Here is a 72,089-nt window from a genome sequence, read left to right as displayed (position 1 = left end):
GCATGGTTGTGCACACCTATGATGCAAACATATTGGAGAGTGGAGGCAGGAAACCATAAGTTTTAAGAGCAGCCACAGCTGCATAGCAAGGCCCTACCTCAAATGAGCAAGCAAGCAGACAATGCCTCTGCTTTTCATTCTTTTGCATATTTCCCATATGCAAGTGGAATTGATAGATGGTACAAAAATTCTTTTGCTAGGATTTTTTTGTTGTTGGTGGTGGTGGTGGTGGTTTTTTTTTTTTTTTTTTTTTTTTTTTTTTTTTTTTTTTTTTTTGAGTGAACAGTTTTTTAACAGGGGCAACAAAATTTTACATTCTAACCAGCATCTCTAATATCTTTAATGTCTAAAAAAATACACGTTAGCTTTTGGGTAAATATTTATTTATGTGCACATAAATGCATAGGGGTCTCTCTCTCTCTCTCTCTCTCTCTCTCTCTCTCTCTCTCTCTCTGTCTCTCTCTCTCTCTCTCTCTGTGTGTGTGTGTGTGTGTGTGTGTGTATAGCTATAAGACAACCTCAGATATTATCGAACTAATTTTGAGATAAGGTTTTTTATCACCCTAAAGTTTACCTTAAAATCTAGGCTACTGGACAATGAGCCATAGCCACCCGAATCCAATTATTTCTGCCTCTTCATCGCTGGGTTTCCAAGCTTGTGCCACCTCAAAACTTTTTATATATGTTCTGTGGATGGAACCTGTGTCTATGTGTTTCCAAAGCATGCACTTTACCATTGCTCTAGCCTGAAACATTTATTGCTCAAGAAAACCTCCCATTTGAAATAAATGCAACATGGTAGAAATAAATTATGACTTTCCACTTTGAAGTTATGGACCCAAAGCAGAGACAGAATCAACCCAGGAAAGTATGAGATTTTTTTAACTCTATAGAAAGTTATTTTCTTAAGTCGTGCAAATTAGGGCTAAGAGATGACAACATTTCCTGGCAGAAAATATAAGAATATGTGTATTTATGTGTGTATCTTTGCTTATAGCATGTGGCATATATTTATGGTTTATGTATATGAGTGTGTGTGTGTGTGTGTGTGTGTGTGTGTATTATGTAATGGTCTAGACTGTTTACTAGCAAGAAGTGGGAATAGACCAACCTGATATATTCAGATGACAACATGGAAACCTCTAGGTTGTCTGAGAGCAGACTAAATCATCAGAAACCTATCAATCCGTCAGTGGCTTTGTACCTCCAAACTCTTTGAAAACATAAAATTTGGTTCATGAACCACCAGTTTGGAAAAAAGTTTCAAATATTGAATGTTTCTGCATTTTTTTTTTTAAATTCTGATTATTTGTCGCAGTACTGACTAGTCAAGAACCATGCCCATTTTCAAGTAACATATGTTTGGCTCATAGAAAATTCTGGAAAGCATTGTACCTGATCTCATTTTCATGTCCATTTGGTCCTGGGCCTTCTGAGCATTTGCTTCATTTTCTCCCTTTGAACATGGGCTTTATTTTCCATTTGATTTCAGGTACAAAGGCCTGGTTTCAAACCTGCTTCCCATTAATTCTTACAATCATAACATTTGAAATAAAATTCCTCGATTAAAAAACTGATATGATACTGACTATTAACAATTGCAGGTAGGGACACCCAGTTTATATGTTCCTCTTAGTTGAGAATGAAGAAAATTTGTTAGTAAGAAAAAAGAAATCTCCAGTGGACAGATTGGTGTGTATACTGGTACTTAATGATAAATTTATTTAAAGTAAGTCGATCCCTTACCCTTGAAAAGAAGAAGGTTGGCAGAGAGGCAAGCACAGACTTCCTTCAAGTGCTGAGTAAAAGTTCACATGTGAGGGGCCTGTGCTTCCTTCCTATGTGAGACCAGCTCTCAAACAAAACAGCCCCAGCCTGAAGTTTCACGGCAGACAATGACTGCCAGTGATTTCCCTGTGACTTCTGTCTTCTTAAATCTAATCCTGTGATACACCTCTTGTTTCCTACACTTTACATGCATCTCCTTTACTGGTCCCAAATCCATCAGGCACATTGTGGTTGGCTCCCTGTAAGCAAACACAACTGACAGTTTCCTTCCTCCAAGTAAACAGTACAGGCACTTAGACACAGTTCAAAGGGTTTATCACCCCAATGTGGCTGTTCTCTTTAGGTGGGTAAATAGGGCCAGCTCTAACTAACTTCTAATTAGACAACTTTATTCTCTGCAGACATTTCTAACTTCTACAAGTAAAATACTGTATAATGACTCAACCAGTGGCCTGCGTTTACAGCACCCATTTTTCCTGTTTCTCTTCCCCCAATCACTGCAATAACCCCTATTCTCATTTAACTTTGTTGCTATTTATGAACAAGCAGCAGTGAACAGTTAAGAGACAGGGTTGCCCCACTGGGGTCCTGTAATGTTGGATTTCTTACTGCTTGCACCCTGGATAAATTGTCCCTAGTCTATCCAACAAGGATTTTCCATCTTACCCTTGGCTAGGGTCCTATTGTCTTTCTGGAGGGAGAATCAGTAAGAGTATCAGCCTCCCCTGGCAGAACAGAGCACCTAAGGCGTGTGGTATTCTGCCAACTGCTGGGACAGACACTATGTGAAAACAATATCCCCCCATCAATAGGTGTCCCTCTGCAGCCAAAATGTGGACAAACTCAAGCTCTCCAAAAGACAAACCATTCATGTTTCCCATTGTTCCCGCAGACACTTGCTTCCCTCTGTTTATTCCAGCTTTAGTAAACCAATGAGTCACGCGGCTTGCTTCTGAGTCCAAGCGATTTCCCACTTCAAGTTTGTTCCAGGACAAGTGGGCTTGGAGATTGGAGCAGAGGGCTGGTGCGGGAACCTTGTTTTGAAGGTTTGTTTGACAGGCTGGCCTTTGCTTTATGATTCCCGGTTGGAAAGCACTGAAGCAATGTCTCCCATGCCCATTTTGCACCCTTGATAGCAAAGGTTTCAGAAGCACCAGACTATATCCCTGTCCCTGGTTCAGGACTCTAAGAACTATGCTTGGGAATTCTAATTAACTTTTAAGTTCACATGACTGGGGGTTTTATCGACACAGTCTTTATTAAGAATGCTCATTTAGCATCTTCTAATTGAGACACTATTAGAACAGCCAGGAAGAGGAGGGTTATTTCTGTGGTGTGTCCCAGTGTCTGATTGTCTCCATACTCTACTAACAGAAGCCAAGGGCTCTGGACTATTTGCACAGCACAGGATCAAGGCACATTCCTGTTGCAGAGGGCTCTGCTGCAATGTGGGGATCTTCTGGCTTCTTGGCTCATGGTAGGAGATTCCTGCACAGAAAGTAACAGGTTTCTGACACCTCGCAAGCTTTGTGGTCTTTAGGAGCTGGAGAAAGACTGTATTTTTGGGAAGGTATAGTGCTTGAGTATCCGCCAAGGAGGCAAATGATTTCTCTGAGCTTATCACAACATAGATAACAATTGTTAAAGACTTTATGTTCTGGTGGTTTGGAGCTTTGGCATAGAGTCCAGGACAGGCAGGAGAGTGCCAAGACTTGGTGGTAGTATCCTCATAACCCCTTACTTTACTTGAGCCCTATCCTATTCTATCTCTGTCACCTGTCATATGCTGAGTGATATGGGAGGTCAACCTATGGGGGAAGCTCAGAGATGACAAATTAGAAGGTGTGATATTTGCAGACGCAGGAGGAAGAGCAAAGCTTAGCCAGAGGAAGGGATTAGATGAAAGGCAGACAGGACTCCAAGACAAAGGTGTGTGGAGTGGGAGAGAAGGTTGTGAACAGGAAGAAGCATGGAGGACAGTAATTAGCTGCTGTGGTACATGTGGAGACATGGGTTACATGGTGCATGTGGGAACCAGGCAGTATTGAAACCCTCACAGGACACAGAAACAGAGTCAGAAGCTGTCTGTAAAGTATTTAGATACTAATCCATAACAATGAAGAGCCCAAGAAGCATTTCCATAGGAGAACATAAAAGCACAGTATTACTCCATCTTCAACTATGACACCAGAAGAGGCTGACCTGGAGAAATGTGGATGTTATGAGTCTAGGACAGTTAGTTTTATTTCAAGAAGGCAATATAGTGCTTTAAAAATGTCAACAAAATATTGTCATCCTTTTATTGAAAATGGGAACACAGTATAGATGATATAAATTTAGTTAACTTAGCTTTATGAATAACCATATTGCTATTGACATTCTTTGTTTTGGACATAAAAATCTTTTGTGTGAAGGTATTTGGGAAGCACTGGATAGGTGATAAGCTTGTTGGATAAAGGAGAAGTATTACTGGACTGGAACATGATTGAGGATGAAGGGAAGGTGTAAATGAAAGTCTCTTAAGAATGCCTACAAAGCAGCAGCCATAGGGCAGCAATGCTTGTTTTCTGAATACTATAGATAGCCAGGCAGAAGAATCACACATTAAGGGGCCAGCCTGAGCTACATAGCATGTTTGGTGTCACTCTGTTCTACAGAAAGAGAGTCTGCCTTTGAAAATAAACAAAATACAACAACAGAATCCAAACAAACAAAAGTCCAAAGACTGAAACAAAACAAAACCCCTCAAAAATCATAAGAGAACAACAGCAAACATACTTTAGAACAATCGGCACCCAACAGCCAGTATCTTTCAGTATCCAATAGTACCTAATAGTCAGTGTCCAACGGTCAGCACTCAACAGTCAGCACCCAACAGTCAGTACCCAGTAGTCAAAACCCATAGTCAGCATCCAGTGGTTGGTATTCATCAATCTGTACCCAACAGTCAGTACCCAGTAGTCAATATCCTATATATACACCAATATGTAGGCTCATCTCAAATTGTGCAATAGTAGAAATAAGTAATCCTTGTAAAATGAACAATTTTGCACCCGTTGTCAAAGTCATTGTCTTTTGAGAGCTAAGCAAGGAAAGTTGGACTCTCCCCAGTTTACAAGTGAGGAAGTGATGAGGGAGGTTGAACGGCATAACCACCGAGTCACCTCTGCAGCCTCATATCCAAGAAATATGCAACATGGATTTATGTAAAAAAAAACATTTCCTTGCATATGCTGGGTTACACTGCTGGCCAGTTTTCTTTTATCATGTAGCTACTGGAAATTTAAAATTACATTTCGGTTCCTCCTGATACATCAGACAACACTATTTTGTATTATATTGGAATTGTTTCTTCCCCAGGATTAGAACTGCCCACATAGAAAAGCCATGTAACCATGACTCACACTCACAGTTGCTTCAGTTGCTTTTGTGCACTGTGAGATGACCGACGTTGACAATGTCTTAATTATGTACAGATATTCTTCCATCAGCAGTTGTTGAAACTATGCAAAAGAAATATATGAAAGAACCAGATCAAAATGTCAAAAAGTGAAATGTGACAATGGAAAGATTATCAGCATTTTCCTGATTACTCTTTCAACTGAGAACATTAAAGAAAGTGATAAATGTGCTGTTTCTTACTGTGGGAGAGTTGTGGATACTCTATTCTAATTAATTCTCTATGTTCAGATACTGGCTAGAAATTAATACATTTCCTTTGTGACCTTTATATTTGATACATAGCAAATTACTTCCTCATCAATTAAAAATATCGACCTATGCATTAGTCTCTATCCCTAATTTATCATGGTGTTGACAATAAGCAATCCATCCAATTAATTATTTTTCATTAAGAATGCTCACAAAGTCTATTTCTATTTACTTGCCATCTATGTTCAGAAATGATATAAAGAAGTCAGCCCACTATAGGTTTGTGAAGTGACTTGGTAGTGCCAAGCCTGACAACCCAAGTTCAATTCCCAGGACTTACGTGACAGAAGGAGAGAAATGACACTGTGAGTTGTCCTTTGTCATGTGCATGCTGTCATACATGCACATACCCAAACATACGCAGATATATACAATAAATAAGTACATGTAAAATGATTAATGAAGACATTTATTATTTGTGTAAGTTTCTACTTTAAGAAGTGAATTTTCTTCCTTTTTAAAAAATATTTTATTGACAATTTCATATATGCTTATACCATATTTTGATAATATTCATACTCATTCCTTTTCTTACGTACTGTTTACTCACTCTGGAACTTTTTTTCCCAGCATGCCCTGCCTCCACTTCTATGTGTGTATGTCTCTGGATGTACTTTCTTGATCTCCTCTCTGGCTCCTCTTCTACCTACATATTGGTATTTCTCATCTTCTGGCCCTGGTTCTCTTTTTCCATTGTCCATGCATACTCATGCACAAAGAGTATATACATTCTCTTTGGATGACTAATTTAAACTCTTCTCTAGTTCCAAGTGGAGAAACAAAGCCACGAAGCCAACCAGAGAGCTTCACTTCATTTACTCTGTGACCACAAATTCTAAAGTCCACCAGGGGAGTAGCTCAGTGTAGACCACGTGGATAGCATTCATGAGGCCTTGGATTCAGTGTCTAGCAATAATAATTTAAAAAAAGGTTATACTGAAGTTATTGACGTTTCCTTCTTTGGCAATTGGCATCATGATTGCACCCCTGCTCCAAAACATGCCCAAGCAGAAGCTGAATGATTAATTTTGACTTCTTTATTATTACCACATGTATTCTGTCACCAAGTCCTTCTACCGCCACCTGAAATGTATCCATCTCAGCATTATATACCTCTTGTGCCTCACTTCAGACCTTTATCCTTTTTAAATTGTTACCAAAAATAATGCTATAGCAGAAACCAAAGTCTTTTTTTAGGAACAGTCCTAATTTTTAAGCAGGTCGTTCATGATTTGGCATGCCCTTGCCTGTATCTCTGGTTTAATATTTGACTCTTGGCTTTTCTTCATGCAGTACTCACCTGTGTTCCAATCTTTGTCTGGTTCCCAATCCTCTTCCTTTCTTCTTTCCTTCCTCCCTTCCTCCCTGCCTGCCTTCATTTACCTCTTCCTCTTCCCTTTCCTTCATCTACTCCTCTTCCTCCTTCCCGTCTCTGTGCTTTTAGAGGGCTCCCATTCCACCATTTAGTTCGAACTCCTGCCACAGCAGGGAGAATTTCCACTTGTTATTTATAATTCCCAAGCATCATCTTTGCTGGGGAGACTTTCTGACCCTCTCATCTTGAGTTCGGTTCCCTGCACCTCTTCTGTGGTCCTATGTACCTCATGCATATCCTTACTAAAGGTTTTACTATGGCCGATCATAGGTACCACTCTCCTCATACTTGAGCTCATTAAGGCCATCTCTGAATCCTCAGCATCCTGAAAGCAGCATAAAATACACACCACATGGTTAATTAATGCCTGTTAAAGGGGTAAATGGTGAGCATCTCATGCAGATTTGTGGTACATGGTTTAGGAAGTGGTACATAGAGGGAAGTGATCAGAGAAAAATTATTAATTAATTAATTAATTTTATTGGATAGTCTCTGTATTTACATTTCAGATGTTGTCCCATCTCTCCTCCCAATTGCCTCCATGAAGGTGCTCCTTATTCCAACCACCCTCTCCCACCTCAGCACCTTGGCATTCCCCTACACTGGGAAAACAAGCCTTCGTTGGACCTAAAGACCTAATCAGAGAAAACTTATTATACTTTTTCTCTTACATTTACTGGGAATTTGGTCAGTGCTTTCTGTTGTATTGTACAACACCCATGAAAAGAATTGTTCTACTCTGATTTCTGTCATGTTTAGAGGACAGTTGACAAGGGTGGCTAGTTCTGTTTGTCATCTTTATCTAGATATAACCTACCTCCTCCTATGATCATCTTAGGACTAGAGTGCAGAACTCTCTTAACCCACTCATAAAGAGGACTTTGTAGGTTCAGGTTTGTGTGAGTGTGTGTGTATGTGTGTGTGTGCCTTGTATAAATGTGTGTAGAAGGAGGCAAGAGAGCTTAAGACCTCCTTTCATGTTCTTTTCTACCTTTACTTTATTTCTCACATGCCAATTACTAATTAAATGTTAAGAAAGCTACTAAGTCCTTTGTATCGACCATTTAACAATGTTAATTTCACTTATTGAGTCTTCACAAAAATTTCAGACTAATGTTTAGGACACAGCAAAGAAGAATTTAGGGGTGGGAGGGCATGGACTAAGCAGGAGGGGTCTCCCCACTGGCCTGAAGGTATGGCACCTTACTGAGCCCCTTTGTAGAGCTGTGGGTAGATAAAGGCAGAGCTGCTGAGCCATCCAGACACTTGGGAGAATGCTTGCCCTTTGCTCTTGTCTTGGGGGTGATGACAAATTCCCCTCTCAGCTCCTCTAGGCCTTTGGTTAGAGGGAAATGGTGTCTTCAATAAAGACTCCCCTGGTGAAAAAATAGGGCTGAAATGAAAGCCATTTGGAATGACTGAGCTGTTTGCTGGAGGTAAGAGAAAGAGGAAATCAAAAGGTTCCCTGATTTCTGCAAACTTGTTTTGGTTTCTCTTGGATGTTGAAAGACTGGAATCTCTTGCTATAAACATATTTTGTTATGTAGATGTATCATCAGCCTTTACCCCTGCCTGCATCTCTTCTAATCAGCCCCCAAGTTAGAAAGAAGGTAAACAGTAGTTAGAAAATGCTTTAGGAGTTAGAAATGTTGTCCCATTCAGAGGACCCACTTACCCCACTTCCAATCATCTTTGAGTAAAAACGAGGCACTTTCTTGCACTAATATTTGTACTAAACACAACAAAGATTTTTCCAGTTGCATATTTGTGTCAATCACTATTAAATGAGCGAGCACTAGGCTATCTGAGTAAGGCTGCCAAGAAAGAGACAAAAGACATCACAAAGACCTTTCCCCTGGAGGACCTTTCCAGACTCAGAGGAGCCATGCAGTCTACCCTAACAGACCTATAACCATTCAAAGGATAGGTCTGTGTTTATGCAAAAGCTTGGTACTCTCAGTACCGACAGGGGCTGGCACCTGAGATGTATTTCATATGTAGTGATTAAGGAGTAAATGGCATCCCCAGTACGAAAGGGAGTCTATGCTGAGTGTCTTTTCCTAGATGGAGGAAAAGGAAGCAGGCTCAGTGGAGTGATTAGAGACCAGTTGAGTTAGTTTTTACACGGCAGATGAAGATTAAAAGGAATAATGAGAACAAATTCCCTGGGGCTGGGAAAAGCTTGATAAATTCATATCTAAGCTTGAAGGAGTTTATGTTGAAGGGAAGGAAGAGAGATAACAAAGCCATAAAACTCCTGGAGAGTAGCTGAGGCTCAGGAGCACTGCTGGAGGTCAAGGCGAGAGTGGAGTCAGCCTCTTAACATGGCTGTTCTGCTGGTTCAGGTCTGATTGATCTCTTTCCAATGGTTGTAAGGTAGAGATGCATGATTTAATGAAGGCCACCATTACTGGGAATAGAAGAGAAAGTTCAGCAGGTATGTCTTTCCCTTAAAGGGGTGTTGTGATAATTTCTTGGTAGTGTTTTGTTAACTATTCAAGCATATTTTGGTTTAATTGAGTCTACTCTTCTCCGTTCTTCTCCTCTGTACCCCTCCCCTCTCCCCTCTCCTTCCTTCTCAAGTAATTAGAGATTTAAAGTATGCACAGTTGGGACAATGAAAAAGCTCAGAAAGTAAAGGCCTCGGCGCCAAGCCTGAAATTATTCTAGGGACCTACGTGGTAGGATGAGAGATTTGATTCCTTCAAGTTGTCCTCTGATCTCCACATGTGTTATGTGGCATGCATATCTACCCATGTGTAGCCCCTCACACATGATTTCACATATATTATATGCACATGCATACAAAACACCCAAACATACTAAAATAAAACAAAAATTTAAAAATATATGGGCAGTCAGACACATATATATATATATATATATATATATATATATATATATATATGTAAATGACAAACCAAATAGTAAATGAAAGTAGATATAAACTAAAAATCTTCACCAAAGGAACACACTGCCTCCAAGGAGCCAGTAATTGGAGATCCAGTACAATTCTGACATGTATACTCTGAGATGAAAAGCATGGACTGCCACACCTTTCATTTTATTTGGGTCCCAGTCTATCAAGCATTAAAGGGCTGGAAGCTGAAGCTTCTTTCAACCAGTTTACTTTAGTTGATTTGAACAAAGAACAATGTTGAGTCCCAGCCAGTTCTTATGACAGCTACAAATTCAGAAGGAACAGGCTGTGCATCTATGAAGCCCCTTCTACTACTGCACCCACAGGCTTGTCCAATCCAGTCCTCCACAAGCCACGACTCACCAGGTATAAAAGGGACAGTCTTTCCCTTGGGACTGTAATTGTGGATTTAGCCTTCTCTGTTTTCTTAACCAATGAACAACACCATCAGTTTTTCTCCTGTTCATTTACTGTCCTGACTCCAGAGGATTGGCAGGAAATAAGTCGTCCTTTTTTTTTTTTTTTTTTTTTTTTTAGCATGAAATCAGTAGGCAGAAACATGCCCCTTTTTGATATGTCTGTTCAAAGCCCAGGTGACCCTTGTCCAGGTCAGAGTTCCAGGAGCCTGGTGATAAGGTGTGCTTGTCAATGCTCCATTAGAGGTGGATGAGCTGCTGCCTCCTGGGGATCTCGAGGGCTAGCCTGAAGTGCTTGCCCCTGTCCTCTGTCTGGCCTGTCCTTTAATGGACATGTTTGCTCAACTGACTTTCCAAGCCAGGGTTTCTAAACTTTTGCTTTGCAGTAGAATTAATTTAACTAGGTATGTGACAGTAAAGGAATAGTCTACAGGGGAACGAGCCATCATCTTTAATTTCGAGATGCTCTGGCATCCTGAAAAAACATATACCTTTGTAGAAACCCCAGCGGCATTAAAAAGAGAAGAATGACTTTATCCATGTCTTTTCTACTGTGCAGGAGAGATTTCCTTCTTCCCACAGTGTGGAAGAGTTGGTTGCTTTCAGCTTGCCCCCCCCCCCCCCCCCCCAGGAAACTCAATTGAATTGTACTAGGCAGTATTCTTTTCTATTCTGAATTTCCATTCTATATTTCATTTTTGAATTTGTAGTTGAGGTGCTGGTCCCACAGGGGCTCTGGGTACTCGTAAAACTTTTATTTAATTTAAAGTTTAAAACTATTTTGATCTCTCTCTCTCTCTCTCTCTCTCTCTCTCTCTCTCTCTCTCTCTCTCTCTCTCACACACACACACACACACACACAATTTGGTGGTATAGCCTTGACTCTTTCTGGTTTATTTTTCGAAACTTTTAGTTTCAGTTTGGAGTCTACCTTTCAAGCCACACTCATTTCCCTGTGGTTCACACTACCTTTGCAGCGGCTGGGATGTTACTCTAGTTGCCTTGGCAATGCGAAATATTTGCAGGAAATAAAACAAACCTCTTAGGTTTTTTCTTCTTCACTTTACAATAACAAAAGTGAATTCAGTACATACCTTTCAGAAGTAGAGATAGATTCTTTTTTTTTTTCATCTGGCCAAACAAGAATAGATAGCCCTATGCTTTCATTTACTTAGTATCAAGAAGGGCTTGTCAAGATGGCTCAGTGGGTAGTGTGCTTTCTTTAAAAGCAGGGTTCCTTTTCTGTCTCCAACACCTACATGACAAATCAAGTCAGTGATGTGTACCTGTTACTCCAGTGCTGGGGAGCAGAGACATGAGGATCCCTGGAGTTTGCTGGCAGCCTAGACAAATAGAGAGTCCCAGGACTCTGTGGGTCTCTGCATCTGTTTCCATCAGAAGAGAACTGGAGGAAGGAATGGAGGGAGGAGCTCTGAGAGGGGCAGACAGGGAAGAGGGGGAGGGCTGATACTGGAATTTAACGTGAATAAATTAATGAATGAGAGAGCCAAGGTAGGGGTTGCTGTGACAAGGGGCCTGCCCTCAAGCCTGAGGAGCTGACTTTTATCCCTAGACGTCCTATGATGGAAGGAGAGAAGTGAGCCCACCAGTTGTCCTCTAACCGCCATGAGTTACGCCCACAGCCACACCCGCCTACACACACCCACATGCAATAACAGTGGTTTACCTCAGCTCCCAGTTTAGCTGAGGAAGGCTTTTTTGCTTTTTTCCCTTCTTCTCTCCATCTCCCTCTGTGCTCCTCTTTATAGTTCAAAGAAGTTGAGGCGTTCCAGTGGAGCAAGAATGGGCAGAAATGAGATCCAGTGTTTCTGACTTAAATCAACAAAGCCAGGCAGACGGATTGGCAGAGTGACCAGCAGTGTGGATGGTTTGAAGCTCTGATCCTAGGATCTGACCCGTCTCTTTGACCTCCTTGAATTTTCTGTCTCCGTATAAAATGCCAATGTAGTCAGATGAGACGTCATTAAATGAGAGTCAGCCTCCCGGGACAGTTATGAGCCCGTATCCCTGTCATCATTTGGGAGACCAAATCAGAAGGATCGCAAGTTCAAAGCTTACCTAGGATAAACAATGAGCTTGGGCAATTTAGTGAGAAACTGTGTCCGACGAGAAAGTAAACAGAGGGCCGTGGAGATTGCTCTGTGGCACGATGTTTGGCCAGTGGGCATGAGGTTCAAGATTCAATCATTTACAGATATCATTTTAAAAACATTAATGGGTTGTAGTCTGCCTGGCACAGAAGCTCTCACAAAGCTGGACAGCATCCTTTGTGTTTGTGCTGACACTAACAACAGCAGCAGCAGCAGCAGCAACAACAGTTATGTAAATGGTTAGGAAGTCCATTCAGTTTCTTTAACCCAATCAGTTAATTACCATTTTTTTTTCACTTGTAGCAAAATTATTGAACTAAGGAGACCCTGTTTTTCTTTGCTGGTTGTGTTCTTTGACACCAACTCAAGGGGATGTTGAATCTTATCTTACTCAACACTCCTCTCCAGTTCTGACAGGAGGCTCTGTCAATCCTTATGGAATTGATTCGATGGGTATGCAAGAGACAAATACTGGAATTTGGAAAACAAAGCCGAACAAAGCCAAAGAGCAGCACACACTGGAGGCCCTGCTTGGCATGGTGATGGGATGCTCTGGACTCTGACTCTTTTCCTTCCGGTAATGGTAAACTGAATATTTCAAGAAAGCTGTGCTCCAAACTCCTATCTGATTATCTCACAATTTCTATGTTCTGATGTGACTCTGAGATCCTCGTTATGGAGGTAATGAATTGTAGGGGCAGCTGAGATGGCTCAGTGGGTAAGAGCACTTACTGGCTGCCCTTTGGGAGACCTGGATTTGATGCCCAGCACCCTCATGGTGACTTACAACTGACTTTAATTTCAGTTTCAGGGTATCCAGTGCCCTCTTCTGGACTTTGTGGCACTAGATGTGCCCACAGTGCATGTATGTACATGCATGCAACATGCATGCAAAACACATATACACATAAAATCTAAATAAGTAAGAAAATAAGAGCTGTAGACAGAAAAGGTAGCCCTCCTTGAGGACATGGGGGTATTTAAGGATGGGAACAAGGCATCTGGAGGTCTGCATCAGATTTGCATAGAACCAAGTGACATGCTGAGTCATGAGGATTATATGGTCCTTCCCTTTGACTCAAGCATTCTTAATGTGACCCATATATGCAGATATAGAAGAACCATGGAGATGGGCAGCTAGTGCTTCCTGATATGTGAGTATTTGCTTCACAAGTCTGATGAGTTTGATCTCAGAATACCATGGGAGAAGGAGAAAATCAGTTTCTGAAAGCTGCTCTCTGACCTCCATAAGTATTACATAGCATGCATATGCCTACATTCATGTATGCACATCATACACACACACACACAATTAAGCAAACATACACAATGAGACCTTCTTGCTGTTTATTAGTTTGAAACAAAAATTCCACTGACTTGGGCCTGCTGGACCCAGGAGTAAGCCAACATCCACAGTACAGTGCTTTGTTCATCTTACATCTAGAAAGGGGGTAAGTTCTGCTGTGAGACAGATCTACAACTAAAGCCAGGAGGTAGAAGCAAGTGGGAGGGCTATCAGATCTGAACCAAGATTCGCTTCTGAAGGGATGTGTATAAGTAGCCAGGATAAAGGCTGAGATGTACTACAAATTGTTTGTGGCGGCCTCTGCCTGTAATCTGGGTAAGGCAAGAAGGTTGTGAGTTTGGAGCCAGTCCCAGCCACCCAGGGAAACTTGTAACCAACATACAGGAAAGCAAATAAATGAATACACAAATAATGTAAGCCCATGCATGGAAAGGTGCTTTTTCTCCAAGTGATTCCTTTCAGGTTAATCTCCCTAGGTCACCGAGACGCAGAGACTATAGCCATTTAACACATGACATCCTGTTATCTCTACACCTTTGACTACATTGCAACCACACTCTCATCATAAGTGAAGACGAGTGGGCAGGACTCTGAAAATTCAGTCCTGTCCCTCGCAGGCTGAGTGGCACCCGCTGATCACTCCTTAGAGCTTTTGTTTGTTTATCTAGAAAATCGGGGCTTTGTCTAGGTCATTTCTATCCTCTCCTATAGAACAAAGATCTACTAGCACCTGGCTCAGCAGATGACCCGGGATCAGATGTCTTTCAAATCCCTCACACAGGCAGGGCAATTGTTATTATTGGTTAACTATTTCCCACATCCTCTAAGGTGTTTTTGTAGGTTCAGAGTGGCATGCATTCATTTCAGGCTTGAAACCCCCATAATACACTTTCAACTAGCATATTGGGTGATTTTAACTTATGCCAAAAGTTGCTGTAGTAAATCCCACCCCCTTGTTTAGTCAACAACAGTGTTTAGTAGTAAAAATATCAAAAATTTAACAACCCACTAGGTCCTTTGTCTACACTACTCCAGAGGCAGTCAGAAGCAACTGCTATCAGTTTAAATTTACTAGCCAAACCCAAGTCCCCTGAGAGCAAAGCCTGGTGTTTGCATTTGACTGTGGGAGACAGGTAGAGGATGCCTTCTTTTGTCAAAGGAGGCAGAGACAATATAGGGGGTGTGCGGCTTGATTCCCTACCTCTTTGTTTTTCCTTGACAAGTTTTGTTTGTCCAGCAGTTCTGCAAACAAGAGGCTCATGTGAATGAAAGCTGTGGATTTCTTCAAGAGAGTTTACAAAAAGAATCCTTAAGAGAGAAACAGGTCTTTGGGGCCATTATGGTGAATGTAAATTTTACTTGAAGAGTACTCTTAGGCTGTTAGAGTTGAACATCTGTAAGGCTTGCCTTCTAAAGCAAGAATGTATTTTGTGGACAAATGGTTAAACTTGAGCCAAACACTGCTCTTTTTGTGGACTAAAATCTAGGCATATCTTGTTATCTTTGAGTCATCGAAAGCAGATAAGACCAGAGCTGAGTGAGAATGAACAGGACAGATGGAGTTGAAGGGTCAAAAGCTAAGTCCAAACCTTCTAAAAATAATCAAGCAAACAACAACAACAGTACTCTTTCCAACATCTTGGAGGTGATTCTCAGGGCCTGTAGGTGTAGCTCAGTCGATAGATTGCCTAGCATTAATAAAACTCCTGGGTTTGATCCCCAACACTGCGCAAAGCTACAAATGGTGGTGCATGTCTGTAGTCCCAGAACTCAGAAGTTAGACATGGAAGGATTAGGAATTCAAGGTCATTCTCAGTTCCACATGTTCTAGACCAGCCTGGTCTTCTTGAGATGCTGCTGCCTTAACATCTCTCCTCTAGAGAGTTACTTCTAGTGAAAATGCCAAGAATATTATTTTCCCATACCACCCCCCCCCAAAAAAAAACCTGAGTGTACTGCAAGTGAATGAACAGTGGGTGTGTGAAGGAATGGGTGGGTGGGGTCCATGGGATGAAGTCAGTCTGGAGAGTGTTGCTTCAGGAACCCCAGTTTTTATGTGCTAAGAGAAACATTTACATTAATTGATTGACTGATTGATTATGTGGTGGAGGCAGAGGACAACCTGCAGGAAATGGTTTTTTCCTTCCATCAAGCAGGTTTCTGGGATTGAATTCAAATCATCATGCTTGGCAACAAGCGCCTTTGCCCACTGAAGTTGAGGGACCCTAAGGCTTTTTACAGTCCCACTCCCTCCTTATTGCTTCCCCTTTCCACTCAGCGTCTTACAGCACCCTTCTCCCATTAAGAACTTTTGCGATCCTGCACCCTCCAAGGAATGATTTTACCTTACGTGGGTAGCCCTGAAATAAAGGAGAAGAGTTATGACCCTGGCACAACAGTTCTCAGGTGGAGCTACCTTATCTGGGTAGCCCTGAAATGAAGAGCATAGGCCTTTAGATGCAACCCACATTGGCAGCAGCCAATCAATTTAAGAGTCAACTTAACCTACCAATGCTTGCATGCCTAGTCACCATCGCTGTAGCCCACCTGCTACTAAGTGTATAAAAACTATAATGACAGAGAGCTTGGGGTTGCCTCTCCTCTGCATTTAGGTCCCCCCAGTGCACTGGACTAATAAACCTCTTGCTTTTGCATCAATCCCAACCTGAAATCAATGTGAAAAAAAATAAAATAGAAAAAGAAGACATCTCAAACTTGGGGGAGAAGGGGGAGGGAGTCATGGGAGGAACTGGGGGTATGTGAATATGTTGAAAATATATTGAATGGCTTTACAAGAATTTAATGAAGACATTGTTTTTAAAGTGCTCAAATCATAACCAGGGATTTGATTTCAAATCTTTCTTGAAATTGTCCTTTAATTTAGAAAATGCTATGTGTGAATCCTGCAGCAGGGACAAGTGGTATAAATGAGATGCATACACAAGATACACACATGTGTTTTGAAAGAATATCATGCAGATGATAGACCAAAAATGTCAGAGGGCAGAAATCACACCTGTAACAGGTACTCACTTAATCTTTGTTTATAAAAACAGGTAGTGGTGAACTTTCAGATAATATCCTTCTGAAGGTTGATCTTGCTCTAGCCAGATTTAAATATTTAAACACTCACTTAAATATTGAATATTTAATGGGACAAAACCTTTTACAATATAGCTGATAGCATACATCAAAGGAAAATCTCCAGAATTCAAGTTTATAATTATGATTCCTTTTTATTTTCTGCTCTTTACTTAGGCAACCAGTAATGTCTGCCCTAAGTCCTGTATTTTTAGCAGGTCATGCAAGACTAATACTTCACTAAAATTTGTGGAACCATAGAATTGTATCTGAAGTTGTGACAGTCTAATATAGAAGTATATGCCCCAGAAACTACAGATGGTAGGAGTGGACCAAGTAATAAAGTACTGGCCAAGTAGATGTAGTTAGATACAGTATGTATTATGCCTAATTTGAGGCCTTGAAAAGTTGCATATGTATTCTTTATGCCCAGTTTCTGGGAACTGGAGTGACAGTGAGCTGTTGGCCAGCATTGACCACACAGTGGTCAAATACATCCTCTAGGGCTGCATAGAAACACTACAGGAAGAGGCTGAGCTATGAATAACCATGTGTAGTAGAACAAATCTGCCTGCTTGCCCTGGCTGTGATATGAGAGAGACATAAGCCTCTGTTACTTAAATTGCTCTCTTATTCTTCTAAAGAAGCTAAATCTTTGGCTGTTTATATAGGATATTGGCACAGGAAAAGGAGTGTTATTGTCACAAATCTGAAATATGAGTCATTGACTCTGAGGGTAGTTTAGCAGATCATGCAATAAAAACAATACGTGCATGTAATGGTCTTTAGACGATACTGAGTACTGCTTCAACAGTTTGACCAATTACATAAGAGCTAGGAAGAGTCAAGTTAATAATACTGGAGAGGTTTGGAAGAGGCAAGGTTGATTGAAATTGAGACCAGGACGTGTACTAGTTCATGTAATGGGGATGACAGATGGGCAAGCCAAAGAAAATAGAATGTCATGGCTTGAAGACAGAAAAGAGCATATGAAAACAGAATGGAGGGGGCTGGAGATGTAGCTCAATTAGTTACAAGATTGCATAGCACACATGCCATCTAGGTTTAATTTCTTGTACCATTTGAATCAGGCATGGTGGTGTATTCTTGTTCTTTTATGACTAGAGAACTGGAGGCAGGAATATCAGGAGTTCCAGGTAGTGATGCCAGCCTGGGGTACATGAGATCTCTTTTCAAAATTTATAAATGATGAATAAAACCCATCCTTATACTTAAACAAACAAACAAACAAACAAAAAATGGACTCAGGGCTTGTTGGAAAAATGGAGGGGAAGGGGTAAAATAAGTGAACTAAGCAGATTAAGTGTAATAAAATAAAATAGCATGAAAAATAAAAAGGCGATTAGAGCTAGCATTTTGGTAGGGTTTGTTTTTATTGCCAACTCCGATCTGAAATACATGAAGACACTGATATATTAATACATTGAATTATTTTTGCAGTTGTAGGGATCAAACCTGGTGCTTTGCACATACTAAGCAATTTTGATGGTACTAAGTTAGCTACATGTCCCCTCCCCACCTCATGAACACAGTATTGAGATTTAAAAGGCAGAGAATCAGGCCAGTGAGATGGATTAGCAGGTAAAGGCTCTTAAAGACAGAACTGATTCTTGAAGTTGTCCTCTGACCTTTGTGATGTTGCATACACACACAGACATGAAGGAATGAATGTATAAAAATATAAAGGAAGAGAACTCATTGACGAGGCACTGACTTGTTCCTGTATATGAAAATCTGATACTGATGTAGAGGTGGAGTTAAGGCTGCTGTGACTTTGCAGCCTATAGCTGGGGGTACAAACACAGCATGTATAATCTTCCAACCTCATCTTGCAGTTTTGCCTTAGTGAACTGTCTCCTGTCTTTCCTCCCCTTCTCCTTGGTGTTGAGATATTAATAGAATCAGTCTTGTAAGTGAAAGGATGAATCAGCACAACAAGATTTATTATATTTAGCATTCATAGCCATTCAAACTTAATTGCCTGATGAAGAACTCAATGAAACTGGTACCCACAGTTGGATTGGAGACTAAGAAAATGGAAAAGCCACTTCAAACAAGTGTTGACTTCTGATAGCTTGGTATATAAGAACTGTTAAACAGGAAGAAATGAGTTTGCTCCTATCTGGAGAACGGTCCCCTTTTGCCACCTTGGTTTCCATTGGTTTTGGAGTGTACTGAAAGAGTTCTTTTGTTTTTCCTCCAAGTGAGTTGGTTTAGACTGTAAGGTTATCTGCTTTTATACATCTCTGTTTGAATCTATGTTGACTTCTGCTTACCTCATACTTGCTAAAAAGAAGCATAAGTAAGACCAACCTCCTTGGTAATAAGGGTAAGAGAAAACAGTGAACAGCTCTTTCTAGATAGGTGCCTTTTTGTTAATTACTAGAGCTATGTGACCAGGCAGGAGGCTGGGTGCATGTACCTTGGAATTTTCATCAGTGTAGTAGCCATTGTCATTGGACAAAGAAGTTTAGTACGTTGGAGTACTTCACTCTGGCAATAGGTTGTTCTGTGTGATAGATTTAATGGGCAGGGAATGAAATTTAGTTCCTTTGCTGGTGGGTCTGTTTCAACACATCACTTCCATGTTTTGTCTTGACTTAGATGACTTGAACTCCACAGGTTGGCCAAGTCTTTAGAAAGGTACGGTCTTCAGGGTTACCCTACCCTCAGTCACCAATTCAAGTTATCATTTACCTTCTTCAGCACTGCTATCTGTTGGCTTAAAACAAGGTACCCAGCTAAGGAAGATGGCATACATTTCTAATCCTAGCACTCAGGAGATTACAGTAGGAGGATTGCTCTGAGTATGAGGCTGACCCAGCTTGGGTTACTTAGTGAGATATTGTCTCAAAAACAAACAAAATCCACCAAACCTATCAACAAACCAACCAACCAAAGAATGAAACAAACAAAAAGTAGTCTAAGGTTACTTGAGTATTTCTCTGATGTTCTAGAAATAGGAATTCTGGCAATTTTCATGATTTGAGATTAAGACTGCGTGTCAGACTCACATCAGAATGGCTATCATGAATAAAAGATACAATGAGAAGTGTTGGCGAGGATGTAGGGGATGAAGAAGCCTTCACATAATATACTGCTAGTAAAGATTTAAATTAGTCTAGCCACTATGGAGATTAGTATGGAGTTCTAAGGGGATGAGGAGGGGGAAGGGAGAGAGGAATATGATCCTGTTATACTGTGTCTTCATATATACTTGAGAACCAACATCAGCAAGTTGTAGAAATAACTGTGCACCACGTATATTGCTGTGCCACTTGCCACAGCCATCTTACTGAATAAGCCTAGGTGTTCATTAGTGGTTAGATGCATGAATAAAATGAAATGTATATTTACAGAGCAGAATCTCATTCAGTCATAAAGATGATATAAGAACCATGTCACTCTAAAGACAACTAGATAAAACTGAAGTCATCTAAGTGAACATAGCCAATTGTACACGGGAGTGTGAAATACTTTCCCTCAATAGTGAAATCAGGGAAAAATGAAGATATAGTGGTGATGGGAATGGTATATTAGAAACATGGAGGAAGATGGAGAGAGGAAGGGGTGCTAGGATAAGAGAGTGCATGGGTATGACTTCCATGGATGGAAATGTTGTACTACTCAGCTCTTAGAAACAATGACTACGAAATTCCTAGGCAAATAGATCAAACTAGAGAATATCATCCTGAGTGAAGTAACCCAATCACAAAAGAACACACATAAAATATAGTCACTGATAATTGGATATGGGCCCCAGAAAGCTCTGAATACCCAAGAAAAAACTGACAGATCATATGAAGTGCAAAAAGAAGGAAGGCCAAAGTGGAAGCCTCAGTCCTTCTTAGAAAAAGAAAAAAAAGTCATGTATTCATTATATATCATTATGTAACAAATTTTGTGAGCTATAATATTTTATAAAATAAATAAATAAATAAATAAATAAATGTCAGAATAAAATTTCTTACTTTGTACTATTAAAAAACAGAGAAACAGAGGAGTATTCAGCAACGAGAATATATATATATATATATATATATGTATATGTATATATATACACATATATATCAGAATGTATATATCATAATATATATTTATATATCAGAATATATGTATATCTATCATATCTATCCATCTATCTCTAAATATCTATCTCTATGTCTCTTTATTTTATCTCTATCTAATCTCTATCTAATCTATCTATCTATCTGTCTATCATCTATGAAAAATAATTTAACATTTTGGGGAAATAAAAACCATTTAAATTATGTTCTGATGTCCATGCCATAACAAGAAATTAACTGAAAAATCATCTGAGTTTAAAGGATGTCTACAATGGTCTTAGGTCTGGAGAGCCAATGTGAAAATCGTGAATGCTTGAGAGGGGATAATGAACAAGAAAGGAAGTAAAAAACTGCCTGGAAACACGCAGAGGACAGCCAGAATAATGCTGATTCCTTCGTCAGCTGGAATGCAAGGAGGCCTCATCGCCATCGCTGTCCCTCACCCCCTCTCCTGTGCCTTCTCTCTTTTCTAGGGACACACTTGGGTGAGCTCATATAGGCACCTGACTGTAAACACCATCTGGGTGCTGCTGATGCATCTCGTTATGTCTGCCTGGCACATGAGGGCTCTTTAACTACCTTCTAATCTTTCCATGTGGATATTCAAGAGGCATCTCCAAATCAACATTTTAAAAAAGCATTTTTATTTCTTATCACTACTAATATTGTTTTGGGTACTGAGGCAAGGGCCTTGGGAATGCTGGTCAAGGACTCTATTACTAAGCTACACCCACAATTGTAATATTCTTTTGGCTGAGGGTTTAATCATTTCTTTATGAGCTGAGTAGCTAGTGCTGGGTTAACCTGATTATCAGGTATAAAGAATCCTTGTGGTTGCATCAAGGAATAGATTGAAGGTGGCAAAAGTTCACGTAACAAAGCTTGGAGTCAAATAAGGTACTGACGACCAACATAAGCTGTGGGCACAAAATGTAAGGAGAGACACACAAGTGTCCAAGAGTGGACATCTCTTTAAAGTTTCTATTTATGTGTTCAACCTTGTCTAGATCTACTCTGGTTGGAGACAACAGGTGTTTGCTCTGGTTAGCAGGGACACATGTCAACATGTTTATTAGGAAACCATAGCCATGATTTTCTATTAGATTATGAAAGAAAGGTGAAATAGACTGGCTGGAAGGGTGGTACCAGGTGCTTGGCTTCAGCATTCGTGGATCGGATCATCTGGAATGGGAAGGGCTTCAAGGGCCATAGTTTGGGTGAGAAGAGGCATTGATCTTCTGAAGTATGAAACTTGAATTATCTTATACACAGTGTGGGGTGGTTCCCCTGGCCATCCTGGTTCTCTGGAGTCTGAGGCAGGGATATCACAGGCTAGACTTTATTAGAAGAGAGTGTCTCAAAGAACACAAGGTTCAGTGGTAGCTCCTTTGCCTAACATGTGTAAGGCTCTTCATTTGGTCTATAGTGGGGAAGGGGAGGGAGAGAAAATAGGAGGAGAAGAGGGAGATGGAGATAGAGACACACAGAAAGACAGAGATAGAGACAGACAGAGACAGAGAGACAGAAAAATACAGAGAAGTAGAGATAAAAAGGAGACAGACAGAAGGAGATAGAGAGATGGGGTATGGATTTTAGATGCCCAGTGGGGTTGACACCACCAGGATTTTAGAGACTGAAGTAATGGAGAAAGGTGGGCTCATCAGGATATTTAGCTTTATGAAAAATCTTCCAAGCTGATTATGCATTTATCTGCAAACATAAGAATGACCAAATAAATGAACTGAAGCAAGGGAGAGAAGTGATTGTGTCTCAAAAGCATTGCTTGGTAGGACAGTTAGAGCTTTGGTTGGACACGTTCCTCAGATGCTGTATTATTTTCTGTATTTGCACTGTGTCTAACCAGTTGTGTTAGTTTGGTACTTTGGTTCCAATTTCATTGCTCTCCTTCTTGCTGGGACACAGTAACTAACAAAAGCTGTATAAGAAGGTAAAGGTTTCTTTTGTCTCACAATTTGAGGCTATCCCAATCCTTCATGATGGGTGGGGTTATGACAGCAGGAACTTGAGGGCCGCTTTGCACTCAGGCAGGAAGCAGAGAGATGAATATTGTAGCTCAGCTTGCATTCTCTTCTTTACTCTGTCTGGGATCCCCAACCCTTGGATGGGTCTTCGCAGTGATAAATGTAACTCAGTCTCTAGGTTAGGATACAAAAGCATTAGAAAATGTGGTGGGGTGATCTCGGTTAATATTTTCTTTTTATAATCAGGGTTGAAAACAGAATATTCAGGAAGCATCTGCTATGATGTTTCTTATCACCTGCATTGGATTATTTTTGCCGCTTCAAATATTAGTGGCTGGTTCTTTTATCAGCACTTCATTATATATCTGAGGAAGACTTGTGCTTTCTTCCTCTGATGTTTTCATAATAGCATTTTAATCATGGCATAGGATCATGTAATGCCCCAAGCACATTGGCTGGAAAATGGTTTATAAATAAAATTATTGTTATTATTGTCATCTTTATCTCTTGTAACAATACTCATTATATTAAGATTATATCTAGGCTGGACATAGTTCAACACATGTGATTATATGTAATCAGTCTTTTTCTGTTTTTTAAAAACCAGCTTGTTCTCACTAACCTTTCTTCTTATCGCTGAGCAAACTATTGTTTGCAAATGGTGGGAGACGCCAGTTTGCTTTGAAGAGTAATTCTTCACAGGTTTCAACAAGAGTTTGCTACCCGTAGAACTGGGATCCCGGTAGATGCCTTGTTCCCAGTGGTCATGAGTTGATGGCTGTTTCTGTGGTTCATAGCAGTCATATTGCCAGAACTTTTCTTCCAAAGCTTGGAGCCTTGGGGGTTATCCCTGCATCTCAGAACTCATGATTAGTGAGAACTGATTATTTCATCGTGATAATAACATTGCTTTTAAAATACTGAAAATGACGGATTGCTCTGTGGGGTTATGGAGTTCTACCATTGCAGGTGTTCTAGAAGACTTAACTGGGATTTGCAAAGATCATTCTCATAGTACTGAACGAAGCCGCTGAACTCCAGGGTGGTTGTTATTTGGCAACTCTCATGCGTCTTGCCTTCCAAAGACTTGTTTTTGTGTAGATTGAAGGATCTTAACCCATCTCTATTTTATAATGATATTAGATGATTTGAGGATCATTTCTCTAGTGTCCTTCATGGGAAAAGCATGGCTCAATCTCCTGTTTTCATTTGGAGTCAGAGATCCCTCTGCCTAAGTCTTTTCAGTGCTGGTGTGACAAGCCTGTGCTACCCCTTCTTTCAAAAGAATTAGCAATTCGTTCTCATTATCTTTTATAATTGGTGTATTTTGATGTGTTGCAAGGGTCCTCACATAATCCACTAGTTGTCTGAGTCCTGTAGGTGGTTGGTTTTCAAAGCGAGAGGCCTTTGAAAGTAAAACACCTCCCTCTTCTCTTTGCACACTAACTTTTGCAGCCACCACACTCAGACCCTATTGTTGATGCCAAAAATTGCTTGCTGACAGGAGCCTGATACAGATTTCTGCTGAGAGGCTCTGCCAGAGCCATACTGATACAGATTAAGATGTTTGCAGCTAACTATCAGACTGAGCATGGGGAACCCAGCGGAGGAGTTAGAGAAAGAACTGAAGAAGATGAAGGGGTTTGAAACCCCATAGGAAGAACAATATCAACCAACTGGACTCCCAGAGCCCCTGAGGACCGAACAACCAACTAAAGAGTACACATGGAGAGACCCATGGCTCCAGCTGCATTTGTAGCAGAAGATGGCATAGTCTGGCATCAATAGGAAGAGAAGCCTTTAGTCCTATGAAGGCTTGTTTTTCCAGTTTAGGTGAATGCCAGGGTGTTGAGGTGGGAATGGATGGGTGGGAGTGGGAGCATCCTCATAGAAGCAGGAGGAGAAGGAATGGGAGAGGGGAGAACTGGGCAAGAGGATATCATTTGAAATGTAAATACATAAACTATCTAATAAACAAAACAAAGTAAAAAGCTGCACAGTTAAAGGTATTGCTATTAGGGTTATGGCACGTGCTCCTTCCACGCGAGTTTTGTGGAAAGATCATGTTGGTTCTAAAATTGGCCAAATAAGAGCTTCAACAAGGCAAATAGTAACCCATGAGGTCAGACTGCTAAGAGGGGTCCAACCAGAGAAGGCATCTTAAGAATGATTGTGTCCTTGTAAAATCTGGAATCAAAAACTTGGCAAAATGTCTGTTTTAAGGCAGGAATGTTGGTGTTTCCAGAGATTACTACAATCACTACAAATCAACACAATGGATACTTTTCCTGTTGAAGTTTCAAGCCCGAGTCCTGTGCTTCCTGTGAATTCTTCCTAGGCCATACATTTATGCATGAGACTCTGAACTGCAGACAGGATGTGTTCCTGGTAATGAAGTAGGCATTTCTTTAGTTGCTATGAAACTGTAGGCGTCTCATAATCCTGATACTTTTAATGATTTGTTTTGTATGTATATATGTGTTCAGATATACATGTGTATGGGTACACAGTGTATGTTTGTATGTGTGTGTGTGTGTACAGAAGTGTGCTTGCATATGTGTGCGCATTTAAGTGGAGTGTAAATGACAACATACCCATTGTCCCTCAGACACTATTCACCTTGGGTTTTTGTTTGTTGTGACACAGGGTCTCCCACTGGCCTCTCTGCTTGACTGGCCAGCATGCCTCAGGAATCCACTTGTCTTTTGTCCCACCCCAGCCCTGGGATGGCAAGCACCTGCCCCCATGCCTTGGCCTTTAAACATGTGTTCTCGAAATAAAACTCAGATCGCTTTTCTAACCACGCTATCTCCACCTCCATATTTTTTTTAAGTAAAACCTTTTTAATTTTGTGATCTTTTTTTGGTAGTTTTCAAATGAGAAGAAAACAATTATGTTTAAAGATACAGCTAAACCCTATTACTCTGATTAATGTTTGTTTACCTTGAAATACGTCAATAAAAGGCTTCAGGTTTCTGGGGGTCCCAATCTAGTGATACTCATTTTTCTTTGCAGTGCTGACATTTTTGTGGGGAGCCTTCTAGAGAGGCCCTTGCATCCTGCATGTCTTTCTTCTCTTCAGTCTCTTTCTTCTTCAAGTATAGCTGACAGATAGCAGCTAATGAACGCTGCCACTTCTGGTGTTTGCTCATGAGCCAAGCAATTGTTTCCCTTTTCCAGTTGAGTTTGAGTGTGCAAACAAGAAATAACCCTGCACCAGGCAGTCAACAGCCAATGTGCATCTCAAGGCAGCTTTGGCAGGCATCTGATCTGTGGTACGTCCCATCATGGGCCAGCTGCAGACAAGGAAAGAAGGCCAAGGACTTTCTCTGCACAGATCTGCTGTACTGGGTTTTTATTCCTTTCCTTATTGATGGCTGGGAAAACATGAGTGACAGCCCCAAAGACCTGCACCAGCGCAGTGCCATTGCATGGATCCTGAGCTTCTTGGATTTGGTTCATAATCTTCCATTTAAGTGCAGTGTCGGTCAGGTAAGACACAGAGCAACGGGCCACCATCCCTGGCCTGTCACAGTTCTTCTATCTGAGCAGCTTCGGCACATCACACCAGTCCAGAGCAGCTTTACCTGGTAAAGACGTTTCCAAAGGAAATCATCAGCTTCATTTCACTTGAGCGAAAGTTCTCTTTGCTCCAATTCTTTCTCAGGTACTGGGCATTGAACCTAGGATTACACATAAGCTAGGTGAGCGCTCTACCACTTAGCTGCATCCCCAGCCCTGCTGTGATGTTTGGATACCTACCTCTGTAAAGAAATTATAGTCACGAAATTCATCAGGCAAGGAGGAAAGGATCAGCTGCAAATGTGCAAATGCTGTTTAAGCTCCATGTTTAGTAAAGGTGTTCAATAGGTTTGCTGAGCCATGGGAGATCCTTTCCCACTCATATCAGCTCTCCTGTGTCTAATTTTTAGCTTTGGGTTCTTTCGCTATTTGGAATTCAAGAGACTGTTTCATTCCTTGCCCTTTTTATATTTAATTAAAATATAGTTATGTCCTCTTTTCTTCCCCTTCCTCCCCAATTCCTCCTGTGTTATCCCTCTCAAATTAGTAGTCTTTTTCTTTAGTTGTTATTGTCGTATGCATATATGAATATGTATATAATGGGCACCTGAGTTCATTTAGTGTTGCTTGTATGATATGCTGCTTGTATGAGCATTTGGTATTGGAAAACCAAATAGGGGGATCATTATTGGGCAATACTAATTCTTCCTTTCTCCAAGGTTGTGTATTGTCTGTAGCTCTTCATCTAAGAGTGGAGTCCCATGAGATTTTCCCCATTCGAGTTGGCATGTCAACTGGTGTTCAGGTCTGACTTAAGCATCCATATTGTTGAGATTTCATGGGTGTGGCTGCCTTTGAACCAAATGAAGCTTAAAAAAAAAAAAAGAAGTGTTTAATGTCTACTTTGAAAGCATGTCCTGTTAGTCAACAAATTTGCCACTTCTTTTTAGCATAATTAAAAAGCTGGGATTAAGCCCAGAGGACACTGTTTCTCCTTCCACACATTGTCCTGGGACTCTCCCTCTATTTTATTTTATTCTTTTGTTTTTGACACAGGGTTTCTCTGTATCATTCTGGCTGTCCTGGAGCTTACTATATAGTTCAGGCTGATCTTAAACTTACAGAGATTTGCCTGCCTCTGCTCCCCCACCTGGGAGTGCTGTGATTTAAGCCCTGTGCCTTCACTATCTCTCTCTCACACATGATTTCATCTCTCAGGAGGTAGCTAGTGGCTCTGCAGAAAGATATCCTGTATATTGTATTTGTAGGTTGAAAATAATACTAAAAAGTTTCTTTTACTAGTTTAATGTTCTCCTCAAAAAATAGTTAACAATTATTAAACTTAATTGCTATTACTTTTTCTTTGAGATAGTGTCTCATGTGGTCAAGATGGTCCTCAAACACTGTGGATTCTATATAACTGAGAATGAACTTAAAATCTTGATTCTCCTGCCTCCAAACTTCAAGTGCTGTATTTACAGGTGTAAACCACCATTTCTAGATTCATGAAGCTTTTGACTGTCTTAAATATTTGTGCCTAACATAAGCATTGACTTTCTAATTTTTGTATTTAACTAAATGCATGCTTTGTTAATTTGGTTATTAGTTTTCTGTATTTCAGTTTAATTTTATAAGTGTGTATGAGTTCTATTCCATCTTTCATTTTTCTTTCTTCTCTCTTTCTCCTTGTGTTCTTTAGTTCTTTTATTTGTATGTGTGAGTACGGTGTTTGCGTGTGTAATATATGTTCCTATGTGTACATGTATGTAGAAGCCAGGATGGGATTGACTGTCTTTAATTACTTTCTGTCTCTCCATGACCCTGAAGCTTGTGTTCTAGGGGGCAGCTTTTAGGTTTGGGATTCTCTGCTCTTCCCTCCAGTGCTGAGGGTAAGGTGTGTGGGAGACCATGACTGGCTTGTTACAGAAGTGCTGGGACTTGAACTTAGGTTCTTATTGTTGTACAGAAAATGCTCTTAACCCCAAAGCCACTGCTTTGATGCTGATGCCTCTTAATATAGTTTTTGAATTCTTGCCTGAGACCAGCACAAAGCTGAACACCCTCATAGAACCAGGAAGAGGGGTGATGGAATAGGGGATATGGAGGGGAATCCAGAAAAGGGGATAACATTCCAGAAAAGGGGATAACATTTGAAATGCAAATAAAATATATCCAATAAAATCAGTTTAATAAAAGAGAGAGAAAATGTGTCACCTTGGTCCATTGCCTGTCACGTACTCAAGACTGGAAGGCATGAGAAGTGGCGTCAGAAGCACCCCGTCTCCTCTCCTCCTATTTCCTGTCCTTTCCCCCTGCAGCAAGTCATAGAAGCCAGGAGTCTGCTTCAAAGTGAGTCATAGGAACTGGAATCCCTCTTCCCCAAAGCAAGTCGAAACCACCAGAAATGCTACTCGACCTTCTACAGCCTCTCTGGGTAGAGACCAGCCATTAGGAAATTCTCTGACCTACCTTTGTCCTGCAGTAGGTCACAGGACCCTCATTCCAGAGGGATTCTGCCTTATACACAGGAGGAAGGACCACTCAACAGGGAACCTAAGAAGAATCTGAACAGACAGGCCCTGCTGGCTTCTCCTTCTCAGCAATACATGAGATCTTTCTCATTTTGTCTAATCACATGTCTCTTGGTAGAATAGTACATTCTTTTTATGGACTCTTTGAGCCTTTCTTTCTGAAGAAGCCTCTTGGTCATGTAATACGTGAATTAAATAAGTAGTGATCCTCCCTTTCCTCCTTTTTCCTTCCTTCATTCCTTCTTTTTTTTCCTCCCCTTCCTTCCTTCCTTCCTTCCTTCCTTCCTTCCTTCCTTCCTTCTTCCTTCTTCTGTTTATTTCCTCCCTCTATCTCCCTCTCTCCCTTCTTTCCTTTCTTTTCTTCTTTGTACTGGAGATAAGGCCTCATGCCAGCCAGGCAACTGATCCACCATTGAGTTATAGCCTCAGACCTCTTTTTATTGATTTTATTTAGAGACAGGATTTTACTGAGTTGCTGTCTTTAACTCACTCTATAGCCAAGGGTGCCCATGAACTAGAGATCCCCTGACTCAGGGTCTCAACTACTTGGATTACTGATTGTTCTGTCAGACCTATCTGTGATTACTATCCTTTGCCTTCTTGACTTTTCTTCCTTTACCCTCTCCTCTCTTTTGCTATCTTTCCTCTTACCTCTTCTTTCTCTTTAAAATATTATTTTATTTTCTAAACAGGCCAAAACCACATTTTATTTTAGGTATAGAATACAGTGTACATATTAAAATAACACTGTAATAGAGTGACTTGATATAGCTTTAAATGCAAGGGAAAAGGTATAAATCTCAGGTTCTAAATCCCCTCCTACCAGAACAAAATAACAACAAAAGCCAAACCACCCTTCCCCCTTGACTTGTTCTAAATGGGCCAATGTAATAAATGTATTCAGTGAGTCATCACGTCTGGTTCCTATTGCGAGAATGATCAATGGAATTAAAAAGAAATCTCAGCTTTCACAATCAGAAGATTAACAGGTAAGAGTCGCTTGGAATGCAAAAATGCTACTTTAATATGCAGACAGTTAAATCCACATGTCTACCTCCTTGGAGGTGGGGTTGGGGGAAGGTGGGCAACAACTATGGGCACAGAAACTAGCAAAAAAGGAGCTTGACTCTTTTGCCTGCTTCCCCTCCTTCCTTGTTACCTAATACTCTTTCAGTCTCCTTCCTAAATGCTATACTTTACCCATGTTTACATATATGCAAGAATACTATAGTTTGAAATCCACAGCATGCAGCGCTCTCTCTCTCTCTCTTTCTCTCTCTCTCTCTCTCTCTCTCTCTTGAGACATCTCACTTAGTATTATTACACATTCCAGGTCCACCTGCCTTTCTGGGAATTTCATGATTTTACTTTTCTTTATAGCTGAATAATATTCCACTGGATGTTGGGAAAGAGGACTGCTTATTCCCCGCTTGTGGAAGTGCAAGTCAATATTAGTCATTATGGGAATCAGTTTGGAGGTCCCTCAAAATATTAAACATACCCTATGACCTAGTTATGCCCCTCTTGATGTTTATGCAAAGAACACTACATCCCACCACAAAGATACATATATCTCTTATTTGTTGCTGTTCTAGTCACAGTAGTGAGGAAGAGGAAGAAACTCAGATGTCCATCAACAGAGAATGGACAATGAAAATACACAGGGGAGTAGTATTTAGCAATAAAGAAAAATGAAAATTTTTAGAAGAAAACTTGATGTTATGTATGGAAGGCTAGTTCAGAACTCATGGTCCTGGTTCAGCCTCTCCAGTGCAGGGATTCTAGACCTGTACCAACATGCCAATGTAGTCGATTGATATTGTGTCTTTTGCTCTTCTCTTTTTAATTAAAGAAAGGAACCACAGCTTTTTATCCTTCCACTACTAAGAGTCAGTAGCTCAACAATTTTTAACAAGTGTATGTGTTCATGGATTTGGCCTTTTGATCTAGGGAGGAGAATTAGGGCTAGAAGCATCCAGTGTACACCATCTCTCTTTCCTCAACTGCGGGAGAGAGACATAGAATTGGCTCGCCATGTTGTGGAAAATGTGAAAGACAACTCCACAAATCAAACAGCAAAGAAACACAGCCACTTAGATTTTTCTGGAGTTCATTTCTCTCTGCATGACATGTCCTACTTTTGTCTTTTCTTCTTTCTGTCCATCAAATTCAATACTGCTGATGTAACTGTTTGGTTCTTGAAGGGATGAGGCCGCCCATCCATGAAACCCTGGAATAAACTACTTCCCTGTGAGTCGTGCCTAAGATAGCCACGGGGTTGGTGCTGGGTGTGTAATTTGCACTTGAAATTTTGAAGAGAGTTGTCAATCAATTCTTGAAGCTTCCCATTGACCCAGAGATGCTGTTATCTTAAAGCTTTATCTTTTAAGACAATGTTGACTAACAGCTTTTCATTTATTCTTGTTTGTGCTGAAGGTATAACCAACAAGTTTAATGCTCCACAAAATCTTCAAAAAATACCTTTTAGCTCAACACAATGCTAGTCATTTCAAGAGGCTGACAAAGAAGTTGAGGAAGTTTTTATACTTTTCACTCTTGTCTGTCTATATGGCTGTGGGTTTTTTTTTTTTAATATATAAAAGCACCCAGTCACATTTAATCTTGGCTTGCACCAAGCCACATTAGCTTTGTTTGCATAGCACTGGTAGATCTGCCTGTGGCCCTTGTGGTCCCTTTTTCATCTCTTCAGTAAGCCTTCCAATTTAAATAAGGGATTAAGCACATTCTCACCAGGGAGATTCATAGATATCATGCACCTTTGGGATTTGACTTCATGCTTAAACTGTGTTTGTTGATGGAAAAGGATGGCTTACCACAGCTAACTGTGTCTAACTGGAAAGAACTCAATGCCCATTGAATAAGTGAATGAAAGGCTTTCAGGAGAAGCTACTTTGCAGAGAAAGAATGCCTCACAATACACAAATCATATAGGTTGGTCTTGCTCAGCAGAGGTATTGGGGAACCTCTGTTCTTTAGAGAAAGAAGAAATCTTAAGATTTCCCTTCATATTATCCACAGTATGGCTACCGGTGGAGTGCAGGCGGGACTTCTTTTGGTTACCATTTGGCCTGTAGGACCACAGGTTGAAAATCAGCTTTTCAATGACCCCTTGGCCCCAAGTTTCTTCTCCTCACTTCCCAACCCTACCTCAGTTTTTTTGAGTAAACTTTGCATTTTAGAGACATTTTAGATTTAGAGCCAAGATGAAAAGATAATACAGAATCCTGGTGGGCTTCAGCCCACATTACAGTGGAACCCTGACCCAATTTTATTTGATGTGGATTTTATTTATTTATTTTTTGAGGCAAAGTTTTATTCCATCCCCTGGCTAATCTGGATCTGACTCACTTTATAGCCCAGGCAAGTCTAGAACTCACAGTTCTCTTGCCTTTGCAAAAAAGCAGGGATTAAAGTCAGTAAACCTAGGGCAGATTACAGTTTAAAAAATTATTGTCCTGTCTATGCCTAAGAGGCTATTTTCTTATGAGGCTCAGGAAAAATTTGAGGCCCAGTATTTTGACAATTGTTTAGTTGTTGGTGGGTCTTCCTCCATTCTTCCTCAAAAAAAGGTAAATATGCTATTTGAACTTATTCTCAAGTTAAAATGTACAAGGGATGATATAAATATTTCCCTGATGTATGTGAGTAGGGAGAAGACCACATAAATCACCAGTCATATCTCCCATTTTATATGGTGGGCAACAGCTATGAATTAAATCATCTACAACTTGAAAGACTTGGGTTTTCTCCTGTGTGACCCTTGCCTTTTTCATTTTCCATCAAAGGTCTTGTTTGGCTGTCCATATAGAGAAGACTATTGGTGAAATAAGACAGGATGATAGGAAAGAGAAACAGAGAGTACAATAGACTAGTAATGTTGATTGGAATTAACAAACATCTTAAGAATGCCTTGGAGAAAAATATGATACCTACGTTTGAAGCCTGAGGCAATGTTTTCAGCACAGTTGTTAAAAATAATTTTGGTTGAGCTAAAAGGGTAGTTAATAGTTAAGATCACTCACTGCTCTTGTAGAGTATGTGGATTCAGGTCTCAGCACCTATATGGTAGGTAGCTCACCCCAGTCTGTAAGTCTGTAACTCCATTTATAAGGGATCCATTGACCTCTTTTGATCACTGAAGATATCAGGCACATATGTCGCACACTTATGAAAATGTAGGTAAAAACACTTAAAGCACATAAATTAAAAAAAGAGATTATTTTGTTTTCAGTTAAGATCTCTTTTTGGGTTCTGAAGTATCGATAACAAAATGTGAAAAAATTTTATGACAGATGTATTTGGCTAACAAAACAATGCTAGGAATTAAGGAGGAATGAACCTGAAAGTCTTCCATCTATGGGTACATAGATTCTTGAATGATTACTCACTTATCCTTCTCTTCTTGGAGTAGTGGAAATAGAGTGAGATCACAGTGACAGCTGGGGAACTATCCCTTGATTCCAAATCAGAGACAAAGGCAGAAAGTCCTGGGTCCAATTTTGGCCCTGAACTATGTGCAACTTTGAGTTTGTGTGACTAAACTGAGTGGCAGAGTGGATTGCTTTAGATGTACCTTGTTCATGGTTCCTCCCCTTCCTCCCCTTCCTTCTTTCCACTCCTCTGCCCACCCTCATATGACTTTATTTGTTTATCAAGGGAAATCTATAGATTAAGGAAGATAACTGCTAAGAAGGAAAAATGGAATTATGGATATCCGGTAGACTCAGGTTTTCTCTATAAAGCTTTGACTGCAGTTAATAATAAGACTTTCTTCTAATCTCAGGTAGGAGGATTAAGTCACTAGAAGTAGCGTATGAATGCTAGCCATTGGGTCTCTGTAGAAACCTTGACTTAGAGAAGAGAGGAGCCAGTGCACAGATGCTTCCCAGAGAAGGACAAAAACAGAAGGCTCAATCGTAATCCTTTGCAAGGAGCTTTCATCAGGGAAGGAAGTTTGGTGGATCATTTTATTTTCTTATCATGAACTTACCACACGGACCCTATAAAGTGATCCACAAGAGAATAGAAGTTGATAGGTACTCAGTCTTCCACACAAGCACAAAGTGGTATCTAGTTAAATACTAATGTATGAACTGGAGTCATCTCAAATAGGGGTATAATATCTATGGTACATTCGAATAAAGGATCCAACTGGTCTTTCCTGGTTTGAAATGAACCTTACTTTCCTTTCAGCTTCTGCCTAGTCAGTGCTACCTAAGTCTGATTCTTTCCAGTAATTTTTTTTTTTTTTTTTGCTCAAATTTCCATGATCCTCTGTGGTCACCATCCACCTTCTGCTGACACTGTGCAGTTGGTACTGACTACTCCATCTGGGTCGCTGCGATCATCCCACTGTGCTTTGAATACTGGTGCTACTGGTTAGCCTGGGATAAAACTCGTGTGTTGTAACATAGTGAAGACTCACGTCTCAGCTTGTTAGGTGGTAGGTAGTGGGGTTGCCTAACAGGCAGCTCAGTTCAAAGTGAAGGCGAGAGGGAGTGGAGACCATAGATCATAGATCACAGAAGCAGAAATGCCAGAGTTCCTTCAGTGGTGGAGGGAACTTGCAGGCACATGAATTATCCATGGAACTCACCAACATGTGTGCAGCAAAAGAAAACCGGCGGAGCAATCAGAGGAATTCATCCAACTAATAAGAAGCTTATAACTCTTTGGCAATTTGTTTAACTTGGGAGTTATTGGGTATTGAGCCCTAAGGATATTGGCATCAACACCAGGAGTCTTCCACTGTTAGGACCAAAATTTGCCAGTGGGACTTTTTTTTTTTTTTTTTTGTTTAATTCAGGTGTTCAGTGTTGAGTTTTATAGGCAAGGCCAAGAGTTCTGGAAAATGTAACATTAATCACATTGGTATATAAGGTTAATGAGGCTGGTGGTTGTACAAATTCCCCCATGCAAATAAGAATTGCCGAAGTCATTCAAAAAAAAATTAAAAAAAAAAAAAAAAAAAAAAAAAAGAGGACAGAACTCTTTCATTCCTTCGTTGTGGTTCTGAGGTTCCACCAGGTCCTCGGAGCCATATCAAATGTCAGCAGGCAGGTCTAACTGTCATTCTGTGAATTTGTGTCTTAAAATGTCCATGTTAGTTAATATTTTATTTTATTTGAGGTAGAGACTCATCATGTAGCCTAGGCTACGTTGAACTTGCCATCTTCCTGCCTCAGCCTCCTGAATGCTTTTATTTTCATCAGTCACAACACCTGCCTTTCAGTTTAGTTCTGAGAATTAGCCTATTCTGCACTTAACTCATGACTCTGGGATTCTATTTCAGAGGGAGGGAAGGGACAGATGTCTCCTGCCTGGACTCACTGAAAGTGCAGTTAGCCTCCTTTGCTTTTCAGAACTTCTTACTGAGCTTCATTTACATATAGTGTTTCCTAGAAACACGAGACAAGAGATTCTGTAGAAGAAAATGTTGGCTGTTCATGTCTCCTGTCATAAACGTTGCAGTGCATTTCTTGGACATTGATGAGAGTTACAGTGGATTATTATTCAGTTCCCAAGACCAGGAAACATAGACAGTGATAAGAGTGATACTTCAGAGGAAAAAGAAAAGGGTACTTTGTTTATAAGTCTGAAGGGCTGTATGGAAGCATATGACAGTGACCTAGCAATGGCTCCAGCTACCAAACAGAAGCTGGTGAGGTTCCTTACTCTCCCCTCCCCCACCATGAGGAGCTGCTAGCCAGCCCCCAGGGATTCTGCCTTCATGCTTTGAGCTTTCCTTCCCCCCTCTCTCTTAACCCTTTTCTGTCTCTGCCACTCACCCATGGTGAATTTGACTGTATGAGTACGTACACCCTTATATGCACATGTGATAAAAGTAGATGCTGGGTGCTTTCATCAATTGCTCTCCATTTGAAGTTCTAAGACAGGTTGGCTGTGAGTATCCTCCCACCTTCACCTCTCACTGCTGGGTTATAGGGCCCGGCCTTATGTCAAGAATTTTATGTGAGTCTTGGAGATCTCTGCAGTGGTTTTTCTCTCCTCCCATTTTGGCTCTTGCATCAGAAGATGATTTTTTCTTTTTTTGTTTCCTTTCTATTTCCTTTTCTTCTTCCTCTTCCTCTTTTTTCTTCTTCCTCTTCTCCTCTTCCTCCTTATTTGAGACATTGTCTTTTTATGTAACTGTGGTTGTCCTAAAACTCACTATATAAATCAGACTCTATATAGTAAAATCACAGGAGTTCTCCTGCTTCTCCCAAATGTTGGAATTAAAAGTATGCAGCATGAAGCAGGCAAAGCCTTTATTATTCAGGCATCTGTGTCATTACCAAAGCATCCAGGTCAAAGATTCCCCTTTTCTCCTACCTTTTCCTGCTCAAAGTCACTTTCTGTACTTCTGTGTGAGAGCCAAACTTTTCCTCAAACAAGGCTTTAGGCACACATTCCCTAGTACAATATCACGTAAGTCGGCATGAGGGTCAGGAGAGTAGACTCTGGAATTGGAAATACCTGGCTAAAGTATCAGCTGAGTGTGTTAAATCTCAGCTGAATACAGGCATAGCACTCATATCTCAGCAGCCATAAAAGATTAGACGGGGCATGTAGGAGGCCTGGTGGTGACTAATGCTTAAGGTATTACTGCCAATAATTATTAGAAGCGGGCATCTGATTTGTTTATCATCCCCCGAATTATCTTTTTCCTCCATCCTTGTTCAAGATGTTTGCTCTACATAGAATGTTCTTTCTCCTTATCCCTCTGCCTCTGATAATCTCCAACTAGATATATTATCAAACCTGTTTCAGTGACTTCAGAAGACAGATGTTTTCCTTTCTTTAGTTAACTCTTTGCCACCCCCATCCCTCTTCTTTATCCTCCTGCTCCTCCACAGAGTTTCCTGTAGCCTAGGCTGGCCTCACAGCCACTATGTAGTTAGAGATGGTCTTAAACACTTGCCCCTCCTGCCTCACATCCTCAGACTTATCGATGTGCACCACCAACCCCATCTTTGTACTCAACACTGTGCCTTGGTTTGCACTGAATGTGCTGTAGCCCTGTCTCTGCTGTATCCCAATCTCTTTCTATGCTGGAGAGTCTTTGATAGCAAACAGAGTAATCTCACTTTTCTGGTAGCATCCAGTCTGGCATAGGACTACCTTTGAGACAGTATCTTGCTATGTAGTGAAGGATGCCTTGGACTCTAAAATCCTCCTGCCTCAGTCTTCCTAGTGCTGGGATTGCAGGTGAACATCGCCATGCTCCACTGCCACAAGGTTTTTCAAAGTTGGCTCATTGTTCACTCGTTGAGTTCGAGAAATTACCCCATTTTCCTGACCTCCGGTCTTCCTGATGTGAAATGTTCCTGAATTTTTAAATGTTTTGTATTATCTTTGAAGTTACTGAATTTTCAGAGCTGGGAGAGACATGAGACTTATTTCCTTCATGTTCTTTTACTTCACATAGGACCAAACAGGCTGTGCTGGGTCACTTAAGTTATATTTAGTTGTTTGTTTGCAGTAATGTACATCAAACCAAGACTCTCAACCATATACCAGGCAAGAGCTCAGTCACTGAGCTGCATCTGAAGGATAGGTACCACAAGGTTTTTTTTTTTTTTTTTTTGCTTTTGAAAAACATTCCCTAAAAGATGGGCATAGCAGTACACATATGTACTTTTTTCCTACTTGGAAAACTGAAGTTAGAAGAATAACTTGAGCCAAAGCATTTAAGGCCAAGTTGAGCAACACAGAGAGACCCCACCTCAACAGGAGGAGAAAGAAAATGGAAGGAAGAAAGGAAAGAAGGAAAAAAAGAAGAGTAGGGAGAGGGATGGACGTATTTTTCTAAAACTCACCATAGATTGACCTCATCATTAGATTGCTAATTCTAGGACATTGTACTTCCATAGACACCAGGCTCATCTGGGTTCGCAAGGGTCTTAAGCTCTCTGAAGAAGGCAGTGACTTGCTTACCTACAATTAGCGCTATCACAGTGTCCATTCAACACACATAGTATTGTCCATAAATATTGACTGAGCAGAATGGATTGCAGAGACGTTAAGTGACTGGGTTATGTATTGTATTGCATCTAGCAAGCCCCAAGCCTGCATCTCTTCATGACATCCAATTAGCTTTGCCTCACCAAATGTCTACAGTCTTCATTCTAGACTGGTAAGATAATAGTAGCTTGTATCTGATCACATAAGATCCTATGTTGACTCCTACAAACAGAAGATAGCATTTTGAGCAAACGAAATCTCTTAGCCTCTGGCAGGAAGAAAAATGAAGAGGAAATACGATTACACTGAGGACAGAGGTTGGTGACAAAAGCCACATGAGACATATATTACAGGTGCCCTAACAGTTTTCCTTCCGAAATATCAGTTCAGTGATATGGGCAGGTGGGGGGAAGCTTGATTTTTTTTCTTAATTCAAAGGTAGTGGTTACAATCACTCACAGGGTTAATGAAGGCTGTTGAAACTGAATTTCCGTTGGTGGTTAATTTGCTGCCTTCCCCAGGTTCCTTTTAGACACCTGCCTGACTTAGAATGCTCCTAATGTTTGCAAATGCATTACTGTCAAGGAGGAACTAGCTCCTTAGAGAAACACAGGTATGTTTGGAAAAGATCAGATTCTTGGTCTCTGGGCTTTGGAGTCTTGCGGCATTTCAAATGTATGTACGTATGTGAGCCAGGCCTACCTGGGAATACAACTTGTTGAATGAATAAATTCATGGTGCTCAGAGGTATGGGAAATCAAGGAAGCAGAAAGAAAAGTACTGTCAGATTCTGTAACAGTGTCACTTACATGTGAGTAATTTGTGGATTTTCCTTAAGTCTTCACATTTATGAAGTTGTGATATTCTTGGTAGCAGAAATGTTGCCCTAAACCCCAAGGCTAGGTGACTTTAGAAGCAGGACCCAGGAGGCCCAGCATCAGGGAGAATTTTGTTTTTGCTGTCACGTGCTCTCAAATGACATTTCCTCCCAATTTCACAAGCCTCCAGCGGTACTAAATGACTTGTAGAGGGCCCATAATGGTTTCAAGATACAGGGGATTTTAGAGGCAAGGAAATAATATCTAGATTCAAATAATCGCATTTTGATGTATGTAAGACTTTCAGGGAATATGTTGAGCTAGTGTCTATGTGGCTACTGGAGCAGGTAGGTGTGGCCAAGATCATTGATACCCTTTCCTTTAGAGACTTTTCCATCCTTTGGCACTCCACCCAGGTCTTCTTTGTTACCACTTCAAAAGACCCTGCTTGTCGTCCTATGCTGACTATGACAGCCAACCTTCCAATGACACTTCATCCTATGTTCAGAGTTACATAGAGACTGCACTTCAGAGACAAGCTTATCAGAAAATGGTAATTTCCCAGCCTTCTAGTGACTCTAAGTCTCAAGCCAGATCTATGGCTTCTATTCTGCCTGATCTGTCATCGGGTGGGGTACCAGCACTGCTTCTAGGTCATAAAGCATTCACAGACAACCCATACCCAGCAAGCCATCAATCCTTTATGGTCACAGTCAGTAGGGAAGGGATCCTGAACTACAAAAGAGCATCCACAGTGAAGATACCACTTTCATTGTCAGGGAGAGCTTTTCAGACATTTCTTGGTCTTAAGTGTGTATTTGAGGAAGCCCAATGAGGAAAGCAATCTGGGAAGGAATCCTGATGGAGTACCAAGAGAGTACCAAAGAGTACTAAGTTTGACGTGACTACACACATCTTTGAGCTCACTAGAGACATTTTCAGATGAGGAATTAGACAATCAATACGAAGTCACAGCAGCTTGTCAAACAATGCAAAATCTCCATCTCCTGACCCCAGTGGGTTTGGTCCTTTTCCCAAATGGGAAATAAGATCAATTAGGTGTCCTATTAATAGTCCCTATTACTCATTTTCCTGGTCTAAGATACAAATAAATACTGAAAGCCTTTTCTTGTAAGAAAGGAAACACATAACTTCAGTGCTGAAATCTAGGCTTACTTTTGAAGGACTTCATTTTCTATCTCTGGAAGCTCTGCTATCTATCAGAATTCCTCCTCCTCTTTCTCCCTCACTCTCTCCTCCTTTCGACTTCTCTTCCTGTTTCTCCTCCTGTCTTCCTCTCCCAAGTTATGGAGCCCAGCTGGTCTCCAACTCAATCTTCCTGCTTCAGAATCCTAAGTGGATCCTTTTAATGCCAGGTTTTAGAAAGTAAGGATATCAGTCCATATTGTTAAATGAATTGCTTAATTCAATTTCCTAGTTCAGAATATTAATAGTCATTGTCAAAAAATAAGTTTTAGTACATTTCATTGTTAGGCTCCTACTTTTCAAGAATTTATTATTATAGTTGCCATTACTGTTTTTCTTATCACTAATTATTAATTACTACTTCTATTGACAATTCTCAGGACCATAATATCTTCTCTGAACATTCTTACATTCTAGCATCTTCTTCTGCTCCCAGTCCATCCATCACAGGCAGCTATTGACATCCACTTGGACTGTTAAGAGAATATCCTACCAACAAACAGTGTCCCATATTATTACCCCCACTTGAAAATCTGCCACCCACAGTGGCACTGAGCTATAGCTCAACAATGAAGAATGTGAATCGATCTTCTAGAGGACCATATTTGGTTCCAAGAACCCACATCAAGTGGCTCACAACTGTTTATGACTGTAGTTCCAGTGAATCAGAGATCTTCTGCACTCACGCCTACATGTTTCCTGCATAAATACTCATATGTGCACATAATTTAAATACATACATGCATACATACATACATATATACATATCCTTAGTCTAGTGAATAAGCCCATGGCAACATTACTTTTTGGTCAAGTTCTTTTACCTTCCAGTATTATATTTTACTTAGGTTTGACTAAGTAATTAAATTGATAAACTTTGTCAGGACCATAGTATCTTCTCTGGATGTTCTTATATTCTAGCATCTTCTTCTGCTCCAGTACGTCCCATGCAGCTAGTGACACCCACTTGAACTGTTAAGAGAATATTCTACCAACAAATAATGTCTAGGTTGTAATCACATCTATAAACTTCTACCTTGAACATTCTGAATATTTATCTCTCTAAAAATTCTACACTTAGCTTCATTGTAAGGAACCAGTTTCTGAATAATATAATTTTGTTTTCTCTATGTACATGTAATATTTACTCTACCTGCACGTCCCACTGAAATTATTATCTTTAAGTGCAGGGATTATGTCTAAATCTCTACTTCTTTCAAATACATTTTCATTGTATTAATATAAATGAATTGTGTACTGCAACACTATAATATATAGAGAGTGATAACAGGGATGTTGAGTCCAGGAGCTGTGTTTTGCAATCTCTTTTACGGAGTCTCTCTCCACGTGGTGCTTCTCCGCCATCCCTCCACGTGGGGTCTCCCGCAATCTCCCCACTGTCTTCCTCTTCTTCTCACGTGGGGGAGAAAATGCACTGCTATATATGCCTCAGAGACTTGTGTTGCTACCTGATTGGTGCATCCCCCTGTAGCTCAATCACGTGCCCCAAGAGTGGGCTGTGACTTATGTGGTGCATGCGCATTAAGTCTCTTGGCTGGGCAACAGCTCTGTTTGCTGAGTTCTCGGCGGGAAGCCGGCACCATGTTTGGGTGCAGCACAAACGGCTCCCTACAATTGCACTCATCACCAGGAATAACATGTGGTCCTTTAGAGCCCGACATCTGCTTCTGAGGTTTGCCAAGACAAAATGCTATGCAACCAAAGCCAGAGAAGGAATAATCAAAGTAGAATGTGATGAGGATCCATGACTTTGGATTTGACACATTCACACGTGACATTAAAATTTCTGTTACCAACACCTATCACCGCCATTCTAAGAAAAGAAAACTGAAGAGTAGAAAGACAGTGACACAGAAGCCATCTATTTGCTTTAATTCCTAATCTCACCCCAAGAACAGTCCTAGTATTCTGTTCCTGGGCAATAAACCATCTAAGTGACTGTGTGACTTGAAACACCATGTATTTTGTAGTTCTGGGTTCAAGTAGCTTGTCTTTATTCAGTCCTCTGATGAGGAAGCTATATTTCTCAAATTCTGTTGTGATTTTTGAGGGTCTCTTTTTGTCCATTGTATCTTTAAATGACTAGCTGAAGGCTTGAGTAGAGGTAAGGCCATGTCTTTTGATACCTGTCTCTGGTTTCTTTATTTGTGTGTCTAGTGCCCTTGCTCTCCCCATCCTCTTCCTCATCCTCATGCTCCTCCTCATCCTCCTTCCTCTACACTTCCCATTTTCTGTCTTTTTTCCCCCTTTTCTTCCTCTTGGCTTCTCCATTCTCCTCTCTTCTTACCATGAATGCTTCCAAAGGAGGGAAGACACTTTTAGTAAGGGTTTTCAAATGCTTCAACCTCCCTTCTAGTCCACCATCTAAAGTAGGGGAGAAAAGCTGGTAACTAGGACAAGAGAGTGTGGACCTGTTTACAAGGAGTTCTTTGGGGGCGATTTTAATCTTTGTCAGGAAACCAGCAGTCTAGTTTAGTAGTGTCAGGATAGCAAACATGAATCAGCAGCACTGGCATGATCCAGTGGAAACCAGCAGGACTCTGCTGAATCTGCACAGGTCACCTGGAGAGACAAGGACCAGCAGGGACACCAGGAGAAGTTCTCTGTTGTGCCACTCTTAATGAAGCATGTGAAGGTCAGAGAAGGTGATGATGTGAAACCAATGAAGCACTGCAAAGCCATGCATGTGAGCATACTGCCACTGTCCTTTTACTCTCTCCAAACACCATATATTCCCCCATGGACCTTGCCTTAGCAAAACACCGCATGAGTATGTATCGCCTGACATATCCAGAAAATTTCACTTTGCAGCCATGATATCTATGATCCACAACAACCACCATGGCATGGTAACTCTAAGAATGTTGTAGTAACACCCCGACTATAGCAGTAATGCACAGTTTGGACTTGAAGCTCACTCAATAATAGGGACACCATGCCTGGTACTAGAAACATAGTTAACCACAAAGTTAGTAAAGTCATGGAGTTTGGGAGGAGAACCTACAACCACCACTCTAATAAACCATTAAAATGTATAGCTATAATCAAAATATTTAATCTTATACTTACAGGTAATATATATGTATACACTTATATGTATATAAGTTCTCACCTCTTATCAAAGAAACAACAGAGAAATCACAGAAAGTCATACTCAATCAGAATGCAGAAAGCAAGAGATTATGTACGTAATTTCTTAATAATGTAGACTCTGCATATACACCTAATGCATATAAATTAACTAGAGACAAACATGGTGGCACATGCATATCATTTCAATATCTGGGGGACAGAGGCAAAGGATCAAAAGTTCAAAATAATAGTCATCTCTATAGTGGATTTAAGGACTGTCTAAGTTCTTTGGTTTAATGAGACCATGTTTCAAGGAAACATACACACACACACACACACACACACACACATACACACACATTCACACACATATATGGGGGGAATTATAGGCAGGAAAATAACAGTTGGTACTTGTTAATATTGATTGCTGTTTATCACTGCTACTTAGTTTTGCATGCATTCTACAAAACAGTGCCTAAAAAAGTAAGATGGTAGAAGAAGTGTGGTACATTTACACAATAAAGTTCTGCTCTGCTATTAGAAACAATGACTTTATAAAATTCACAGGCAAATGGATTTATTAAAATTTCATGGGGACATTCTAAGTGTTTACTCCAGAAAAGGTTTTTTTTTTTTTTTCTGCTTGTTCAATGCCCAGGAATAAATATGCAGAAGGAACACATGACTTTCTCCTGGATCACATCTTCTTTACTCAATTTCATACTCCACATGGAGCTTGCTGGACAGCAGGAGGAAATGCTAGGGTCACCAGGCTGCAAATAGATACTTTTGAGGCCTTATTGTCAGAAACAGGGCTTCACAGAGTACCCTCCTGATGCTGGTGACCTCCTGGCATGGTAACACCCATGTTTTCACAGCAGAGAGATGTGGCCAACATATATGGGGCTAACTGGATACAATCAGGATACCTTTGGTTTTCAAAACCAAGAGTGACCCTATAAATATGATTTTCTTTGACCTATTAAGTATCTTCCATTCTCCTGTGGCTGCAGGGATTTCCAGCATGTGGGAGGCAGGCCATCCCAGTTTCTTTGACACAGCAGTCCTTGCTCTGCATTCTGGTCATATTTCATTCTTCTTTACTATGGGGTAGCAGGCATGGCAAATACAGGTGGCCATCTTAGGGTGACTCTAGGCTTACAGACTGTTTTTCTGCCCTCCCCCAAAAAAAAAAAAAAAAAAAAAAAAAAAAACAGCAGAGAGAATTAAGCAACATTCTAGTGCTAGCTCGCCAACATTATATACAGGAATATTGTGACTCCAATCACCATTTAAGAACTCTCTCTCCCCACTGGACCTTGTATTTTATAAATGATACACTTGTCAACTTAGGGAGAAACTAAGTATCTTGGACTGACACCAGTCAAACAACAGTCAAAGAACCTGCTAATGCTGGGAGTAGTGGTATGATCTCTATATTCCTCCAGTTAAATGGAAAGATTGAACTGAGTTCAAGGCTGATTTGGGGACATAAAAGCAATGTTGTGTCTGGAAAATGGAAAAATAAGATGAAAATGGAAATCTTAAAAGTAAGGAGTATGTTGTCATGCACGATACTCATCATAACTATATCATCACTACCCTTCTTATTGTTGTTAATACATGATCAGAGGTCACAGAAAGAGCTGATAAACAGGAAGGCCGTGCTTGTTTGCTTTGTTTTGTTATAATTCACTGAACTCCCTAAAGGGATAACCAGAGGATAATATGGTCCTCGGTTAGACTGTGTATCTTGTGCTTTCAAAAAGCCAGTGTAACAAATTAATTTACAAAATCATTTGGGCCAAAGTTTCAAATGAAGCTGTCCTTGATTACACGTTTGGCTTTGGTTGTAGGTGTCTCAAGTTAGGGTTATCATTGCTATGATAAAATACCACGACCAAAATCATCTTGGAGAGGAAACTGTTTGTGTGGGTTACATGTTCCAAGTCATCGTCTATTGAGGGATGTCTAGGAAAAAACTGAAATTGGACAGAAACGTAAAATCAGAGAGCATGGAAGAGTGCTGCTTACTGGCTTGCTCTTCACAGCTTGCTCAACCTGCTTTCTTATAGAACCCAGGACCACAAGCGTGGAGGTGGCACCACTGACAGCAGATTCCTATAGACTAACAAGTCATTTGATTAGAAGACTGATGCTGATTACCATTCTGAGATTACTGGATGGAGGATGGTTTTGATCCTCAAAGTTAATTCCTGAATTAATTTCACTGCCGAGATAATAATTTTCAGAATTAAAAAAGTAAGACATAGCATCAAACTTTCTTCTAAATATCTATGCTAGATGCAATAGACAAAAGCTATTCTCGCTCTTAATCATAGAAGCCTTTCATTGAAACAAATGACAATGGATGCCTAAGATGCTGAGAATAAGTGACAGCCAAGGACTGAATCCTAAACAAGACATTTACCTACCCCGACTAAGGCTTAGAGAAAGTATGGAAAAGAATCAGGAATCTTGTGCATATAGGGAGATAGAAAGAAAGGATGCAAGATGCCATTCTTTTCTCCCATTTTTTGGATATTCTCTGTATTTACATTTCAAATGTTATCCCCTTCCCAATCCCCTCCCCCTCCACTTGTTTCCATGAAGGTGCACCGTCTCCCAATAACCCTCTTCTACGTCAGTGCCTTGGCAATCCCCTACACTGGGAAAATGAGCTTTTGCTGGATCAAATCCTCTCCTCCCCTTGATGCCAGACAATGCTATCCTCTGTTAGACATGCAGCTGAAGCCATGGGTCTCCATATGTGTGCTCAATGGTTGGTGTTTTAGTCCATGGGAGTTGTGGAGGCTTTAGTTTGTTAATAATGTTGTTCTTCCCATGAGGTTGCAAATCTTTTCAGTTCCTCCAGTCCTTTCTCTAGCACCTTCATTGGGGTCCTCATGTTCAGTCCAATGGTTAACTTCAAGCATCCTTAGCTGTATGTGTATGACTCTGGCAGAGCCTCTGAGGAGGCATCCAGATCTGGCTTCTGCCCGTGAGCACTTCTTGATACCATTCTTTAGAGTCCTCAGAACTACTGGGAAAAAAGGAACTCACAACTGCAGTGAACTTTACTAGGCCCACAGAGGACTGGAGCTATGGATGTAGCCAGTCACGGATCAGTTAGAGGCTCACCGCTGAGTCTTTGGCTATTGATAGATTCTAGGAAGCAGGAGCCATTGTCTCTATGATCTGCACAGATGGCCCTAGTCAGATTTTCTGAGTCACAAATCAAAATTGATAGACATGAATGTGAGAGAAATTTTCAGGAAAGAGAGCCGGTAGAGAGATGTGGTAGGGAAAAGAGAGAGGGTAGGGATGAGAGTGGTCAGTTTGCAAAGTGTGTGAGTAAAACTTTTAAGGAATAAATTTCAGCAACAGGAAAGTTCAGTTAGAGTTTGAAATCTCTGGGCAAAAAAAAAAAAAAATAACTCAGATTGCGTCAATGTCACATTTCTAACAAGAGAAGCAACTTTGACAAGAAGGCAAATGGTTGAGACTCTTAGGAAGTCATTATATGGATTAGAGCCTCAAACTTCCATAGAAAGCAAAGCTTGCACCAAAGAGAAAAAAAGGAGGAGAGGAAGGAAGGGAGAGAGGGAGGATTACATGGGGGGGGGGGAGATATAAGTTAGAATGATAGAAGAGAGGGAGAGAAGAAAGAAGGAAGAAAAGGAAGAAATTACTGAGTATGGAAAGAGAAAGAAGGAAAGGAGGATGAAGAAGAGGAGGAAGAGGCAGAAGAGAAGGAGAAAGAGGAAGGCAGCATGCACATATGGTTTAGCTAGATATTTTCCCCACATCATGGTGACACTGAAGTCTGTATTAAGACACTTGAGTCCAAGCCAGGGTTTACATGTAGAAAATGGTTGGTGTGGATGAGTTGGCCAATGGCAACCAGTCCAGCACCTGTTACTTGCTCAGTTTTACTTGATCAATAGAAAATTGTCATGGCTAAGTTAAAACACAGTAAAACTACCTCCTCCTCCTCCCTCTTCTCTTCTCTTCTCTTCTCTTCTCTTCTCTTCTCTTCTCTTCTCTTCTCTTCTCTACTCTTCTTTTTTCCCAGCTAGCAAGCGTTTGCTTTATCCTCTAACACGCTGGTTTGGCCACTTATCTTCCCCTCTGCATGAAGAAAGTTCTCCAGTGGCTAAGGCTATGGCTTTGTTACATGCCTTTGCTCTGAGGACTCTTTTTTTCTTGAATTTACTTAGCTTCTTTCTATCCTTTTCTCTTGGATGGGAAAACTGTCCTTTTAATACACACATTGTTGCCTTTACTCCTTTTTCTGGTTTTATTTTTATTTCAGACAAAATATCTCATTCATAGAGGAAGTATTTCAAAAAGATGACACGGTTTCAATTGTCTTTTCCTTGTGTCTATAATTCCTACAGATGCCTGGACTCTTGGAAACAAAACACAGTTTCTGAGCTGTGAAGATTGTGTCCTGCTGAGAAGATAGCTGGATTTAGAGCACGCATCACCTCCCAGGAAAAGATTTCTTCTGAAAATTGTCCATAAGTAATCAAGTAGTACTCAAGCCCCAGCTCCCAAAGACAGCCTAGTAGCTAAGATGTTGACTGGGAAACCAGAAGACTGGGTTCAAAGCCCTTTCTGTTACTTGTCAGTGTCTGGCCCACTGACTTGTCTCTAAGCCTTTCTAGTTCTGAATTTTCTAGACAGAAATGGCAAGAATAGTACCTACTCAATGGTGCTGTTTTGAAGACTGGTATGTCTTGTAAGACATGTTCACTGCTATGACAGTTGGTTAACCTGCTTTGTACCTGGAGACCTCTAGGCGTGAAGTTCCAGTGGCATGTCTATTCTCACTTTCCTACATCATCAGTCTTCCTTCTGCTGTCCTGTGTGTGTTACCTGCTTTCTCTTTGACATTCTGTTAATATGTTCTCCTGCTCCCCTCCCCCTGCCCTGCAGCTTCTACTTTCCTAAGAATGTCAGACTTGATTTCCATCTGTTCTTCCCAGTTCCCTACATGTTTCACATTCAGCCTGTTGGACCAGCCTTTATTCCAGCACCAGATGCAGGCTCTGCTTAGCCATATATTGCTCCATCCCAGCTGACACGTCTAGTTCTGGGTGTTGGTTCCTCCCCACCTTAGCCTATGAGGTCACACTGCATTCAGTGATGTCTGAGTCATTGTGGGACCTCCTTCTCCCCTTCTCCCATTTCAGTCTCTAGTTTGTTCCTTTTCCGAATCTTTCTTTAATCATTTGGTCAAATGTATTTGATGGCTCCTTTTCTGCCTTACATTGGTTATGTCCCATTTCTTTTCTGATGGATTATGCATTTCTCGGGGGCACATACTTAAAGAGGATACATACTTAAACTTTAGAATTTTAAAGCAAAATTTGGTGTTCCCTATATGCTTTAGATATTATGGACACTAGCAATTATGGCATTAAGACCAATACACATTGTGGGTCAACATAGTGTCTCAGTAACAAAGGACCCAATTGTTTTTTCTTGTCAGCTTTCAGTGTGACTTAATGAATTCATCCATAGAATTATGGCATACGAAAGCCAAGGTTGTAACACTTCTCTGTCCTGAAACAACCATACTTTGGATCTCTAAGACTAAAAGTAAGCTAAACAGCAGATGCTAAAAGGATGAGACATCAGAGATTCAAGACTTGAGAAAGGCAGTGAAGTGAAGAAAAGGCCACAGACAAGATAGTTGGACTTGTTAGTTGTGTTGAACTTGGTAGAGGTTGTGTATGAGAATTCTGGACAAGGATGCATTTTCTCTATTGAAGACAAGTAAAGGTGTTTATAGAAGAGAAGAGAAGAGAAGAGAAGAGAAGAGAAGAGAAGAGAAGAGAAGAGAAGAGATTGTCTTAAATCCAAACATTACCAGTAAGTGATAGCAATTACTCACATGTGTTGCTGGTAGAGAGAACACAACTTAGTTACCATAAGGGACATATCTGTAGTGTCCAGCTCTCTGAAACACCTAATGGAATTATTATTTCTCAAGGGGCAGGGCAGGGAAGATGGATCCCAGTTTTTACTTTCTTTGATCTCATCACACTTTTCTTATAATTTACCTAATATTTAAAGATCAAAAAAAAAAAACATTTTACATGAGATAAATGTAACTGGTCTGGCTTTTAGGAGTGAGAGGGTATACTCAGAGATCCTTTAACTTCTGTGAGAACTGCCCAGCCAGCACAAATAAAAGGTATATGTGGCTTTAGGTTTTTATATATGACCAATTAACTTGCCTTACTGGCAGTATTTACTCTAAAGACGAATTTTCCTTTATTTTACAATGATGACTTTCACTCCTAGGTACTCTTTCAATCTATCAACTCATCAGACAACCAACCAATGAAGGAGTCCACAAACGACCTCAACTTTTTGATGACTAAGTGCAGAATGTGTGGGGAACTAAAGAAGTCCTGAATGGGAATCTTTCTTGATAAGGACCAGTGTCTCAGACCCTTGGGAACTGGCTTAGCCTCCCTCTATGGGCTCAGAGGCCTGGCAGGCAAAACCTTCCTCTGGCCCAACTACAGGTTTGTACAAAGGATTGAGAGACCTCCTACCAAGACCAACTATCTATCTGCCTTCTAGTGCTGTGCATAGTAAAGATGCTGAGGTTCCAAGTTGGTGACTAGTTGGTGTTACTCCATCAGAGAAAACACGGCCCACCTGACCCAGATTTTCCTTATGTGTGTTCATCCTTCCTTCACTGCCTTGTTACCTCAGTCACGTGTCCAGGATCAAGTAGAACAGGACATGGCAAAGAAATACAATGACATAAAAGGGGTATTGAGATGAACTGAGCTACAGAGTCTCACAGCAGGGCAATGCAGAAGTCCCATTCGAAGCTTCTATTAGTGTATTTTTTGGTTTGGCTTTGGGGGTCTTTCTCACATTTCCTCTAAAAAATGCTAGTTTCAATGGACTGTAGAGCCATTGGGTCAAAGTCATGGAATAAACCATCTTTGAGACCAATTACCTCAAATAAAAGGTCAATTTTCTCAAGTTTCCATGGTAAAGAAGGGCTGCATGCAACACATAGTCTTTGTGTGTGTGTGTGTGTGTGTGTGTGTGTGTGTGTGTGTTGGTTCATATTAAAACTGATCACTGTGTGTTTTGTTTTAATGAATGACAATATTTTTATCTCACACAGAAATGAAGAGAAAATGTTTTTCAATGGATTCCTGGTAGAGCTAATAGAGAATGTCTTTTAATAATTCTCTATGACCTCAGAGTTTCAATTACCAAAGAGAAAAAAAAATGCAAAAGCCACATGTATTATTACAATGTAACTGAGAGGGAAAGACAGTGTGATGAAGAATTTTAATTAATATAATATCAGTCATGTCATCTATTCTAGTAGACAAAGTATTGAAACATTGTGACCAAGAAAGTAAAAGGTAAGAACACCAGACAGGTGTCCCATACCTGTAATTCCAACACTTGGGAGGCTAAGGCAGGAGGATTGCCATGACTGAGAAGTTTCTAGGATTGCAAAAACGCAACAGACTGTTAAGACAAAGTATGGAGAAAGCAGATGGTAAGACGTGAGGGGTTTCTATGGACAGGTGTTCCTGAGCATGCCAAGGCACCATGCTCTCTTTCTGGAACAAGGTTTGGAAGGGATAACAAGCGTTGCTGGAAACCAGAGTGTCCTTCCCAGAAAAAAGAGAAGGCACTTTAGACCATTTATTTTAAGACTCATTCTCTTCCATTTACCCTTACCAAAAATGAATTACTTTACCTCAAGAGTCAGACATCCATCTACTCCCTCATGCCAGTTGCTGTTGCCATAACAAAATACCCAAAGCTGGGTACTTTAAAGAGTCGTTTTGGCTTACAGTTTTAGTGGGTTTAAATAAAGTGTTACCAGTTTTTCTGGTAATGGTCTTCTGACTGCATCAAAATAACTTGAAAGAAAAACAGAAGGACAAACAGCCATATGAAGAAGGAATCCCAAGGCAGGGATAAGAAATCAGAGAACTTTAACGGCCAGCTTGACCTTTGCAGGACAGACTGATTTTGCAGAATGCAGAAGCATATTGGGGTTGCACAAAAAACTTTACTAATCCTTTTCAAGGGCAGCATGCCTGATAACCTAGTTCCCCTCCACTAGGCTCCTCCTCTTAAAGGTCCCCACACTGCTCAACATCACCACACTGGAGCTCAGTGTGTCCTAGCACTTGAAACTGCCAAGGACACAGCCAAACCATTTTGAAACCATGGCACTTACTACTGTGTTGGCAAGGCTTCAGCGCGCTCCCACAGTCTATCTGCTCGTCAGAGATGCCTTCAATGAAGTGGAAAATCCTTTAATTCCATTGTTAGAAATTAAAGGGAGATGCCCGATTGAGATCATGTTTTGACATTCCACGCTAAAGTAGAACGAACCTGTGAATAAACAAATGAACGAAATAATGCGCTGATAGCTGATATAATTGATGTCTGTTTTATTTTCTTTCTGCTTTGATCTCAGCAGTAGTTAAGCCAAAGTAGAGGAGGAACAAAAAAGGCTTTGCAGCCATGAGGCTGGAGAGTCACACAGTAGCCTGACTGCGCTCTTTCAATGTGAGACTTGTGGAGAAGACTATTTCTGCCTTGCTGTTTACATGCGGAGACCATAGATAACAGTGGGACGTTCTCCACTGAGCTACAGTGCCCACATTTATGAGGATCTGGCAAGCGTTGTTCCATGTGGCTAGTCTACTATCGAGGGTTTCAGTCCTGTAGGATTCATTATTAAATCTCCCAGTACATGTGAATTCCTTTATTTTATGGTGTTCCAGGCTTCTGTCCCCACCAGGCAGTTAACTGTTATGTGTTTGAGCAAGTCAGTCATGTGGACAGTTAACAGCAGCCAACATCCAGAACAGCAAATTACAGTGAACCTGGGACCAAAGTCTGGAGACTTGGGTTTGTAGTGTTTCTATAACCCATAGTTCCCTGTGTCTCACTGCATTTGATTATCTTTTGCTCAGTTGTTTTGTGTATGCATATGTTTGTGTGTCTGTGAATGTGCATGCACATGCGTATTGTAGTGATCTGAGAAAAATTGTTTTTTTCTCTCAGTTTTGCACAAATGGGTTGCCCCACTGGGTGTGCATCTCTTTGAATTCTGAATTCTTTAACTCAGTGGCTCTTGACCTTTCTAATGCTGTGACACTGCAGTCCTTTAATACATTCCTCATGTTGTCGTGACCCCCAACCCTAAACTTACTTTGTTGTTACTTCACAACTGTAATTTTGCTTGCTCTGAATCATGATATAAGGATCTGATATACAAGATATTTGATATGTGGCCCCCTGAAGGGATCACAACCCACAGGTAGCAAACCACTGGTTTAAGTTGTCATTCACACAGGTATGGGAGTGAACTTTATTTTAGATCATGGGATCTTAGAAAATGCTGTTTGGGAAGTCTTCCTTACCTGACTCCATGGCTTTATGAAGAGATTTGATTCATTTTAGTTCCTCTATTCTTCTGGGATGTACTGGAGGCCAAACCCAAGGCTGTTAAACACTAAGTAAGCACTCTTTGCCACTAAGCTCTGTCTTCAGTCACAGATCTGATATAGCCTTTACGTGTCCTTAAAAGTTCTCAAGGGTATTTTAAAGCTTGGAATCTGCCATCTGAATTGTTCTCTGTTTGTTTCATCTCTTTTTTCACGGAAGGCAGGAAGTGTGTGTGTGGGGGGGGTGCGTGTGTGTATCGTGTTCAGATAGAACACAGAATCTCACAACCAGCTTCTGCTTCCACTTTGGATAGGGAACTTCAGTGGTTTTCCAAGCAGGCAAGCCAGTGAGTATGGCAGGGAACATTGACAGTCATGTTCTGTGGAAGCCTTTGTTGCTAGGGTGGCAGTTTCATGTTGAGGAATGTTGATATATGACATGTGGGTCTGCAGATTGATTTCTGTAGTGATAACAGTCTTAAAACACTAGGTAATGGAAAGAATACAGTCGATGAATGAAGAAATCAAATGACTGTCCAGAGAAGCTAGATGATCTGAAATTAATTCATTTTTCTGTCTCTTGGGACTTCAATGTTGTCGAAATGTTGAATATATAGATGCAAGAGGAAAGCAAGAAAATTCATGTCATTTTTTTTCCATCGAAGGATAATATCAGTCAACCATTTTGCTGATTGCTTTTGACTCCTTAGGTTCTTTTATTGTTTAAATATCATGTTTTCCATAAACATATCAGCTTTTACCGAGAGGTAGTCATCAAACTCATAGCTTTTTTAACACACAAGAATATATATATAACAAAACGCCTCTTCCCATATTAATCTCATAGGACCACGGATACCCAGAAACTTTTCAGCTTCAAGTGCCATCTTAGGGAGCTATCACATAGGAATTTAAATCTCTTTATAGCACATAAATTACAACAATATTAGTATGGTTATTGTAGTAACACCTAAGGTACTGACCAATCAGACATCAAAATCATGTGAGACAGGTTTCTTCTGTCTTAGATGAACAGCTGAGTTCAAATAAATTAAGAAACTTCTCTCTCTCTCTTGTGTGTGTGTGTGTGTGTGTGTGTGTGTGTGTGTATACTAGTGTTCACATGTATGTGATTGCATGTTCATGTCCTGACACATGGGTGTCAATGTAAAATTCCAAGATTGATGCCAGGTGTCCCTTTTAGTCTCTCACTACATTATACACTTCGATAAGGTCTCTTGCTGACTCTGGAGCTAGTCTGTCTTGCTCGCTTGTTTCAGGGATTCTCATCTTTACTTCCTGAGCACCGTAATCCTGCCCCCACCCTGCTTTTTATGTGAGTTCTGGGTATCTGAACTCTGTGGCAATTACTCATGTGGCAAGTGCTTTTCTTTGAAAACCATAGCCCCATCCTGATGAAACTTCAGTTGCAGATAGCTTAGTCTGTGAAGTTCTGGCTGTATAAATATGAGGACCAGAGTTTGCTTTGCAGGACTCATGTGAAAAAGGAAATACAGCCAGACTTGTTGGTATAGTTGTCATCCTGTTGCTAGGAAGGCTGAAACAAGAGGCTTTCTGATGCTCAGTGAAAGGCTAGGGTAGTTGAATTTGCATGCTCCAGGTAAATGGCAGCCTTTGTCTAAAAAGAAGACAAAAACAAAAACAAAAAGTCATGATGTGATTACACTTGAGGTTGATCTTTAGTCTCTGCTCCCTACCCCCAACCCCCATCGCCATCCCAGAGTGCGTCCTGCATATAAACAAAAAAATAAAAAGAGAGAAAATATAAGGGGAAAAAGATGGAAACAAGAGAAAATAGAGGAAAAAAATAGAAACAGAAATGCACAAACTTCTGCAAAGCCACACAGTAAGAGATCAGCATATTTAGGTCATCGGATGCTAGAGTCAACACCCCTTAAAAACTATGATCAGCTGCTCTTTGGATTGTTTCAAATCCTGTACTCTTAGGAAACATCCCATCAAGCCTTTCTATTTCGACTGGAGGGGAGCCCTAATGTACCTGTACTTTAGCATCACCCAAGCATATGCTTATGATGATAGAAGTTCTTTATATTCAGTCTGCCTTATTTTATAAAAAGAGAAATAAATGTCTATAGACAAATTTCAATCCATATGTTATACTCTTAAAAAAAATCAACTCATCATTTTAGTCTGTTCAGTTCTTCTCATCCATCTACTCCTGGGATGGTCCCTACCTTTAACTGTAATTCTCAAGGCAGTTTGACTTTTTCCCTGAAAAAATGTTAGCACAGGAAGGTCACCAAATGCATGCGGAGATTTAGGATGCTGAGTCCAGTCTTCAAGAAGGTAGTTGCTCTCTAGTTAGTTTTGCTACTATAGACTCTTTCAGGCTTCAGAGAAAACAGGAAAAGAGAAAAAAAAGGCAAATTTCTCAAGGGTTTCCTCAACAATTTATTTAGAATATTTCCTCCCTCAGGGACTGGTTTCTATTCCAACATCTTTCCACTTCGCCACAGTTTCATTTTTTACTTAATCCCTATATAAACAGGCGTTCCAAGTCCTATACATCTCAGAGCAGGTAATTATCTCTGTGACTCATCCCAGTCACACTTGCTGAGCATCATTCTGGGCAATGAAAATATGGATAAACAATCCAGCTCCAGTCCTAAAGGACAGCTGCATCTACTGGGACAAGGAGGCTAGGACAGGACTATGCAGCGTCACAGTCACAGGATGACCACCCACTGAACTAAACGTGGTGGAGAAGGGTCCCAGAAGATGCACTCTCAGATGCAGGAGACACCATAGGCTATTTTCTATGGGTTAAAAAAAAAGAAATCCACCATACACATTTTTCTCAGCACGTGACTTCCACTTCTATTGAAATCTTCTCTCCTGAGCTCGGTAACCTCGACGACAATAGCTTACAAGCAAAGAGAAATGCAGAGGGGATTGAGACCCATGCTCCAGAAAAAGCAATTCGGCTTCTTTTGAAAACGATGAAAAGAAACGCATCCCTAAACTCAGCAGAACACATTTCATAAATAGAAACAGCCATCTTCAACCCTGGGTGATTCAGTTTCAAAAAGAAACACAACTCTTACAAATATCTGACACCATAAGGAGGGAGAAGTTTGCCCCAGTTGGTATATCTTGACAGGTTCAACTTGGGGAAAAAAAAGGCAAAAACAAACAACCCAAAGCCCGAAAACACAGACACACCATCCTTAGAGGTTTGATCTAGTGCCCTTCCCCCTAGGCAATGGAGCCACGCTGTAATTTCACATTGCTAGGAATGCATCCATGACCAGTGGAGACTGTTTTCTGCAGAAACCCAGTAGCAACTGCCATTCTGGAAACTTTCTCATCACAGGAGAAGCAGTCCAGAGGGCTTCCGTGTAATGCCAGTGAACTGTAAAATTAGTTCCAAATGATGAATGCATTCTGTTACCCCCTAGAAATGTTCAAGCCACAGAGTGTTCAAGTTGTGTCCTTCATGACATTATGTATGCTTAGCGGGTTTCGACTGTCTTTTTACTGAGCTTGGATGTCCAGTCAAGCGAAAGAGCACTGCCTTTAATTTTTCAATCTTTACCTACTGTATTTGGGGAGTGTTTTTTTACATTGCCAGGGCTCAATTATTCTCCAGTATCACTCTCTCTTGATTCCTGCTTGCCTGAACATCATTGCAATGGGAATCGTTGGAAGTTAACAAGTGTCACAGGATTTGGGTCAGCAGAACTGGTCACACGAGAAGAAATGGGTGTCGACTATGGTTGGCTTCCCTGGGTGTTCTTGATTCTATCCCAGGCGTGTAATGCACTTGGCAGTTTATGTGCTAGGGTTAGTCACCTAACCCTTACTCTGGCCTACTTAAATACTTGCTCTCAACTTTAAGACAGGACACTTTAGAACTCCTTTTTAATAAGAATTGAGTGGGCAGACAAGCATTTTGGGGGAAGCAGAGTGGGCAATAGAGGTGATTTAAGATGTAATGGGGGCAAGGGCAGAAGTGGTCCTGGAACTAGCTGGAGATGTGAATTGAAAAATAAGCTTTGAAAAGTAAGTTACATTGATGCATGATGTGTCTTGAGAAAATGGTTCAGTTTAGAAGTAGAAAACAGGTAGCCATGACAAGAAAGTCATAACTAGGAAAGTGACAAGGTAAGAGAGAAGAAGCTGAAGTAAAGTTGGTGTCTGGGGTTGTGTGAAGATCGGTGCTTAAGTACTTGGCTGGTATGCAGAAGGCCTAGGGTTTAAAACCCAGTACTGCAAAACCAACCAACTAAACAATCACCCAACCACCACTACCACTGCCAGCAAAGATGCAGTCTTACAAACTTCCTCTGTCGGTGATATGTAAAAGCTGTAGATAAGCAGTCAGTGAGGGCGACTAGAAGAAAAATATCCACTAAGCCTTCTTTGGAACAGAAAGGGTCTCATCACAGTGCATTCTGTGGAGATGGAGAGAGAAGAGCAGAAAACATGGTGTGTTGGTTAGTTTTATGTCAACTTGAGACAAGCTAAAGCCATCTGGGAAAAGACTACCAAGTGAGAAAATGCTTCCGTGAAATTGGCTTGGGTACAAGCCTGTGATGCGTTTTCTTGATTAATAATTGAGGCAGGAGGGCCTGGCATACTGTGGGTGGTGTCACTTTAGGCAGGTGGTCCCAGGGTATAGAAGAAAGCACACTGAGCATTTCTTTACATTCTTTGATGATTCTCCGAGATGAGGAAATATCACAGATGAAATCAACCCTTCCCTCCCCAAGTTGCTTTTGGCCATCCTGTCTATCAAGACAGGGTCTCTCTCTTGCACAGAGCTCAAATAAGCTACTCTGGCTGGCCAGTGGTTCAATGATCCTCCTCTGTACTTGACATGCCCTACATCCATAAGCTCGTGATAGACAGTGTGCATTCTGGTCCTCTTGCTTGAACAGCATGTTACTAACCGAGCCATCTCCTTCACTTCCAACTTTTTATTGTTTCTCTTCTTGTTGCTGTTTTCCCTAAATCTGGGCTTGCCTACAGCTGCTTTCATATACTAAACAGCTGGAACTGACATGACTCAAAAAAGCAAGTACTCCCCTGCCTGGAATGCCCCTGGCATGAAGAGTCCGCTGCTTCTTACAGTTCCTTCAAGTCACAGCTGGTCTGTAGACTCTTCCCCACCTCCACCTGCAGCAGTTCCCTCCCCGCAGGGACAGGGAGGGTTCCCACCCGTTTCATCCACTTCATCCACGTGGACGAGCACATCAGGAGGACCTGGCTGCCCTCAACTGTCTGCCCACTCTCTTTTGAAGGCCCCTCTGAGCAGAGGTGAAATAGGGCCAGCCTTAAATCCTCACCCAGCAAAATGCTCTCCATGTGGTAGATACCTGCTGAATTGGGTTGCTGAAAGGATTGCCTGGTTCTGCTATGTGATTCGTAGCAGGTTTTTTGACCTCCTTCAAGTCAGTTTCTTGATTTGTAATGGAGGGGTGTGCGTCTCAACATGCCACAGGGAGGGTTTCAAGGTAAAGTGCACGGATCAACTAGCATTTAGGAAGCATCTGATTTGTGATTGTGGCTATTAAATAGACTGAAAGCAGCTAGGGGCATTCAATTTACTTAGCTGCAGAGCTTGGAGAGTGGGCAGGCAGTTCAGGGCAGAGGTGAGATGGTACATCCTTTGGTTTGGAGAGAATGGTCAAGAAATGTCTTTTTGGCACTTTCATTGCAGAGTGTGCTGGAATGAGAACTCAAGTCTGCAAAGGACTCGAAGGGCTCACTAGGTGAGGTTGTAGTGTGTGCACAGATCTTGAGGGTAAAATGTGGTTGATAAATAAATGGAGCACAGATCCTGTGTTCTTGGGGATCAGCGGGATGGCTCAGTCGGTAAGGGTGCTTGTGGCCAGGCTTGATGACATGAGTTCTATTCTCAGGTCCCATGAGGTAGGAGAGAATAGCCTCTTACATATAGTTTTCCTCTGACTACCACACAAGTGCTATGGTGTGAACTTCCTCTCCGCAGAATAAATAAATGAATGTAATAAATATCTTTTTTTAATTTTAAAAATGTCCTTGGAGCACCTGAGCAAAGGAGCCAACTAAAATGGATGGTCCCCCAAGTTCCTTTTCATACATCCAACGGTAAGAATTATTTTCATTTTCACATTGTGATATTTTGACACTATTTAAAGTGATAGCTCTCTGAGATCACGCAAAGGCAAGTGACCACAGGTCTGTCCTACACAGATGGCCAGGATGCATTTGGCTGATGTTGCTCAACTCTACTTACGTGTTCCTTCATCTCTCTCAATATTAATTATATTCCTCTGGAAACCATGTCCTATCTAAAGGGTCAGAGCTTCACCGAATTAAAATTTAAAATTACAAAGACTTTATTTGAACCAACATGTGGAAGAACGGTCCCTGCCCCCAGCCCCCTAGGCCTCCAACTTGGAAGTAAGCTCTGCTCATCTCAGACAGTTAAGTAGAGCAGGTGTTACCCTGTCCCTGTCACAGGTGAGGCCGCAGAGACACCCATTTCCTATTTCCTCCTAGACAATCCAGACGGAGATGTTTTACATTAGCCATTCACTAATTACTGACTTGAATTCATAAGTGAAATATATCGGGACTATTAATGCTTTTGTCACAGGTTTTATAATTTAAAGATCACCACTCTCCATCACTCCACCCTCTACCCATACCCCTGACCAAAAAACAATTCAAACCTATTCAATGTTACTGTGACTATTGAAATATTGTCCCCTTTGGAATCTTCTTAGGATGTATCACGTATCACCATGTTCTAGTTTGAGGAAAGCTTGTGGTGAATTGGATATAGCTTGAGAAAATGTAGTGATGTTGTCTGAGATGGTGTGCACTCTTGATCTGGGCACTAACAGGACAGAGGCAGAAGGATCTCTATGAGGCTGAGAGTAGCCTGGTCTGTACTGTGCATTCCAATCTAGCAAATGCTACTTAATGAGACTAAACCTCTGAGAACAGAATAAAAAGAACAGAAACATCCCATAATAAGACCTTGAAGTGGCAGGAAATGTATATGGTCAGGAAAAATGATGTTAAATATATACACCATTGTGTTTTATATTAGCTTTGTCTTCTGCACACAGGGATTGTAGTTCATATTTTATGTTCTTTTCAAAGATAATATTTTAAGGCCTAGCCATTTTTCTCCCTATGGACCAAAACCAAATACCATCTCATCCAACATAGATGTTGTTAAAAAAAAAATCACAGAACTGAATCACATTGACCAATTACAAGCCCAGTCTAAGTCATAGATTCCATATCTGTGGACATCAGTAAATATAGGTTTAAAGTAGTTGAAAAAACTGCATATTTACTTAACATGAGGAATGTTAAGTAATTGATATTGCTATTCCTTAGTCAATCTGTAAATTTAGAACAGTTTACAAGTTAGGTGTGGTGATATATGTCTGGAATTTGGGGACTTGGGAAGTCAAGGCAGGATGATCAAGATTCAAGGCCAGTCTCAGATAAAAAGAAAGCTGGAGGCTAATCTAAATTGTGGGAGATCCTGTAAAGCAACAAGAAAGTGAAGTTTGCACAACAGTCCCAGTGTATTGGCTGTCAAAAGATTTTGGAGAGGATTAAAACATATGGGAAGATATGAATATTTCAAACACAAATATGAGAGCCTTTCACAGAGGACAGATTTTGGTGGCCACTCCACAAAGGTTCTTAAAGTTATACCAAGGAAGATCTGTGTTTGCCAAATTTACCATCCCTCAGAGAAACAAATGTCTTATGTCTACAGAGAAGTGGGAAAGAAGCTGGGCTCAGGTTTTTCAGCCCCCAGAGCAAAGGATACGTTAGTCATCGTGAAAGGACCTATTCATGGATAGTAGTAACAGCCTTCCTTTCCTGACTTTCTTTAAAGCTGAAGTCACTCAAGGTTGGTATGGTGGCACACACCTGTAATCCTAACACTTGGAAAATTTCATGACCACTTTGTGCAACATAGAGAGATACTGTCTGAAACAACAGCTGCAACAAGAACAACAGCAACAACAACAACAACAACAATAACAACAAAAGTACTGAAGCTGTGCCTGAGTGGCAAAGCTCTTTCCTACCATGGATGAGGACCTGGGTCCATCCTTAATTAAGAAAAACAAAACAAAAAGCCCAAACAATTAGGGCCACTCCTTTAGCTTTTTTGACTCAACACTGAATTTTATATGACTAGAAGCACCTGCCCAAACTTACCATTTAAAAACAGTTTATAGCAATTTCTACCCCTTGCAACAGGTATCTAACGTAAAAAAATGGACTATTTTATTATTTATTAGATATCATTAGACTGGTTTAACCTCCCCTTCCTCAATGAATCTTTCTGCTCTCGATTTACTAGGGAAGACCAAAAGTAATTAAGTAATAATAATAATAATAATAATAATAATAATAATAATAATAAAGTAATGGAGGCATGGCCACATTATCTGGGCTACTCAGGAGGCTGACGTGGGAGGTTCACAATTCTAAGGTCTTCTGAACGGAGTTCCAGGCCAGGTTGGGAAGCATTTACAATCATGGGCAGCTTAGAGAGGCCTAGCCTCAAAACAAAGTGAATGGAAGACTGCTTATAGCTGAGTGGTAATTTGCCTGGCATGTGTGGGACTCCAGGTTCAATCCCTGGTATTGAAAGACACAAGTCCAATAGCTTTCCACACAGTTATATCTCCAGCATATTTGATGTTAATAGGATCATTAAGCATCTCTAGGATCCCAGTTCTTCAGGTGAGAATCACTCTGAAATTGCCTATGCTCGTTTCTCTCTGTTCACGTGCCAAGGCGTTCCATCACCTAAACACTGTCCTGGGGCCAAACTTCCCACCTGGGAAGGAAAGGCAGAGGCTTGATGTTGTCATTACCTCCAGGAAAAGCCATCCAGAAGTTCTAAAGCCAATAATCCACCCGACAGCCCCCCTCCCCAAAGTGTCCCCATGCAGACACTCCCTGAATTAATAGGGAGGTAAAACAAAACCTCGTTTCACAAGTGTAGCAATAACTGAGCGTATGCTTCTGTATATAAGGAAAGGGCTCGACGTACAAGGAAGGGAACTGGACATTCCTGAAAGTGTCTGAACTTCCCCACCGGAACACACTTGCCTATGTTAGTTTCCAGAATTGCCCATCACAGAGTAAATGCAGGTTTTCTCTGTTACGCAGGTTTTCATGCTTATAAGACGTGCTGGTGGTGTGGAGGGAGAAAAATTGGGTGTTGAGTAGCTGCCCTTTAGGTGTTAAGATTGCCTGGTATATATCTGATTCCACAATTCATTGTCTCGTGATCTTGGACAAACTGATGAATATCTGTTGTTAGGTTCTTCATCTGTAAGGCAAAAGTGAAAAACATCCCTCCCTTTGAAATATGCCTAGCTGAACATCTATCTATCTATCTATCTATCTATCTATCTATCTATCTATCTATCTATCTATCCATCCATCCACCCGTCTGTCTGTCTGTCTATCTATCTATCTATCTATCTATCTATCTATCTATCTATCTATCTATCTATCTATCTATCCATCTATCTATCCATCTATATTTGTGTGTGCTTGCATATATGTATGTATTGCTGTGATCCTCTTGTCTGAGATATTGGGTAACCAACTAGTGGCCGCAATGGAAATCAATTAATTGCATCAAAAGACCTAACTAGAAGGTTCTGGTGCAGGAGAATGAACCATGAGCAAGTTATTTATAAAAGTTTGGAACCACCTTTTGAATATTTACCAGACTAAAGTTTGTGAAAGGAACTCAATTCCTCTGATGGAATGGAAGAGAAAGGTACCAAATGATTCTGTTACTTGAAGACAAAGTAGAAGGATAGCTAAGTGAATTTAAGCAAATAACATAAGGCAGTTAAATAGTATGTAATCACAGGTCCCTTGAATATATAATATTTTGTTGATTACTGAATTCTGCTATATTTACAAATTTTATAATTGTATTTGAACTATGTAATTAAAGTAAAACATCTGTGTATTTGTTGTATCTATATGTTAATATACTTTTAAAAACAAATATTCTAAAAAAAATTGTGTTTGATAATCAGTATCACCACCCTGGAGCCAGTGTGAAAGCCTATGCAAATGATAGTTAAATTGCTGTTGAATACACATTAGGCCTCTGGAGATCTTTATGGTGCCTGAAGGGACCACTCTAGAAGATACTATTGTTTAAATCATCAGGAACAAGGAGCTATCAAAGATGTTTTCTCCAGATCTTAGCTTGTATTGGCGCTGGTACTAGAGGGCAGAACGCCATCTACTGAACCTTGTTTCTTATCCCTGAACCTATCTCTTCATCTCGAGACTTTAATGATCATCATAAACTTAATAAGATGTAACACTTTATAATCATTAATTAGTTAATCTGCAGAACATCTTGGTGAAGTAGGAAAAGGTCATTGCCCTGCTATTTTGTGTTACTCATGGGATCTAGAGATAATGCCTGAGACATAGGCTGTGCACTACATGGCATCTAGTGTTCAGCTTCCTTGAGTGACTCAGGAGAAAAGACATCTGATAGTAAAGGTTGGAATCCAGACTTCTGGATGGAGTTTTCCAGACCTTGCAACAGTCCCATTCTCTGGTTCTATCTACCTCAGGGACCTGTGGATACATAGGCCTGAGTATTTCTGATCAGATCTCATAGCAAGAGTGAAAACCAAGACACTATGAATATCCTAACATGGCTTTTGTATACTGTCATCTTTTCAGCTTTATGAATAGCTGTCTACCTCCCTTTTTTGAAGGTATAAAGGATATGAACAGTTTCCAATTCTTTGTAATCTTTCCCAAACCCAGGGTCATCATACGTGTTTATTCTGGATTCCTTTGCGTTTTGTGTGTTTCTAACATATCTCACTTAGAGGATTTTTCCAGCTTGCTAGTGGAGGCATGCATCTGTCTGCTTGTAAGTATCATGGATGCTGAGGCAGAAGGTTGTGTTGAGCCCAGAAATTTGAGTCCTGCCTGGATAATGTAGTCAGATTCTTGATCTCAAGCAAGCAAGCAAGCAAGCAAGCAAGCAAGCAAGCAAGCAAACAAACAAACAACTTGTCTCCATTTTGTCTCTTGCATTTTGTAGCAAATGTAAGAACATTTGGCCCCGGGGAAATGATACCATTGGTTAAAATCTACTTTGTAAATTCTACAAATCGTGTCTTCTCTATAGTATTTTTAAACAAAAATTTCAAAGTAGCTTTTATATTTCTAAAATTAAAACAGAATCATTTGGAAATAGAGTATTAAGTTGAAAACTCTCTTTTTGTCTTTTATTTAGCCTTCTCTCAATGATTTATTTGCTCAGTAAGTGTATGATAATCTTGGGACTAGGTGATTTAATGAAAATGAGCAAATCAAATGAAAAATTAGTTAATTAATCTGTTTTTTTTTCAAGACAGGGGTTTTCTGTGAGTAGCCCCTTCGCTGTCCTGAAACTCAGTCTCTAGACTCAGCTGACCTTGAACTCATAGAGATCTGATGACTTCTGCTTCCCAAGTGCTGGGGTTAAAGGCAGTACACCACTGCTTAGCAAGTAGTTTATAGTCATGATAAGAAAGCTAAGTAGTAGTTTAAGTAATTTAAGTAGTTTAAGTTGGAGCAGAGTGGGAGTTAAAACTGGTTTCTGATTTATCACAGTCTAAGTTCAAATCTCCACTTTGGTACACACCAGATTTGTGACATGGGAAGTTATTGTGACTCCCTAAATTAAACTTTATCCATCTGTGAAATTTTGCTCTCATGCTGATTTTAGGATGCTAAAAACCATCCTATATGGACAGCAATTTATATAGTTTGAATTGTTAGTTAAGACTAGCTATTTTCTTAAAGGGATTCCTTTGAGGCTGACATTTATGTGGAAACAAATCTTTGTTTCCTAACCTTCAAGCCAGGATCTTCAGTCTTCTTCTTGCCTATTTTTCTGTAACTGTGTGTCTCTTTAAGCAGTCTATTCTATATTGACCAAACCATTGCTTAAGAACCATAGATGGCCCCTTCTCCTAACTTTTGCTGTGTGGAGAGCTTAAAGAACAGCTTTCTAGTAACATTAGAAGCACACAGATCCACTCTATAGAACCAGAGCCTCCCTCATCCTGCCCTCTGGCATAAAATGAAACAAGGAAAGCATTAGAAGCTTGCCTCTTCTTCAATTTCCGACTCTGCCCTGCAGGCTGTCATATAAAGCCCTTGTCAGTGGGAGCTGTGGCCTTCATCATGAACCCTCGTTGACCAGAAGGAACATACCTATCATGATATCTCTTGGGTTCCTGTTTGGATTGCTAAGACTCGCAACAGAAAAGTGATCCTGGGTCTCCTTACTGGAACAATTTCTACTGTCCTTACAGGAATAACTGAGATGATGAGGGTGGTCAGGGCAACCATCACTGCTATCCTAAATACCAAGTGGCATTCGAAGTGTGTTTATGTCATAAGCTTTCATTAGTTCATCTTTATTGGAGCCCCTTACTTAAAAGCATATGGACACTTTGGTACATTTAGGAACACGGTTGTTCCGAGTTCTGTTATTCACACAATGTGTACAACTGTTCTTTTGCCTAATAGCTTGTGTGTAAAACCAATAGGAAGGTTCTGTCATAATTCCTGTTTTATGAGAAGATGTAAATAATCAATGCTGATCAAATATTTATTAAACCAAATCAAAATAGTTATGCTGTGGTATCAAGTTAGAAAATAATAGAACCTCTAGTGTGTGATATGTTTTTTTGATAATGTGCATTTATATTCTTATGTATGTACAGAAAACGATGTATGTAGTTACGCTACCTTTACACTGTCTTCTTAATGTACAAGATGGGCTTTCCAAAAGTGAACAGAATCAAGTGGGAAGCCCATATCAGCACTTCATAAATAGTTCTATTCATTGTCAAAAATATGATAATATTTAATTGTTTAAATTTAATCATTTTATATTAATATTTAAACATTTAAGTTCTAACAATTAGTAAGTTTAGACTGGGAACTCTGATTTCCTACTTCAAATGGGGACATCACACTCTGCAACTTCTTTCTTTTAATTTTTTTCTCTTTTGAGATTTACTTTTAGGACTGAAGAGATGACTCAGTAGTTAAGAGGTTTCTGCTCTTTCAGAGTTCGGTTCCCAGCGCCCAGTATCAGACAGCTTTCAACTCCCTGTAATTCTAGCTCCCTCTTGTGGACTGTGTGGGCACCTGCATGCATGTGCACATGTCACTCCAGCAACTCCTTTAATGTGTAATGAGTTATCTTTATAACGTGTGTTTATATGTACTGTAGAACTGTAGTACACTGTTCAGATTAGAATCTAAGGAGCATGGACATCTGAGATGAACCTCACAGATCTGAAGCCGGACTTTTATAGCTCTCCAAATACACATACTTGTATACATACATGCACACACACATACATGCATGCATATACAGACATACAAACATACATACAGACAGATAGACATGCAGACATACAGACATGCAGACAGACATACTTACATACATATACAAAGACCTGAAGTGGGCATGAGCTGGAGTTAGAAGCTATTGTACTGAGATTGGAACTCAGGTCCTTTGCTTTTACCCTCTGAGCCATCCCCTCAGTTCCCTCCCCCATTAGTGTCTTGTTATTACTGTCTGCAATCTATTGATGCCTATTAAATCTATAGCTGGCTTCTTGATAAGCTCTCTTAGGGATTTTAATGTTTTTAGGTGATTCTCGAAGTTCTTGTTTTTGCCATACCATTGTTAGTAATGGTAATCTCTTTTTCTCTAAAATTTACAATATTTATTCATTTTTCCTTTTATGATCTAGGTTATTTCACAGCTGTAGCAGGCATACAACATAGCCTGCATATTCACATACTCTCTAGTTCTCTTTGGGGAAAATTATACTTTTCCACTTCGTTAAATTCACCCATGCAAATAAATACTTTCGCTTAGGACATGTGCCATCGTCTGTGAAAGAATTCTACAACCCTCCTTGACTCACGAGCTCAGCATTAGCCTCCTCAGCTGACATCAGCAGTCACAAGGAGGCCATCACACAGGTGCAAAGTCCACTAGAGGAGAGTTGATCAGTGGGTCCTAGGGCATGAGCAAGAAGTTAACCCATATTACTTTCAGACAGTAAGATATGGGGGGTCATTTGCTACTACAGCATACACCCTAGATTTAACTTTTACTCTTAGAAATCCCAATTTTACTCTTTAAACCAGTATTTTCTTGAATCTTTTCTGTTTCCTCCAGATACAACTATTGCAAATTATAAAGCAAATGTAATAAATGTAAAAAAATCTTCTTCCTCCTCCTTCTCTTCTTCCTCCTTTTCTTCCTCCTCTTTCTCCTCTTCCTTCTCCTCCTCTTCCCTCTCCTCTACCTCCTCCTTCTTCATTTCTGTACTTTTTAATGATGCCAGGGATTAAGCCCAGGCTATCCCCTATGATGGGCAAGTGCTCTATTCTGTCATGACTTCATTCTTCTTTCAATAGGTCGTCAGGACTACAGTCAGTATATCATAAAATTAAAGTCCTTTGAGCTCAGAAGACTCTACTCAGTCTCAATCTTACATTTGCATCTAAATCAGGTGAGTTAAGTTTGAGAACTGTGACAACACAACCAATAGTTTTTCTGCTCACTATTTAGGCAACAGCAGCACATTTGTTTCTGCCCGTGTATATGTGTGGTGTGCATTGTTGTCTGTTGGCGTGTGCATAAACTCATGTGTGTGCATGTGCATGTGCAGGAGATTGATTGTTGGTGTCTTCCTTGGTTTTGTGTCTTGAGGCAGAGTCTCTGGCTCCTTAGCAATCCTGTCCTTGCCCCATAAGACTGGGATTACTGGAACGCTGCTCTGCCTGCCTGCCTGCTTGCTGCCTGCCTGCCTGCCTGCCTGCCTGCTTGCTGCCTGCCTGCCTGCTGTCTGCCTGCCTGCCTGCTGTCTGCCTGCCTGCCTGTATGCCGCCTGCTTGGCTTTTGGGTGGGAACTAGTGGTATGAACTGTGGTTCTTACACATGTTTGGCATGTGCTTTACCCACTAAATCAACTTGACTAGTGGCATTGCTTTTAAATGATTTTTTTGAATCACTAGTTATTTTTAAGAGGAATCCTGTGGAATTAAAAAATACTATTCCATAAGTAGTCACAAAGTGAAATGGGAAGAGTGTGGAGGTGAGACAGCTGCACATAGTAGGGGTCTTGGTCTAAAGCAGGAACAGTAGAGAGAAGCTGTGGTGTGGACAGGATTGGGAACAGAGTAGTTCTGCTTGATGCTTGTGAGGTATTACAGAATTAACTATAGCATTAATTTGGTGATGTGCCTGGAGCCTCAGTGAAAGTTCAGATAAAGAGTTCACAGAAAGGAGGAGACTTTAAAGTTGTATTTCACCACTTTGTCAGTTCTGGGGACTGAATACTAAGTAAGGGTTCTATTGGTGAGCCACACCCATCCACCAGCTAGATGGTGATACCACCACCCTCACCACCACTGAGCTATTAATAGGTCAGTGTGAATAATTAAGGAATAATTAATCCACAATGAGACACTTTCAGATTGATATTTATGTGGAGAATATTTATAATAAATTGGGTAAATTTGGTTTTTGAGGAATTATTTGGTAAAATTTCTGCAGGAAACAAGTTGCTGTTCCTCTGTTCTCAACAACACCTTGGGGTAAAATAATTTATTCTACCAGGATCTTTAGAATGTTTGCTAATGTAATATTTTCATATTACCTTATTGTTGAGCCTGTTCTAAAAAGATCCATTTCAGTGTATAGACTAAATTGGTAGCAGCTGAATAAAGACCTCTGAGCATCCTTTTTTTCCTTTGCATTATCAAACCAGAGTAGGGCATGGGGAGAAACTGGTACATATTGGTGGCTTCACTGGGGCCCCATGTTTATCAGAGGCACCTGTGTAGGCTTTACTATTTAGGGTAGTGATCTCAGTTGCCATGTAAACCTGAGATGATTCCACTCCTACTCTGGGATGCAGTATGGTTTTTAAATGTCTTTGGATGGAGCCTTTACACTTCACTTGGCTTAGATGCACTGTTCTCCCTGGGATGTGCTTAGAAATGGAGCAGTAGAACATTTTCTCCGCCCGGCTTGCTAATTACAAGATACAGCTCCCGAGGTGAACACGTGCTGACGTACAACCTCCCACTTTGTCTCAGTGTGGGGCAGAAGAGAAGGCAAAGGACCAGAAGTCTAATACTGGATGAGGCAAAATCTTGGCATGTTAGGTCAGTTCTTTATTTTAAAGCGAGACATATTTTTGTGTGCCCCAGCTACACTGCTCAGCTGGTACTGAACGTGTGATCATGCATGTAAATGGGTCTAGAAAACCCACAGTGATACAGATACATTGAAAATTGTCATTACTTTCTCAGCAGATTCCTGCTTTGTTTTTTTTTTTTTTTTTTTTTTCTTTTCCCCTCTCATTTTGGGCCAGGTCTAATGTGTATGGAAGTTTTCAATGAAATGGCAATGGTGTCCAGAGAATCTGGATTGGATATGAAGCAAAGAACCAGCAAAGCACTGTGTAAAAAATGTGACTTGTAATAATTTTTGCAAGAACCCAGCTCACTGTATATATCAAAAACAAAATAAAAGCTTAGCAACCATGATAAAGGCTAGCATGTTTTCTAATAAGCTACATTTACATTCACATTAATAATAATATTATCTTAAAGAATTTGTGATATATTATCAAGTGTGTAATCCCACTTATAATCCCCTACTTGAGAAGCTGAGGCAGGAAGATGGCTGTGGCCAGCCTAAGCTATACAGCAAGTGTGAAGCCAGCCAAGCCTACAGAGAAAGATTCTTGTCTCCTAAACAATATAAAATGGAAATAAGGAAAGAATAACAGAACAACACAAAATAACAAAAGAAAAATCAAGGCAGTTAAAAACAGAGATAAAATGAATCCATTGCTTATAACCTATCGAAAAGAAATTTTATGGGTTCTATCATATCAGTGATTATAAAGGTTATAAGGTAATGTATTTAGCACAATCCTGATCTTCATGTTTATGTATTTTACAAATCTTTAGTTTATCATTTTAATTCTTTTACCCTGTAATAGAAATTGTTGTTTGGCCTAAAATGCCCCAGTTTCAGCTTTTCTGCTATTATTATTATTATTATTATTATTATTATTTATAAACAGCGGGTGTTTCTGTAAACATATTTTGTACATATTATGTATTATTTGATAATTTAAAATACTTGGCAATCTTGAGGACACTTTCTGATTATCCAGTGTGAGGAACATGTTGTAAGAAGTCACAGAGTCAAGTCAATTTGGTTACTTAATCAGAGTTCTAATGCTGCAATATTTCTAAATTTAACTACATGTGTGCATATATGTAGTTTGACTATTCACGTACACACACTACTCCTAGATGTCTTTGCAATGGCAGTCTTCCTTGGGTGGTGGACACTTAACACATTTGTGTTTATCTCAGCTCTGCTCAGGAGTTTCCCAGTATGGCCGCTTTTCCTGAGACCTTCCCTTCTCCCATGGATCTCCACTAGACACAAGGTGGCTTTGGAGAACCGGGAAGAGACAGGCAGCTCTCATCCTTGAATCTTGGTTGGCATATTTGGTCATTTTCTTAAAGTGCTTCCACACCGCCTCACTCCTCCCCTACAGGCCCTTTCGGACGCTCAGCAGTATAGGAAGTGTTTCTAATATTCTCTTTAAAAGTTTCATGTCAACAAGAGACTAATTCTCATCTGCGAATACTGCTTGCTCTTTTAATTAGTATCTCTTTGACACAAATAAACTAAATGTGGTTTTGTCTGGGAGGAGCCTTTTGTTCTTGTATAACCCTCCTTTCTTTTCCTTCCTCCCTCTCATCTTCCTCTTTCTCCTCTGCCTGCTACTGTTCTTCCTCCCAATTCTCTTCCCAGACTCTGTTTATGGATCTCATTCTGGTCTCATATTCATGATCCTCCTGCCTCAGCCTCCTGAGCGCTAGGAATACAGGTGTTAGTGTATTTACCGTTATGCCCAAGTTATGAATTCTTAACATCATGGTCTAAAATTACTTCTGGAATATTTTATTTATTTAAAAAGTTCTTATATACTGAATATTTAACCCATAATTTAAATGTTTTATTATTCTATTATATCTTCATTTATTTTCTTTGTAGGATATATGTATATATTATACATTTTAATCCCATTTAGCTTTTCTTTAGAATCCCTGTTTTGCTTTGATGTTTAACCATTTTAAATCCAAGATTATATAAATATTTATCTATACTTTTGTTTTTTTTCTAATAATGTCTTTCTGTTGTACATTAACAAATGTAAACCATCTGTAATTAATTTGTCTTTAAAATATGAAACTTTAATGTTAGGGCTGATTAGGGATAGAGACGGAGCTTTGGAAGAGGAGCCGGAAAAGAGAAGAATGAACACATGGAAACATCACAGCAAGTCTCATTGATTTGCTAATGCATTCACAGTTATAATAAAAATCAGTTTTATTTAAAGTTTTTTTTTTCCCCAAGAGTGTTGGCTGAATCTCTCTCTCTCTCTCTCTCTCTCTCTCTCTCTCTCTCTCTCTCTCTCTCTCTGTCTCTCTCTCTCTCTCTCTCTCTCTCTCTCTCTCTGTGTGTGTGTGTGTGTGTGTGTGTGTGTGTGTGTGTGTGTGTGATTCACTTCTTACTTTGATATGCCTGAACAGTCCCTATTGTTTTGTAGATCGAATCTCTCAACACCCAATGGTGTACAGGACATTACATACACCTGCTTGCCATGTGTATTCTTTCACAGAGTAGAGAGCTTTGGCAGTGGGAGAGTTTGCTTCCTACTGAATGTCAGTGCCTTGAAAACTCTCACCTACACTAAACAAAATAAACCAGAAAAAAACAAAACTAAACGAAAACAGCCACCTGTATGTAGTCATTGGATATACAGATAATCATTGAATGTACCAGTAGTGTGTTTCTTTCATGCTTACATATACAACCCACAGAGAACATGGGGAAAAGGTGGAACAAATGACCTGGTTATTGCTTGGCAGATTTTTATGTAACCGAACTCACTTTGTGCTCCTTGTGGATTTTGCATTTTTTTTCTTCTAAATGCTAGAAGCCCCAAGAGGTTTAATGTCTCAGTAAAGTTGGGCTGAATCTTCTTTTTCTATAGATCGTTAAAGTAAATGCTATGGCAGAATTTATTACTTTAGATGCTATTAAGGAAACCAAAGTAGCAGACACATCGATCTTTCTGTAAAAGGAAGTTTAATTTTTTTGTTTGTTTTCCAAGTTCCTTATAATGTGCTACTATCTTAAGTGAGCATAATCTTATTTCTCTTTAATTTTATTTTCAATAGAAACCATCCTTGGGGAAAATCTGGCATCTCGTGGCATCTCCTTTGGCACGCGCAGGCTGTATTTTTTTGCTCCTTTATCATCTACTGCACTTGGTGATAGGAAGCACAGGAAGATGTGAGGAACCTGCTTTCTCTGTTCTCTTGCCTGGGTTTCCCTCCTTCCCTGGAAGAGATAATGGAGAGCTTCCTCTGCTTAACCGTGAGAGGAAAACGGAGAGAGCTCTTCTCACCTGCTCAGTGGTTTCACTGTAGCTCTCATTGTGACTCCTGTGTGACAGGGCACACAGAACAGCTTCTGTGGGACACCTGAGAAGAGGAGATTGG

Source organism: Micromys minutus (assembly GCF_963924665.1).
Source record: "Micromys minutus genome assembly, chromosome: 6".
Taxonomy (NCBI): domain Eukaryota; kingdom Metazoa; phylum Chordata; class Mammalia; order Rodentia; family Muridae; genus Micromys; species Micromys minutus.
Note: the sequence above shows the minus strand (reverse complement) of the source record.